Genomic DNA, 72089 nt, shown 5'->3' on the forward strand with positions numbered 1-72089 from the left:
GGTAAAACTTGGTGGAGTTTTTCCGTTTGTCCTAGTTCAATCTGGCTCTAATATTTTCCCCTTTTTCTTTTGGCCTTCATAAACTTGTAGAGCTACTATAGTTTTCTGACCAACTGCTTTTTTACAGTGTTAAAATCATTCTCAAATTCTTTTCTGGATTTACTTGGCATCTCTCTAAGATATTATGTTTTTCTTGCCATCCCCTTTTTTCCAATTAAAACATCGCGGGGAAACTCAAGGGTTGCCTTCCCACGTTTGTGGATGGCATTCCATGTAAGCCAATTGGTGCATACTAGTGCACTTCACACAGATAGATCTGCTGACATAGAACTATCTAAATGCCCAAAATCATTGAAAGCAACTGGTCTAAAAAACCCTATTTCTCGCCCTTAGGCTTTATCATCGTTGAAAATTTGTTGTTATTTGCAAAGATTTAAATCACTAATGCTAGCAATACGCTGGCATATTAAGGAATTCTTCCTTTTACAGACTATGTGAGTAAGGTGCAAGACTTAATGGTCCTCACGTACCCTTGGGAGGTTTTGACACCCTTTCTACTAAAAGAAACATAAAGTAGTGCCCACATCCCTTTTCATAATGAGATTGCATATTCAGACAAATGAAAATGAAGAACTGCAATTTGAGTTAACAGAGGTGAAATGCAGAACTTGAATTATGCACCATTACAAAAGGAAAATTGAAATATATAAATTTACCATTACAAAAGAAAAATTGAAAATTGAAATATATACATTTGAAGGATTACTGCAAAAGCGATGCAGATAGGTCCAGAGAATAATTGAAAGGAATATGAGACCCTCTGTTATAATGTCCTTTAATCGGTTTTATTATAAGTATAGTAACATGAAAATTACTAAATCAAGTTATTTTCAGATCTCATTAAGCAACTCTAAACACTGTTAAACCCCAATCTTATTTAATCCCAAGAAATGTCACTACCATACCTATCAAATAAAGCTGGACTTCAAAGGTTGTCAAATAAAACTGGACTTAAGCTGGACTTCAAAAGCTGTCACAGTTCATTGCTCTCAAACTGTAGTGTAATGTATAGAGGTAAAAACAAATTGTAATCAAAGTGTAAGACCCACAAAAAAAAGAGAAATTCGAAGACACTTGTAACAGATGCAAAAAAATGTCTCATAAAAAATATAATCTAGTACGTAAAAACCCTATGGGCCCACAATTTTACCACTTGCCTGCCTATGTGGACCTAGGGCATATGACCTAATTACTCGTCACTCTTGCATACCAAACACATCTACTTCTGTCTCTCTTGCATGCCCAATGTATGCCTAACTTGTCTACTTCCTAGCTGGGTGGAATGGGTTGCTTAGCCTGAAAAAGTGGGATGTTTTGTTCACATTGCAAATACATAAGTGAAAATAAATAAGTTCGGACCCTTATTGCGTCCAAGTTCAGAATCGCAAAGACTACACATATGAAACATGCTTCACTGAAGAGAAAAAATATTGATTGTTGTTAATCTTCCGTCTGGTTCCTCTTCTACGAACTCTGAATCTGCTAAAAAATCAAATTATGCTGAATTACCTTAAATGTTTTGGGCGTCGAAGCCGTCATAGAAAGACGGAGACATTGCAGAAAGCGGCTTAAGTGTTTTACCGCATAGGGCTTAACCTTGATGTAATTGCAAAGATGATTCTTTGTCAATCTTGACCCTTCAAAATGCAGATATACGCCTCTGGTAGAGTAAAATTGTGCAGAAAATAAAAGGATAAGCCAATGGAGATTACGAGAACAGAGAAAAAAATTGAATCAACATAGAGAAGCGAATGACTAGAAAAATTGGATCTTTCTCAAGAATAGCAAGGGTTTTTCCTCTGCCTTAGGTTGCTGAAGAAAATGTGTCTTACATGCCGAGATAGTAGTTGTAATATGATACCCTCCGCAAACCCCTTCCATTTTGCATGCTCGTTCCGAGGAATCCGAAAAAAGTAGGAGCCCTTCGGAGCGTAGGAGCCCTTAGGAAACATATCTATATCCAGAAGCAAATGTAAATTCAATTGTACTCGTTCCAAACACTGTTGTTGACTTTTAATCAGCAATAGATAGAGTGAAATGTTGAAATTATAATTTGCAACTCCCACGTATTAGTTCTGGAAAACCACCATGGATTTCCCCGCACCGCTTTTCTTGTACGCTAGTATTTCCCGAGATGGCTCCGATCACACTCACTTGTTGACGCGTGTCCACAGGAATTATTCCAAAATGTCCATTTCCCCGGAAGGTAAAGGTCGGTAAGAAGAGGCCTTCCGATATTGACCACAACCGTCCGAATTTTTGAGGGAAGATCAATGGTTGACGTACAGCAACAGACCTGCAGCATTTATTTATTGCGTGATGTAAAAGTTTTGCTTTTGACTGCCAGGTTTAATAGTAAAATAATTAATGAATTTACTCTGGTCAGTAAAGGTTAGTAAAACTTTAATTTTATTATTTGTTTAATTCACGGGAAGTATGGGCATAGTAAACGTATATGTAATGTTTTAGTTTTATTACTTTTTTATTGTCTACGGGAGTATGGTCCAAAGTAGTATGTAATGTTTTTTTTGTTCATTGTATTTTGTAAAGAAAACGCACAACAGTGCGAAGAAGGAAAAAAAGGGACAGGGCAGCGTAGAATTATATTTTTTTTGTGGAGAATGAAAACCCAATATGCACAGCAGCGTGAAGGTAATGTTGTTTTGAATGTGCAATGTAATGCAGTGTAATACGCAGCAGAATACGAATGTAAGAAGTTCTTTTTACACACAGCAGTGTGGAATTTACAGTTGAGACAGAGTAAAATTTCCAAAAGAGACAGAGTAATCTTTTTTTGTATGGAACTGGAAGTTCTTGGTGAATCGCTCTGTTAAGAGGAAGATCCTTTTGTAACAGTTGATTTTTATTAATAAATACATAGTGTTTTCATGTGTGTTGAAAACTCAGTTCTTCTCCAGCAAATTTTTTTGATCCTGTGGTAAAAACAAAGCATTGTTTCTTTGTTCAGTTTATTTGTTCGAAATTACCAGAAATTTCCAACATGGTATTAGAGCTTGTCCAGGCTCTTTGAAGGTGTCAAAGAAGCTGAAAGAAGGTTCCTTTTGTTGCAACAGCTTCTCGAATAGAGTGAAGACTTAGTCAAAAAAGATTCAATGGTATTTCTTAAGTTTTTTTTTGTGTTGCTGCTGAAGAAACAGTCAGTTATTATAAATACACAGTCAGGTATTTGAAGCATAGTTAAGACTGCAAGAATGGCTGGCTCCAACACCAGCACTAGCATGGGTATATTTAATACTCAGCTCCCACAGTTTAATGGGAAAAACTATGACTACTGGGCAATAACAATGAGAGCTTTGCTTGCCCCACAAGACTTATGGGAATTTATTGAGGATGGATTTGAAGAGCCAACAGATGAAGAAGAGTTTAATAACTTGACATAGGCAATGAAAGATCTGTTGAAGAGATATAAGAAGGAGGACTCAAAAGCCCTCGTATTTTTGTATCAAGAAGTGCATGAGAGTCTGTTTCCAAGGATAGCAGTAGCCAAGACATCCAAAGAAGCATGAAAAACTCTCAAGACAACCTATCAAGGCATGGAGAAAGTGAAGGCATCAAAACTATAGTTCCGGAGGAGAGATTTTGAGAATCTATGCATGAAGGAGTCAGACAATATTGACTCATTCTTCACACAGGTGATTGGTCTGGTCACACAGATAAGGACTCATGGAGAAGTTCTTGAAGAAAGGAGGATTGTGGAGAAACTGTTGAAGGTCCTACCCTCAAAGTTCAATGTGATTGTCACCACCATAGAAGAGACAGAGAATCTCACAAACTTTTCAGTTGATGAACTACATGCATAACTGATAACACATGAGCAGAGATTGAGTAGAAATGAAAACTCATCTCTAGAACATGCCTTCAAGACCCAGATGTCCTTTGGGAGAGGAAGAGGTCAAGGTAGAGGAAACAAGAGAGGAAGAGGCAGAAGCCAAAATAGAGGTAGAAGAAACAGTCTGGCAAATGCTCAAGGAAGAGGCAGCAATCCAAATCAGAACCAAGGCCAAGGCCGTAGCCAACAAAGTGGACAACATCATGCTCAAGGACAAAGGTATGAAAAATCCAATGTACAATGTTACTACTGTAAAAAATATGGGCATTATGCAAATGAATGTAGGAAGAAGCAACATGATATGAGTAATAGAACTAGTGCAAATTTCACTAGAGAAAATATCATCCAAAACAATTTGTTTTTAGTATGTAATATCGCTGAAGAAAAGAGTGAAGATGTATGGTTTCTAAACTCTGGTTGCAGCAACCATATGACAGGAAACATAGCCCTGTTTTCTATGTTATATCAGAATGTGAAGTCACAGGTCACACTAGGGACTGATAATAAAGTTTTTGTTATGAGAAAAGGAGAGGTAAATGTATTAACAAAGAGAGGTGAAAAGAAAACCATAGCAGATGTTTATTATGTTCCTAGAATGAAATGTAATCTCTTAAGTATTGGACAGCTTGTTCAAAAATGTTACAATGTTTTCTTTGTGAATAATGTATGCACCATCATGGATAGAGCACTCAGCAAGCAATGTATTGTTGAAGTGAAGATGACAAGGAACAGGATGTTCCCTCTCAGAATGAAGGCAGATTTAAAAAATAATGAAGTAATTGCAACAGTGACTCAAGAGGTTTACCAAAGCGAACCAAAGGATGAAAATTGGTTGTGGCACTTGAGATTTGGACATCTCAACTTTGGAGGTCTTAATTTTTTGAGTAGGAAAGAAATGGTAAGAGGATTACCATTGATAGAGAAACCAAACAGCCTTTGTGAAGGTTGCATCTTGGGGAAACAGCACAGAGAAAGTTTTCCATCAGGGAAAAGCATAAGGGCAAAAGCACTCTTAGAAATTGTCCACACAGATTTATGTGGACCGATGAAAACTCCATCACTTGTAGGCAACCACTACATATTAACATTCATTGATGATTTTACAAGAAAAACTTGGGTTTATTTTCTAAAGAACAAAAGTGAAGTGTTTGAAAGGTTTTTCAATTTCAAGGCACTTGTGGAAAACCAAAGCAGGCTACATATCAAAGTTCTGAGAACTGATAGAGGAGGTGAGTATATCTCCAAATAATTTCTACGCTTTTGTAGAGAAAATGGAATTCATAAGCAATTTACAGCTAGGTACACTCCACAACAAAATGGAGTTGCTGAAATGAAGAATAGGACAATCATGGACATAGCGAGGTGTATGTTAAAGGCAAAGCATTTGCCAAATGATTATTGGGCTGAAGTTGTACATTGTGCAGCGTACATTTTGAATAGATGCCTTACAAAAGCAGTGATGAATAGAGTGCCGGAAGAAGCATGGAGTGGGACAAAGCAAGGAGTCACCCACATGAAAGTTTTTGAATGTGTGGCTTATGCACACATTCCAGATCAGCTAAGGAAGAAGTTGGACAAAAAAGGGGAGAAATGTATATTCAGTTGATACAGTGAGGAATCCAAAGCTTACAGGTTGTATAACCCGTCCACCAAGAAGCTCATTGTAAGTACAAATGTTTAGTTCATTGAGGAGGAAGCTTGGGATGGAAGCATAGAGAAAATAGTGAATGTTAAAAGCTCTTTGTCACATGATGAAAATGATGAGGAGATAGTTGAAATACATCGCCAAACAGCAGCACCAACACAAGGACAGCAAGGGACACCCTTGAGGAGAAATGAAAGTGCTTCTCCAAGCACACCACAAGGAGGAAATTCAAGTGCTTCTTCAAGCACTTGAACACCAAATAAAAGAGGTAAGAAGTTCAGAAATTTAAGTGATATTTATGAGCAAGAGGTAGCAAATAAAGGTATGAAATCTTTGTTTGCTTTATATTGTCATGTTGATGACTCTGTTCATTTCAAAGAAGCAATTGAGGATAAGAAATGGATAGAAGCTATGGATGAGGAGATCAATGCCATAGAGAAAAACAAGACATGGGATTTAGTTGAGCTACCAAAAGGAAAGGAAGTCATTTGAGTTAAATGGGTCTACAAGACCAAGAGTAATGCTGAAGGTAAAACAGAAAGACACGAGGCAAGACTGGTAGTCAAAGGATATAAGCAGCAGTATGGGAGAGACTATGAGGAAACTTTTGCACCGGTTGCTAAAATGGAAACCATGAGAGCAGTGTTGTCCATAGCAACACAAAATAAGTGGAAAGTTTACCAAATGGACATGAAGTCAACATTCCTAAATGGAGTGTTAAAGGAAGAAGTCTGCATTAAACAACCTATAGGCTATGAAAAGAAAGGCCAAGAGCACAAAGTGTGCAGATTGAAGAAAACTCTTTATGGGCTGAAGCAAGCACCAAGAGCATGGTACAATAGGATAGATTCCTATCTACTGGAAAATGGATTTGAGAAGTGTGAGGAAAAACCCACCGTCTACATCGAAGAAAAGAATGGTAAATTACTAATTGTTGTGTTATATGTTGATGATGTTATTTTCACAGGTAATGATGATTATCTCATTGGAAATTTTAAAACAGTCATGAAAGAAGAATTTGAAATGACTAACATTGACTGACATGGGTTTGCTGAGATACTTCTTAGGAATAGAAGTAGAACAAAATGGAAATGGGATTTTTATCTCACAAGGGAAATATGTTAAAGAAGTGTTAGAAAGATTTAATATGCAAGAGAGCAAGATAGCAATCACTCCCACAGTGATGGGATTAAAACTCAGCAAAGAGGACAGCAGCAAGGATTTTGATCCTAGTTTGTACAAGAGCATAGTTGGCAGCCTCATGTATTTGACTGCAACTAGGCCAGATATAATGCATGCTGTTAGTTTAATTTTCAGATTCATGGAGAGGCCAAAAGAAGGACATTGACATGCAGCAAAAAGAAATCTGAGGTATGTTAAAGGTACTAAAAGATTTGGGATTTTATATACTACTTCAGAATGTTCAGGTTTAATTGGATACACTGATAGTGATTCGGCTCGAAGTGTAGATGATTGGAAAAACACATCCAGTTATGTTTTTCACATGGGTTCAGGAGCCATTTCATGGGCTTCTAAAAAGCAGCCTATTGTAGCGGCGTCTACAGCAAAGGCATAATATGTGGCAGCTACAGCAGCAGCATGTCAAGCAGTTTGGATGAGAAGGATGTTAAGGAGCTTATGCCAAGAGCAAGTAAAAGGAACTGTGATCTTTTGTGACAATAGTTCAGCTATTGCATTATCCAAGAATGTCGTGTTTCATAAGAGAACGAAACACATTGACACAAAGTTTCACTACATCAGGGAATTGGTGAACAATGGTGAAATTGCTTTAGAACATTGCAGGACTCAGGAGAAGGTTGCAGACATTCTGAGCAAGCCATTGGGCGAGAAAAGTTTTGAATTTTTGAGGAAATTTCTGGGTATGACTGATAACCCAGCAGTTGAAATTAAAGGGGAGTGTTGAAATTATAATTTTCAACTACCGCGTATTAATTCCGGAAAACCACCATGGATTTCCCCTGGTATTTCACGAGACATCTCCGATCACACTCACCTGTTGATGCGTGTCCATGGACACTGTTCCAAAACAACCATTTCCCCGGAAGGTAAAGGTCGGTAAGAAGAGGCCTTCCGATATTGACCACAACTGTCCTATTTTTTGAGGGCAGATCAACGGTTGACGCACAACAACAGACATGCAACATTTATTTATTGCGTGAAGTAAAAGATTTGTTTTTGACGGCCACGTTTAATAGTAAAATAATTAATGAATTTACTCCGGTTAGTAGGGGTTGGTAAAACTTTAATTTTATTATTTGTATAATTCACTGGAAGTATGGGCATAGATAAACGTATATGTAATGTTTTAATTTTATTACTTTTTTATTGTCTACCGGAGTATGGTCCAAAATAGTATGTAATGTTTTTTTGTTCATTGTATTTTGTAAAGAAAACGCACACCAGTGAAAAGAAGAAAAAAAAGAGTATGGTCCAAAGTAGTATGTAATGTTTTTTTTGTTCATTGTATTTTGTAAGGAAAACACACACCAGTGCAAAGAAGAAAAAAAAAGGACAACCCAGCCTAATTTTTTTTGGTTGGAGAATGAAAACCCAATATGCGTTGAGCAGCCTGAGGGTAATGTTGTTTTTGAATGTGCAATGTAATGCAGTGTAATACACAGCAGAATGCGAATGTAAGAAGTTTTTTTTACACGCAGCAGTGTGGAATTTACAGTGAAGTAAAATTTCTAGAAGAGACAGTAATAAAATCTCTTTTGGGTGGAGAATGAAAACCCAATATGCGCTGAGCAGCGTGAGGGTAATGTTGTTTTTGAATGTGCAATGTAATGCAGTGTAATACGCAGCAGAATGCGAATGTAAGAAGTTTTTTTTACACCCAGCAGTGTGGAATTTACAGTTAGTAAAATTTCGAGAAGAGACAGTAATAAAATCTCCAAAAAAGACAGTAATTTTTTTTGTAGGGAACTGGAAGTTCTTGGTGAATCCCTCTGTTAAGAGGAAGATCCTTTCGTAACAGTTGATTTTTATTAATGAATACATAGTGTTTTCATGTGTGTTGAAAAGTCGATTCTTTTCCAACAAATTTTTGTGATTCTGTGGTAAAAATAGAGCATTGTTTATTTGTTCGAAATTACCAGAAATTTCCAACATGAAAATGGTTTAGTGTGCAATTGAAGCTAACCATCACTAACAGCAAATCGATATCCAGTTCCGTGTCCCATAGTCGAATCCCTAGCTTTAGATCTATATCCATATCCAGTTGCAGAGTACCGAATTTGCAATCCAAGACCTCCTTCACACCTGAAACTCCGCCTTGCACCTTGCATCACACCTCCTTCCGCCTTGCCACCTGAAACTCTGCCTTGCATCACACCTCCTTGACTCCTGCCTTGCATCACACCTCCTCCTCTCCCTTGCATCACACCTCCTCCTCTCCTGAAACTCTGCCTTGGGACCGCCGAGCTTAAAGGCCGAACTATTAACCTGACACCAGAAACTACTTCTGAAACTCTGCCTTTGGACCGCCGAACTATTAATGCATTTGAATTTAGCCGAACTTTGCCTTTTCCTAAAACTATTTATAAAATGAACTTTTTTTAAAATGAATTGTCGCGACCATTTTTAAATGAACTTTGCGTAAAATTGCCTTGTCACTGTATTTTATTGCATCAGGAAAACAAATCGTGCAACAAGAGATCCATCTTTTCACCATCAAAACCTTCGCTAAAAAATCGACTGATAAATAACCATAAATAAAGAGGAAAAAAAAAATTGGTGAACAGAAAATTTAATTGGATTTCAACGATCTACCAATCGCTATAGTCGGAAGGAACTAAAATACGACTTCATACCTCGTTTTTTTGATAGGAAGTTTGGGATTTTTTTATACCTTTCTTGATATCAGTTTGTCTACCAAATGATAAAGAAGCGACTTTCAGTGCTCATGTCCAATCGAATTCGTTCTTTCCTTAGGCCTTTGACCTTTTGTGGCTTTGTGCTTTACGAATTAGCTATTTTTTTACTTCGTTCTGGGTGTCGCAAGGTGCCATACAGATGGGTGCGAAATCTTTCACGCCTGACCACTTGTGACACTTTGTTGAAATTTTTAGTTGTCGCACTTCTTTTTTTCAGAGATGCGAAAGTCCAGATTCTGTCTATTTTGTTTTTAATTAAATTTCAGCTGGCTCTTTTTGATCTCGAGCTCCTGACTATCTCTGCTTTCTCTGTGAGCAAAAGATATTTGGAATGCAATTTAAAGGAGTCCACTCGCTCTAATATTACGTTAAAGATTGAAAAAATGTCCAGGATTTTTTTTTAATATTTTCAAATAAGTAAATAGGTTACATGGGAGACATTAACAATATATTGCTTAACTAGAGAATTTGATGACTAGACTTAACTTAACTTATATAGGAATGCAAATTAAAAGAGTCTTTTGGCTATAACATTATGTTAAACATTGAAAAAATGTCCATGAATTTTTCTTTTTAATATTTTGAAATAAATAAATAAATTATATAAGAGATATCAACAATATATCGCTTAACTAAAAAATTTAACTACTAAACTTAAATTAACTAAGACACTTAGATTGACTATTATAACATCTAACAGATAGTTCGAATTAATTTCTCCAACACTGTCCAACAATTTGGACAACTAAATTTTAAACTTCTAAGGCAATACCTCATCGTAGCGATCATTTAGAAGCCATTGGCCATCGCTAATAGAGAGGAAACGCACATGCTTCCCTGCAATCGACCTAATACTCGAACCTACACTGCCATCGCTATTCTTTTACTAATTCTTTGTTGTATACTTTTTACTAAATTCGTTTTAGCTTGTTATTGTTTTTCAATTCTTACTAAGATAAAATTACAGATACTCAATAATATATTCTATTAATTTTAATGAGGAAATTACACACATATTTATACAATCAATAGTCTTAAGATAGGAATGCTATCTTAGACGTACAGTAGTGAGGTTGAGATCACACATTAAACTAGGCGAAACTAAATTCCTATTATGTAGGAACAAACTCCTCAAATGGAGAATTACAACCATAGTCAAGTAGGAATTAATTATTTCCAACTCCCCCCTTAATGACTACTTGTCATGATAGTCAAATCCACTACCATCATGCGAATTGCATGTACAGAACCTCCAAAAACAAAGAGAGATCAGTGCCTTTCTAACCGAAATATTCATGTCCAAATAACAATCGCAAACAGTTGCGCTGATTGCGCCTTTCAATGCCACTGTCAGATAGAAAAGTGCACCAACCCTCTTATGCTCAGACACAACAATATCTGAGACCGTGAGCCAAGTGTTACTGCAGTCCACCTGCTCTTACGAGCACAAATCTCTCGTGTACACGTTAGCCACTCAGGCAATATGCCACCACCGGACACGTCGGATCTACCACCACCTGGCAAATCTGCCAACTTCAATATGCCACCACCGGGCAAGTCCGATCTACCACCACCAGGCAAATCCGCCAACTTCAATATGCCACCACTAGGCAAGTCCGATCTACCACTACCGGGCAAATCTGCCAGCTTCAATATGCCACCACCGGGAAAGTTTGATCTACCACCACCGTGCAAATCCGCCAACTTCAATATGCCACCACTGGGCAAGTCCGATCTACCATCACCGGTCATATCCGGAACTTAAATGTGCCACCTCCGGGCAAATCCTGTAGCCACTAAGGCTCTATGGATGGTTTCTAGCTCACCACCAACCAGCCACAAAGGCAATCCATTACAAAGTGGTTTTAAGATCACCACGAACTTTCAAATACCTTTAAAAGGCCTACATTTCATTCAACATTTTGGAGTTTCTGGGTACATACAATGACCATTACAACAACTGGACTTGTTTATAACATGCTAGGGAGTCTATTCCACAAGCCACACTAACTTAAACAAACATCTATTTTGTTGTCCACCATAAACGTTGTTGTTGCTCCTTTATCCCATCATTTCATAGTTGACATCTTGGGCATCTTTGTCAAATAAATTCTTGGAACTCCATGAACCTGTCATTTGTTAGAATAGCCAATTCTAACAAAATAACTTCATATTGAGGTGGCTAATCTCAATATGTATATCAATTTAAATTCCAAAAAAATACTTCTCCCAAAAAAAAGTTTACCCAAGTATGCACAAAAAAAACCATGCTTCTCCCTTCAACTCGAACACAAAGTTTCTCTCCTCCTTGAACAAATAATGTAGTTGTTGGTTTCTTCCCTCAACAATAGAAGCCCTTGCCTCTGCATCTCGCTCACCAACATGATGAGCATGTTTACCAACACATTCGTTCACTCTCCTGCACCTTCAGCTACTCAGTCTCCCAACAGCCTCCACACCACATGTTCATCATCATTACTCTTTTGATCAGGGGATGTAAAAAGTGGTGATAATGTATTCATTTCATCTGAACTTCTTTTGCCATTTTTCTTTCCAGCTGGACTTGAACTGTCCCGCTCACCAGTGTCAATCCGCTCAACGGAAACCGGTGGAGCATTGAGCGAAGTCTCAATTGTAGCAGTCTTGGCCAATCTGCCAAGCCCGGGTCCCGGAGGCGATCCGCCCTCTGTAGCAGTCGCCGGTGCAGGTGCTGACGTGGACACCGACTCACCTGGCAATCTGATATGTTTAACAACCTTGTGCAAATGCCCTAGGCAAAAGGTTTGGCCATCAAAGAAGAGAACAACTTCAACGTCCTTGTAATCCTCGCTGTTGCGCTCGAACGAAACACTGGGCTTACCGAGCTGATTGTTATTGAACTCCACGGTGACCTTGTGGTGTGGCTGCATTGATTTCGCAGATATCAATGCCTTGTTCTCTTGCGAATTTATCCGCTCCATCAAAATGTGAGGAACCTTCTCCAGGATTTGAGCACGCATTGGCCAACTCATGCGCTCCAACTGCTCTTCAAACGCACCAACCGATCTTGATCTATCCACACACCAGCAGATCAGCAACCCTTACTGCACCCGCTTCAACACGAACTCAACAACACATTGAGTCTTCCACACGGGTCTTCAATCCACAATATGATAGTTGCTCCACTGTACCAGCACTCTCGGCCTCGTCTAACAGAGATCCAGGCTTTCTCTTGGCCCCCTTTAGCACCAGGCCTCGTCTGCGCCAGGTTCGTTTGGCTTATATAGACAAACCCAAAACAAAATAAACTGCAAACAAAACTCTCTATCTGCTATTTCCCTCAGCAATAAAACACCCACAAATCTGATTCGAACGATCTCGTCTTCAGTTTAAGTTTACTATTGCAGGGACACCACTATGCCCATGAACAGGACTACAACCACGCTGCCACTGCGGCCATGTTGCCACGCTTACTCAGCCTACTACGTGAAGGCACCCCCGATAGCCACAGAATCTCGGCCTTAAACAAATACAGGTCAGCCACATCACCACGATCAGATCTGTTGCTCAATCCATGCTGATTTGGTCTCATCCACCACACACAGGCCACTTAAAAAAACATATCATATACAACGATACAGTTGACTGATACTCAGGCAACAACTTTGTTACCACACTCCCTCCAATCTATAAACTCTCGATGGACAAACTAAAACAAACTATACTTTCTCTTTATTTTCCCTCAGCCCAAGAGGGGCCAGGCCCTCACAGGCTCTGATACCAAGGTAAAATTACAGACACTCAATAATATATTCTATTAATTTTAATGAGGAAATTACACACATATTTATACAATCAATAGTCTTAATATAGGAATGTTATCTTAGACGTACAATAGTGTGGTTGAGAGATTCTCTCAACCACACTAAACTAGGAGAAACTAAATTCCTATTATGTAGGAACAAACTCCTCAAATGGAGAATTACAACCATAGACAAGCAGGAATTAATTATTTCCAACTTACTATCATTAGCACAATGCAATTTTAGTTTTTAGTGGTTGATAAGATTCATGGCTCCTGTTAAATCTTCCATTATTTGTTTAACTCCCCTATAAACATAATTCTGAATTATTCACCCGATTTGTTTGACTAGATTATAAACATAATTGTGAATCATTCACTTGATTTTCAATATGTTAAATTGTACATTTGAATCAGGGTCATCTTTCAAGTAATGGACATCACGATTGCAAAAAATCTAGTAGTATTTTAGTAATACCGTCTATTTTGAAATACATTTTACTTCCTTTACTGTAACCTTTTATTGAATTCAAGGTATGAAAGCATTATATATACCATTTACGGTTCGGTCCCTGAAAGTTTCAGTGATAAAATTTTTTACTTACAAGTGCAACATATAAATCACAATTACATATAATTTTATGGGACAATGAAGAAAATATTTAAGTTTAAATTTTTAGGTGTAGTTGAGTATAAAAGATATGTTTTTTTACAGAGTGGAAAAATCTATCATAATTCAATTGTCAAACTAGTGATCACTGGTTGTTAGCCGCGAATGCATCACACCTCTTTGAATAACTCACGGTTAAGCCTCTTGGAATAGCCTGCTGATGGTCAGAGAGAGACATGATTTCACTCTAGCAGAAATAGTGTGAAGACATCGAAACCTAAGTATAAAAAATATATTATATATATATATATATATATATATATATATATATATATATATATATATACTTACTTTCTCTTAATTAAGTTAAAAGTCATCAATTTTTTTTAAAACTTTAATTTCTATTTTTGTAGAGATATTTAATTATTTAAATTATAAATAAAAGATTAGATTATTATCTTGAATCAATTTGTAATTAGTTATAAAAAAATACTAATAGTTATTTATTTACTTATTTGTATACTTTAACTTTATCATTTAAATTAAATTAATTTTTTATTCGATAATTTTATATATTATAATTTTATTATTCTAAAATATTTTATATTTTTTTGTCTAAGAATTTTTATTTAATTATTTTTTTCTTATAAGAATTATTATGAAATTAATTGTTTATTTGATAATTTTATATATTATAATTTTATTAATCTAAAATATTTTATATTTCTCTTTTGGATTAGGATGTTATATTCACCTATTTTTCTTATAAGAATAATGTTCACTGTATTTTAATAACTATTCCAAATCTCAATTTATGAGTTTGTTATAATCAATTTATTTATTTATTTATATTTATGTATTTTTTATTTTTACTTAAGTCAAACATTATTTTTAGGATTTTAATTTATATATTTATATATATATTTAAAAAAATTAGTTACAAGTTGGTTCGAAATCAAATTGTAAAAATGTGATTATTCCGAAAGACATATTTAGAAAAATTAAATTTAATTCGTTTGACATTAATTAAAAAAATATTAGTATTTATTTATATACATTTAATTCTTTATTTAAATCAAAATATATTTCCTCACCCACTCAAATATAGACGTTCCTTATAGCAGTTAGAATGATTTGTTTTCGTATTTAACCTGTTGTGGTTATCTGATTCATCATTTTGTCCAAATGATGAACCATATGAGTTGGTTTTAAAAGGGTTGACCAATCTTTTCCAATGTAATTTTTAGCAAAAATGTTCCAAATATTCAAAAATAAATCTATTCTAAAAAACATCAAAATGAAATAATAAAAGTGAAACTTCTAAATTATTCTAGCACTGATATTTACTATGCATTATCTGATTCTTCATTTTGTCGTGACAATAAATTATACAAATTGATTTAAAAAACATAAACCAAACTTTTCCCGTATAATTTTTAACAAAAATGTTTCAAATATTAAAAAATAAATCTATTTTAAAAAAACTTCGAAATGAAACAATAAAAGTAAAAGTTCTAAATTATTATAACACATATTTACTGTGCATGTTTTCGTATTTTGTTTTTTCGTTTATGTTAAAACCACAGATCGTGGTAAAGCGAAGTGAATAGGGTATGAATCTCTGATGTTAGAATCCAACCCTCCCCGATGGGGTGTTAGATACTATATAGTTAAATGTGGATGCAAGAGCAATGAACAAGTGTCCCTCCTAATACGATATGTGTAAGTTAAGTCTGATGGGAATGAAAACTTGTGGTTTGGTGGCATGCCCTACTCAAAATACGAAGGAGATGGGAGATGAAAACCATAACTTACAGTTTGTACTTTCTGTATGTGCTCGGGTTCATTCATTTCTCGGTAGGCTCTCACAACATCCACTATGGGAGCAAATGAAACTTTCGCGCAACTCATTAATGACTCCCCGCAGTTCGAAAAGAACACGTTTCTTAAGGAGTGTGCCACATTGAACACTTGTCCCACCTTGGTTCTTCTTTGGAAGAGTAATGCTGCTTGGACTATATGCGATTTTTCCTCCCCGAGTAATTATAAATGATATGGTGTATGTCATGGGTGGCGAGAGTATGTGGTACTTTACCATGGGGAATTCCTCAGAATTATATAGTTTTGGGTTTTACTCTATCGTTCCATGCTTGGAACGACATCATTTGTGCGTTGATAGTTACTTTGTCAAAGTGGGATGAGGGAAGCTATTGAAGTTAGAAATCTCTTTTATTAACGAAGATTTTACAGTCATTGCTTATAATTTTATCTAAATAGTCAGTTTTCAAACTGGTGGTTGTGCTTCTTTCATCGATATTTTAGGGACTCAATTTCCTAGGTATCTCTTTCAACTACGCTGTTCTGGTGTGTGGGGCTTCGTATCTAGGAAATTTCTCAATTTGGTTTTAATGGTTTATTTTTTCCTAGTTCTTCTAAGTTACAATGGGGGTTATTGAGTTATCTGACGCTTAATATTCAGTGGAGTCGTTTTCTGTTTATGTTTACACATGATTTTCCTCTACCTCAATGTTATGAAAGTTTTTCATCATCGTATTACTCTCTCACCTATTTCTTTTTTTTCATTATGCTCATAGGTTAAATATTTTAGATAAACACTGAGCCTTTGTCTCATTGTTGCATCTTGTCTCCATTTCTGAACACAAGCACTTGTCTATTGCATCATTGTTGCTCCTTGCCTCATTCTCCTATCCAAAGCACCCATCCACTGTGAAGAATCATTGAAACTGCATGTTGGTTTAGTTCTCCCTGTGGCATCAATTTTAATTCCTTTTAATTTTCGGGATCAATGGAGTTTCCATTTCTATGGGCTTTGTTTAGTTCTGCGTGTTGTGGGTTTTGTGGATGATATAGTCCTTTATCGAAGAACTTCACATCGACTTTCTATGAATTGGGTCTTAAATTTAGTCAAGAGTCATCAAAGTAGTCTTGATGTTAGTCTACACTATCTTCCTTGTCGACTTCTCCAAGAGACTATACCACCTCAATAGAGAATGGCAAGTCATAGGGGAGGCTATAGCAGTAGGTCAACCTCTAGTTCTAAAAATTTATTCGATTGGAATTTGGTGGAAAAATTATTTGACACAATCTCTCTCGAAGTTAGAAAGGAGATTCAGAAACTGAAATCTCGTGAATTTGGGGACAAAGAATACCTTTCAGACATTGATGTGGGTAATCATGAATTCAAATGGATTCCAAACCCTAGAAAAATTAGAAAGAGAAATTGCACTTCCACCATTTTATTGGAGGTTACGAGAAGTTGGACACCCTCTTCTGTTTGGTCATCTAGGAAAAATAGGTGGATCAATTCGGGATATTTGTATGTCACGAGGATATGAAAAGCCTCCTATAAAGAATACAATGTTGTTTGGATGATATTATCATTTGTTTACATACGGTGGAGAAGTATGTTGTATCAGATTCAGAGTATGACTCATAGAGCATCACTAACAACCGTGCAATGATTAATGGTCCACTCGTCAACGCTGTTTAACCTTCTATCACTGCTTCTCCAGTGAATGGAGCTCCTCTTCCTCTAGTGTTCATCTCTCATTGAAGGTATCAACTTTGCAACACTTTTTTCCGTCAACTCTTTTCAGTTTTACAGGTGCACTTATGGTCTGATTGATCACAAAGCAATATCATGGTGATCATGCTCAATTCTAAAAAATTTTCCATCACAAACCTCTTCCATCATTTTTCCCTCCATGGCTCTCCTTTTGCACCTTTGGTTCTAATAGGCTCAATATATACATTTGGAAACATCTCTTTTAATTTCTTGAGTAAGGTCTTATATGAATATGGTAAAAAATGATATATAAAAGGATGGTCAAGATAGCTTTTTTAAGCCAGAAATGCTTTCAAGTTATTTGCACGTAGCTATGGTGCCAACGATTTTGCACTTCGAGAGATGAAGGTTGTTGCTATCCATACACTCAGTGTAAGAATCTTTTAATTAATAGAAATTTTGTGCCGATTTGCCAAAAAAAAATAAAATAATAATAATAATAATAATAATGAGGAGGAGGAGGCCTTTACCTCCACCCTTTACGCATATGGAGAATGAAAATTTCTACAATTTTATCGGCCTCTAAAGCTACGTGTTAAATTTTTTAACGATTCTTTTGTCTTCCCAATGGTTAATCCCTACAATTCGCCCCTAATTTCATTTCTAGTTCAGAATTTATTATCAGAGATGATTAGAAATTAACGATTCAAATATGTAAGGCTTTGTTTAGTGTTAAATGGATCATTGCCATGTTTTCGTTTCTTAGCTCTCTGTGAAAATTTTTAATTAAATATTAATTACAAAGAATTATCTCGCTTGTCATCGTTGCAAACATAATTTTGTTTATAATTTTTCCTTTGTTTAAAGTTAAGGATATTTATTATGCCGTAACGCATTCTCTTTTGAGAAAAAATCGCCTAGTTAATATTGTGTATTAGTTTGTACTATTTGTTACGGTTGTGTATTAGTTTGTACTATTTGATGGAATGTTAGATGATTAGATATTTTTAGACTATTAATAATTAAGAGAAAACTAATAATTGGGGCATGTAACGATTTCTGGATGGCTTAAAACAAATGATTATTCCCCTTTAGGTTGTCTCGAAGAGGGTTCTCAGAGGGAGTGTGCATTTTTTGAAGAGAAAGTGTGGTGAAGGTTAACACAGATGTGTATTCCCCTGTTGGTTCTCCATAAGATGGTTCTCATAGGGATCGTGCATTTTTCAGAAGAAAAAGTTTGGCGAAGGTTGTGTTTTTTCATTGTATCTATTCTAAGGATATGGGTGCGCGGAAATTTTTTAAATACATAAAATATTTGGAGTGAGAAACTTTTGAAAGTTGCGGCAAAAACTGTCTTTGGATAAATGACGTGATGTCATGACCACGATATCGTTTGAGGGAGAGGCTCGAATCAGCAACCCTATTCAAGGTTGTTTAGCAAATTCTTTTTCTCTTCGGAATGTTTGTGGTTGGATTTTTGGAATAGTCTCAAAATCTAAATCACATGAGTTCAACAGAATGTACCTAATACTTCCACTTTCCACAATTTGAATTCATAGCTAAGTTTATGAACAGACTTCGGCTTTTGTTGGTTTTTTTGTCCACTTCTGACCATGAAATTTCCAGTATCATGTTATTTTCTCTACGTGAGATTATCTACCATCATCATCCATGTAGTTTCTGTAATTGTTGTTGAAGAGGTGAAGGAAGAATCGATCTTAAACCTTCATACCACTAACCCAAATGAGTTCAGAATAATGCACCTTTTTATCATATTAACACTCGTATTTTCCTCAATTTGAATTCATGGCTACGTCTACGAATCTGTCTTTGATTTTTTTATTTAAACAGACTTAAGCTTTTTGTAGTTTTATTGTTCTCTTCTAACCATGAAATTCCCAGTTCCATATTATTTTGTCTATGTGACAATATATTCCATCACCATCCATGTAGTTTATGCAGTTCTTTCCGAAGAAGTGAAGGAAGGATCGATACTCAGACCTTCTGACCACCAACCCTTCTCGTTGTCTCCCAACAATAACTTCATCTTTGGATTTTACAACAACAGAAACGAGGGACTCTACGTTTTGGGCATCACCTTTAACAATATAAATGACTCCACTCTCATATGGACTGCAAGCCCCCGTTTCGAAGTTGGCAAAGGAGCGCAGCTTCGATTCCAGAGTGATGGAGACCTCGTGTTATTTCATGGGATAGGTCGCCTCCTTCTTTTATGCATTTATTTTCTTGTGTGATATTTAAATATATTTGTCGTCAACGTTGCACATCACGTCTGAAATCATTTCTTGCATATTAATAAATTGAAGGAAGAAATATTTGCTGGCTATTCAGCAACAATACTTTCCTGCTCAGGGAGACTTTCCATTTTTTTTATTAGGAAATAATGGAGTTCATAATTACCGTACAGAGACATCTACTGCTGAGGTAGAGTTCAAGGAAGACAAGGCAATACATAAATGGAAGGAACTCATGGACATCCTGCATCAAAACTATTTTCCTTCATATTTAGTTCAGGGAGACGTTAATCATCCTTTGTTTTATTATTAGTTGTCATGGCTTTTATTATTAATTTTCATGCCTTTTCCTAGGTTATTAGTGTGAATTAGAATACGATGGCACCCACCTGGAATCCTATAGAGGTTTGGACTATCATTCGTCCTTGGAGAGTGTAAAGCACTTGGTAGACAATCCACCACTAAACTCCCTACGGTTTGATCGAACGATGGAGAGTCATCAGCTAGCAGTTGAGGTAACGGCTGGGTTCCTGCCCTTGCTCCACACTCATTTATGCGTTCCCTTCCACCAAAAGCTCTGCAATTCGATGCTTCCCGCCCTGCAAGTTATAGGAAAATCGTGGCAACGAGGGTTTCGACAGTGGACAACGTGTCGAATTAATCTTAAAATGTTATAGCATGGGTTTTGTATACATGGCTCAGACTCGATTTGGTTACATTTTGGCAACCGTAACTTCAGTCTATAGTAAAGGGCGTTAAAATTAACAAGTAACAATTACAGGGCCCTGTGGCTGTACAAGTGTCTAGGCAAACCTTTCTCCTGTTCACTTACCTTGCTAATACAATAAAAATATAATTTGATTTCATTTTCACACTCAAACATTTTGTTAATATTATTCTTTCGAGGAATTAACTTTACCATTTTATATTATGTTTGGTAAAGGGTCCATATTATAAAAAATATGAGAGAGGGGATAAACCTCAAGATAAATTAATAATGATATATAGTACATAAATCTAATGGAATATATCTCAACCTATATAGCATTTATTACTTTATGGTTCGATGCTCATTTATAACTGTGGTGAACAATATACACCCTCCCTCGAACTCAATATTGTTTTCTAATTGTGTCCCCTTGTCAAGCTTACTTTTGGATGGGATGAACCCATTTTTAATAAACATATGCTTACATATATATCCTATAGATATTTCTTGAGAGATAATATTAAGATTACAAAGATTGTATAATTTTGTATCAATGTTACTTTATTCATGTATATCTTTTTCTTTACTTTTTATTGAACAAGTGGAATGAGGTGTTATTTTATATTATGGAACTTTTCATTTTCTTGATTATTTAATAATAACTTCATTCTGGCTAAATTGTCCCTACAATTATGAATGATAGAGATCGAAATGACACACTTCCCTAGAGATTAGAGATTTTGAGATACACTATCTATCACATGAGCAATGAGACACTTAGGTCCTCCCCTAGCCACACAATTTCTCAATGGTCCCATAGATTCATGTCCAATAACAAATTATGGTTATTTGTGAATTTAAGGGGAGGGAAAAAAGTAGGTAAAACTAACCATCTCATCATATACAAAGAGAGGATAAGTTTCTAAATTTTGTTTCTACTATTTTGGACAGTGTTAGACCAATTGAGTCTAATAATGATGATTGAGACCTAATTGTCATTGAGATGTAGCCTCTTAACATTGGATATGGACCAATCTCTAATAATGAGATGATCCATTCCTTGATGGTGTTCTCCTACCTACTAAGCCATCATGTTTATGTGTCATTTTAAGGATAAGCGATGTATTTATGCTTATTCATGTCATGGATTATATGTTAAGGTAATTAATATCTTTGAATTTTCCTTCAGTGGACAAGAATATTTATTTTGAACTTTTCCCTTAATTAAGATGTCATAGTTTTCCATCTTTTATGTAGAAATCTTCGTCCATATATATACCTTGATAACATAATAAAAATGTAGTTCGATTTCATTTTAACACTCAATCAAGTGAAGATATACTAACAAAACTTTTCATATTTTTTATGATTTAGTAATAGATACACTTGGTTCCTGTGGTAGCCAAATAATTTATCAATGGCCCCATAGATTCTATTCAAATAAGGAATTGTTGAGAGGAGGGGTGAATCAATAATTAAGAAACTCTTTTCCCTTTTCTTATTATGATTTTAATCCCTTCTTATATTCTTTAACTTGTGAGAGAATTCATTCATAAAAACAGTGAGCCAACAATATTTCAGACACACATGTTCAAACAACAATCACATGAGCAACACACATTAGACACAATGTTTTTCACGTGGAATCCCAGAGGGAAAAAACCACCAATTTTGTTTTTGGTTTATTATGTAAATTAAGCACCCACTTAATTACATCTATGTGCTTGTGAACATCCACTCACAGGAGGCACCGACCCCCTTTGGTTACCAAGCACTAAATTTTGAAGAGGCGCCAACCTCTTCAGTATGTAGGCACCAACCTACTCTTGTCACTTCTCTACTATTCAAACTAAAAATAGAGGCATACAATTATACAAGTAAAATACCAACAATGGTTGTTCACAGATTTGACTTGTACATGTTGCCTTATGTGCTCACTTGTAGCAAGTATCCTCTCACTACTCATAGTAACACTTCTTCTATGCTCTACCTTCTTTGTCAAGGGCTCTGCATCAACTGCCCTTCATTACTACCCTTACAATACTGCACGCAGTCCTCACATTTTTCTTGTTGTTGTATTACACAGTGTCCTCCCAGGTGCTTCAACCTATCTAATTTGATGTTGTTTCTAAGAGCACTACACACACACACATATGCTCACCTTCCCATCTTTTTCATTGTCGGTGATGGTTTTGCTCCACTGAGGCACTCTAGACAAGGAATTATCTCCTCTCTATCCTTTAGTTTCCAATATGTACTTAGGCATGGATTCACTTACCACTCTTGCATCTTCTGATAGTTTCTTGTCATGGCACCCAAAAATAGAGATGGACCCTGCAGTTCTTCATAGTATTTTTGCACAAAGCTCCTGTGCTGAGAAATTAATTCTCAGGTGACCTGCACACTCCTCCGAGAGCCCTAACTTCATTTATTGTTCCACAGATCTTGACAGTTCACAAAGGTGACAATTCTATTCTTATTTATCACAACCATTCATGCATGCAAAACAATCGATTACTTCCTTCATGCTCTCGAATTCATATCTTCTACAGATGTTGTCCTCGATTTCTTGTTACAAAGCTTTTCACAGGTTTAGCCCCTTTTAACTACAAATTCCTCTGTAGCTACTTCAATTTCGTAGCTGCCAACTCATGCATCCTTTAATTCTTTGTACTTCCTTATCAGAGAAACTCTATATCGCAACTTCACAGTGGTGTAGTGTTCCGATACTTCTCAATCCTGGCATCTTTAGCTCCTCTGGCATTGAGCTCCTTGAGTATTTCTCCTCCATGGGACCAAGATATGTGTGTGTAGATTAACATTAAGGTGTTAAGGCATTTTGTTCCTGTCAGGGCCAATCTTCCTTTGCTACTACTCTATGCCCTTTGTTCTATGTATTTACATGACCAAGATCCAACACAATATCGATATCCCCGTTCATCAAAACTTTCCAATAACCATATGTTCTAGAGTTTCGATATCTTAATATTCAAATATGCCAAGCTCTGATATGAAATCATCAATCCACATGGTGTCTATATAGCGATGACACATTTCACCTCGATATGGCACACTAGGGCACCCAATATTGTTGGATCAACCTACCACATGTCCTATCGTACTGCAACATCAGGCTAACATCAGATAACACAATAGTTTATTGGAACCAATCTCATGCTACCATGTGTCCTACTGCGACGAGAGAGAAGAGGGCCTGTCAACCCTAGGATTTGTAACAAAATCCTTTGTTAATATTCTTTGGCATTACTCGAAACTTTTAATACTATTAGAACATTTATAAGAAGAGCTTCGGCATAAATCACATATAGAAAGACCTTTGTCGACGCGTTTCGAACCAACAAGTGTGGTTCATCGTCAGGACAAGTTGAAGAAACAGATCCAGCTTAGCATGTTAAATAGTCTGAGCAGAGACTCCAACGGCTAAATCGAACAACGACTACTTTTGACCGTCAAAAGTAGCCGTTTTTCTTAAAGTAGCCATTGTTCGATTTAGCCGTTGGAGTCTCTGCTCAGACTATTTAACATGCTAAGCTGGATCTGTTTCTTCAACTTGTCCTGACGATGAACCACACTTGTTGGTTCAAAACGCGTCGACAAAGGTCTTTCTATATGTGATTTCCGAAGCTCTTCTTATAACTGTTATGGATCACAGAAGTCTCAATTCAAGTATTAGAACATCTTAGTGTACCATAGTTGAGAAGGTTTGAACCTCGATTCATGGTTCTTTAATATTCCGATACACTGATATGCTGACCTCCAACATTCCGATCCTCGATGTTTTGGTATGCATATCTCTGATATGTTGATGCGCCAATATGATGACCTTTGACATTTTGATCCCCATTATTCTAGTATCTAGATCTTTGATATTCCTATGCGCCAATATGCTAACCTCCAATATTCTAATGATTCGATTGGTTGACCTCCGATATGTCAATACTCTAACGTCCCAGGCCTCTAATATGTCGATATTCCTTCCTTTCTAAGGCCTCATAACCCTGAACTTCAATAAACCATATCTCTTGATCAAAGAACCCCTTTCTGATCTTCCCCACACCATTGGAAAATTTTTCTAGAGAATTTTGCATTGGATGGGGTCCAATGTAGGCTTTGAGTACATTTTCTACCTATGAGATGGTTGCAATCCTTTCTTCTCCTTGAATTTTCTTTGCTTTGTGCTTGGGGAAATTAACTCTCAATCACAATGTTGATCATTTTATGTCTTCTTTAGTAAGCATGCTACTATGATGATTATTTGTAAGAAGCCTCTAGCTACCACGGAGTTCCATATGGCCCATCACTATAATCATCATTTTCTTGCTTCTTCAGTAAGCCTGCTAATGTGATGATTCTCTACAAAGAACTTCAACAACCATGTGATTCCTCCCAAACACCCAATCATCATTCCGACCCTCGTTTTACATTAATGCCAACACTTACACAACAACCCATACACCATCAAATGTCCAACAGATTCATGTCCAATAATGCATTAGGGTTATTTGTGCATTTAAGGAGAGAAGAGAAAGTAATCACAATAAGAAACCTAATCACATACAACTAGAGGAAATTTTTCTAAACTTTGTTTCTACCCATTCAGTCTAATAGTGACGATTGCGACCTAATTCTCATTGAGGTGTAGCCTCTTAATATTGGATATAGACCAATCTCTAACTATGAGCTGGTCCATTACTTGATGGTGTTCTCCTATTCAAATCCATGATGTTCATGTGTAATTTTTAAGGATATTTGATGTATTTATTCCTATTTAAATCATGGATTATATATTAAGGTATTTAATATCTTTGACTTTTCGTACAATGAACAAGAACCTTTATTTTGAACTTTTCCCTTACTTTTGATGTCATAATTTTCCATCTTTTATGTCGAAAACATTGTCCATATTTATACCTTGTTAATATGATAAAAATATATTTGGATTTAATTTTCACACTCAATCAAGCAAAGATAGACTAATAGATTTTTTTCATTATTAGTCTTTTGAGAAATGAACTTTACCATTTTATTTTTGGTTAGGTAAAGGGTCCACATTATAAAAGTTTTGAGAATGGATAAACATCATGCACAATAATTATACATAGTACATAAATCTAATGGAATATATCTCCACCTATATAGAATTTATTAATTTATGGTTGGATTCACATTGATAATTGTGGTGAACAATATACACCCTCCTTGTAAACACTAGATTGAGTTAGTAATTTAGAAATGTTAGTGTCATAAATGGGAGAAATTGTGAGTACTCAATATTGTTTTGTAATTTTGTTCCCTTGTAAAGTTTAATTCTTTTTAATAAACATATCCTTACATCCATATCCTATAGAGATCTCTTGAGAGATAATAGTTATTTTTGTATGGAACAAGTGGAAATAGGTGTTATTTGATATTCTGGAATTTTTGTATTTTTGATGATTTAATAAGAGATTGATTCTTGCTAAATTGTCCCTATAGGTATGAATCATAGAGATGCAAATGACACACTTCCCTTAGATATTAGAGATTTTGAGATGCACTATCTATCACCTGAGCAAGGAGATACATAATGCATTAGGTTTATTTGTGCATTTAAGGAGAGGAGAGAAAGTAGGCACAATTAGCCACCCCATCAGATATAAATAGATGATAAGATTCTAATTTTTTTCCTACTATTTTAGAGAATGTTAGACCCATTGAATCTAATAATGATCATTGAGGCATAATTTTCATTTACATGTAGCCTTTTAAGATTGGATATGGACCAATCTCTAATAATGATATGATCCATTCCTTGATGGTGTTATCCTACTCACTAATCCATGATGTTTATGTGTCATTTTTAAGGATAAGTTATGTATTTATGCCTATTCATGTCATGGATTATATGTTAAGGTATTTAATATCTTTGACTTTTCCTACAATGAACAAGAATCTTTATTTTGAACTTTTCCCTTACTTTTGATGTGATAGTTTTCCATCTTTTATGTATAAAACATTGTCCATATTTATATCTTTTTAATATAGGAAAAATATAATTGGATTTAATTTTCACACTCAATCAACCAAAGGTATACTAATGAAACTTTTCATATTTTTTATCAGTTAATAATATCTTGATTCCCTATATATTGTCCCTACATGTATGAATGATAATGATGCAAATGACACATTTCCCCTAGAGATTAGATATTATTAGATGCACTATCTATCACCTGAGAAAGGAGACAATTAGTTCCTCCCTTAGTTATAAAATTTATCAATGGTCCCATAGATTCATGTCCAACAATGAATTAGAGTTATTTGCGCATTTAAGGAGAGAAGAGAAAGTAGGTACAGTTAGTCACCCCATCATATACAATTGGACGATAAGCTTCTAAATTTTTTTCCTACCCATTGAGTCTAATAGTGATGATCAAGAACTAATCTTCATTGATATGTAGCCTCTTAACATTGGATAGAGACCAATCTCTAATAATGAGATGATCAATTCCTTGATGATGTTCTTCTACCCAAATCCTTGATGTTTATGTGTCATTTTTAGGGATAAGTGATGTATTTATACCAATTTGTGTCATGGATTATATGTTGAGGTATTTAATATCTTTGACTTTTCCTACAGTGAACAAGAATCTTTATTTTGAACTTTTCCATTACTTTTGATATCATAGTATTCCATCTTTTATGTAGAAAACACTGTCCATATTTATACCTTTCTAGTATAATTAAAATATACTTGGATTTCATTTTCACACTTAATAAAGAAGACATAGAGTAATATAATTTTGTCATTATTACTCTTTTGAGAAATGACCTTTACCATTTTATTTTATGTTTGATAAAGGGTCCACATTATAAAACATTTTGAGAAGGGATAAACATCATGCACAATAATGATATATAGTACATTGATATAATGGAATATATATCAACCTATATAGAATTTATTACTTTATGGTTCGGTGCACATTGAGAGTTGTGGTGAACAATATACACAATCCTTGTAAACACTATACCGACTTAGTAATTTAGGAACCTTAGTGTCATAAATGGGAGAAACTATGAGTACAAAATATTGTTTTCTAATTTTTTCCCCTTATCAAGTTTACTTATGGATGGGATGAATCCATTTTTACTAAACATATCCTTACATCCATATCCTAGAGAGCTCTCTAGAGAGATAAAAGTAAGATTCTAAAGATTGTATAATTTTGGATCAATGATAATTTATTCATGTATATATTTTTCTTTATTTTTTTATGGAACAGGTGGAAAGAGGTGTTATTTGATATTATGGATTCTTTCATATTTTTTATCATTTAATTATAACTTTATTCTTTCTAACTTGTCCCTACAAGTATGAATGGTAGAGACACATATGACACACTTCCCCTAGAGATTAGAGAGTTTGAGGTGCACTATCTATCACTTGAGAAGAGAGATACATAATGCGTTAGGGTTATTTATGAATTTAAGGAGAAAAAAAGAAAGTAGGAAAAATTGCACATCCCATCATATACAACTAGAGGATAAATTTCTAAATTTTTCTCCTACTACTTTGGATAATGTTAAACCTATTAAGTCTAATAACGATGATTCAGACCTAACTTTCATTGAGATCTAGGCTCTTAACATTGGGTATTGAACAATATATCATAATGAGATGCCCCAATCCTTGATGGTGTTCTCCTACTCACCAAGCCAGGGTGTTTATGTGTCATTTTTAAGAATAAGCTATGTATTTATTCCTATTCAAGTCATGGATTATATTTTAAGATATTTAATATATTTGATGTTTCCTACAATTAAAAAGAATCTTTATTTTGAACTTTTCCATTACTTTTGACGTCATAGTTTTCCATCGTTTATGTTAAAAAAATTGTACATATTTATACCTTGCTAATATAATAAAAATATAATTCGATTTTATTTTCACACTAAATCAAGCAAAGATAGACTAATTGAACTTTCCATATTTTTTATGATTTAATAATAGCCCCATTCTTTGTAAATTGTCCCTACGTGTATGAATGATAAATGTGAAAATGACACACTCTCCATATATATTAGATATTTTGAGATGCACCATCTATCACCTGAGCAAGGAGACACTTGGTTCCTCCCCTAGCCACACAATTTCTCAATGGTCCCATAGATTGATGTCCAATAATGCATTAGGGTTATTTTTGAATTTAAGGAGAGAAGAAAAAGTAGGAAGAATTTGCCACCACATCATATACAAGTAGAGGATACGTTTCTAATTTTTTTCCTACCCATTGAGTCCAACAGTGATGATTGAGACCTAATTTTCATTGATATATAGCCTCTTAACATTGCATATGGACCAATATCAAATAATGAGATGATACATTCCTTGACAGTGTTCTCCTAGTCAAAGCCATGATGTTTATGTGTCATTTTTAAGGATAGGTTATGTATTTATGTTTATTTATGTCATGGATTATATGTTAAGGTATTTAATATCTATGATTTTTCCTACAATGAATAAAAATATTTATTTTGAACTTTTCCCTTACTTTTGATGTCATAGTTTTCCATATTTTATGTAGAAAACATTGTCCATATTTATACCTTGCTAATATAATAAAAATATAATTGGATTTCATTTTCACACTCAATCAAGAAGAGATAGACTAATAGAATTTTGTCATTATTACTTTTTTTATAAATGAACTTTACCATTTTATTTTAGGTTTGATAAAAGGTCCACATTATAAAAAGTTTTGATAAGGGATAAACATCATGCACCCAGAAATAAATTAATAAGGATATGTAGTACATAAATATAATGTAATATATCTCAACCTATATAAAATTTATTACTTTATGGTTGGATTCACATTGATAATTGTGGTGAACAATATACACCCTCCCTATAAACACTAGATTGACTTAGTAATTTAGAAACCTTAGTGTCATAAATGGGAGCAACTGTGAGTACTCAATAGTTTTCTAATTTTACCCCCTTGTCAAATTTTCTTATGGATGGGATGAATCTCTTTTTACTGAACATATCCTTACATCCATATTCTAGAGAGCTCCCTTGAGAGATAACATTAAGATTCCAAAGATTGTATAATATTGGATCAATGTTAATTTATTCATGTATATCTTTTTCTTTCTGTTTTTTATGGAACAAGTGTAACGGCGTGTTATTTGATATTATGGAACTTTTCATATTTTTTATGATTTAATAAAAGCTTTATTATTTCTAACTTTTCCATAGATTTATTAATGATAGAGATCCAAATGACACACTTCCCCTAGAGATTAGAGATTTTGAGATGTACTATCTATCACCTAGGTAGGGATAAACTTGGTTCCTCCCCTAGCCACAAAATTTCTTAATCATCCCATATATTCATGTCCAATAATGCATTTGGGTTATTTGTGAAATTAAGGAGAGGAGATAAAGTAGGGAGAATTAGCCACCCCACCATATACAATTAGAGGATAAGTTTCTAAATTTTGTTCCTACTATTTTGGAGAATGTTAAACCCATTGAGTCTAATAATGATGATTGAGACCTAATTTTCATTGAGATGTAGCCTCTTAACATTGGATATGGACCAATCTCTAATAATGAGATGATCCATTCCTTGATGGTGTTCTCCTACTCACTAAGCCATGATGTTTATGTGTCATTTTTAAGGATAAGTGATGTATTTATGCCTATTCATGTCATGGATTATATGTTAAGGTATTTAATATCTTTGACTTTTCCTACAATGAACAAGAATATTTATTTTTGAACTTTTACCTTACTTTTGATGTCATAGTTTTCCATATTTTATGTAAATAACATTATCCATATTTATATCTTGCTAATATAATAAAAATATAATTGGATTTCATTTTCACACTCAATCAAGAAAATATAGACTAATAGAATTTTTTCATTATTACTCTTTTGAGAAATGAACTTTACCATTTTATTTTAGGTTTGAATAAAGGGGTTATTTGTGCATTTAAGGAGAGGAGAGAAAGTAGACACAATTAGCCACCCCATCATATACAACTAGAGGATAAGTTTCTAAATTTTGTTCCTACTATTTTGGAGAATGTTAAACCCATTAGTTTCTAAGGTCTTTGTGCTAAACATATGAAGAGAAACAATGTTCTTAATATTTTGTATGCTTTCACAATGTTTCAAATTGTTGAATTGGTTTTGAGTATTAACCGCATGCATGATTTTTTCTTTGGGTGTTGCAGGTCACACATTTACTGTTAATGCTAATCTTTTCTACTCTATTGCCTTACTATGTTTCCTTTGCAACATTTGTTGCAATTTCTAGTTAGGATTTTTTATGTAAATATTAAATACGACATAACTCTCTAGCCTGCCTGCATTAAAAATAGAATTTTATTTATAAATAGTTTATGATAGTTCTTGTGGAATTAGTGAACATGGAAGCATTGGAAGTCAAGTGGTGGTGCTAAATAAAAGTAAAACTTCACATCATTTTGTGAAATGATTTGAATATCATATTGTAATGTGAGTCACTCTTTATATTTGTAATGAAGTTTATAGTGGCATGTGTGAGTTGATGTATTGGTTTTAGAGAATGTTTAAGTATATAAATAGAATCTCTATGAGTGGAATTAATTATTTTCTATACCTTAGTCAACTAATGGTAAAGCAATGTGTACCCCTAAAAAGTTTGCAGTAAGCTAAAACGACTTTGTAGTGCAAGTTTTTTATAGTCTAGGAACAACTTGACATAGGAAAGTCATGACCGTATAGTAGCCACCTCTTGTGATTGTTCGTGGTGAAATAGAAACTTAATGTATGGTTTGTCATAAGAGGAAACCACTTCATGCAATGTTTGATGTGAGAAAGAAACTACTTGATGCAATAAGAAGAATGCACTTCATATTGTGATGGTTATAGGCATTATTTTCTCAAGTGAAATAGATATAATCATACTATTGGTTAAAAATTTAATATACTTCTAATGATGTTGATCTTCGTTTTATTTTTCCAAGATATCATTAAGAAATTACACTTCAGAAATTCAACCATATAAAAACAGTAGGATAGTATGGATCACAATAAAAAAAGAGAACACAATATTTACCCTAGGAAAACCCACTTGGGGGAAAAAACCAACAACCTTTTGAATAGATAATTTTTTCGTGTCAACAAAAGACACACCTAGATTTCTAGTCAACGAGTAGGTTGAACTTTACCTTCAACAAATCTATGGCCAAACCATGTCAATAACCTCCAAGTCAAGCCTCAAATATTCCCATCAATTTCACCTTCCTATTCTACCCTAGTCCAAAATTCAGCCTCCCAGTAACTCCCCATAAACCCAAAATTTTTGTCATGCAACTGTTGATAAAATTTTGCCCTACAACTGCAACTTTCCCATAAACTTAGGAAAACTAGAGAGAGATAGATCATGCACTCTTGCAGGCTATATATAGAGAGAGAGAGAGATGAATTTTTCCTTATTTTTTATCCTCCTTGTCCTTCTCATCCTTCACTTGGATGCCCATAAGGTTATTTATTGAGAGAGATGAAATTGTTTCCTTAGAGGAGGAGGTTGAATGCATTTATATGGTGAGTTTCTAGGTTGGATGGGTGTGTGCATTTTCTAGGCCAACTTGACCTAGGGGAAGGATAGCTTGTCTATTTTTTAGAGCCAAAAAATCAATTTTGAAAATTCAAAATTCTCTTTTAAAAGTCCATAAGGACATCACTCAAAAATATTTTTTTATTTCAATCTAGCATGAATATAATTCTTTACATTGATCAATATAAAATACATCAAGGGCTAAAATATATATTATGAATACTGACCATCAACAAATTCCATACTTCCTCTTAACTAGGGAGGTATTCATAATGATTGTCTTAGATGCTCTCAAGTTGACAAATTTCAATAAGAAAATGTTATAGCAAATCATCAACAATATCATCATCATCAACAACATCAACTAGTTATCACAACTAGGTTATCACAACTAGTTGGTGCCACTAACCCATAATCTTGGTCAGTACTCCTCACACATGGCATAACATTTAACATCAACTATTCATGACAACTCTAGTCGATACCACCGACCTATAATCTTAGTCAGTACTCTTAATCTAGAATAGTCTTGGTTCACCATTCTATAGGTTGGTACCTTTGACCCCTTGGTGAAACTCCAAAGACCACACTCTACATGAGTAGTTGGGCCTTATGCTAAATAGGATCCTCATCCTCTCTAGAGAGACTGAGTTTGACTCTAAAATCCATGAATTCAACTAAGTGATCACGAGGTTCTATGACCATTCTCCCCAACTGGCCAACATATTTAACAAAAAGAGAGTGACTGGCCATGATGGTATCATATCAACACTCCCTCTCAATGAGAGGTGAAATCTCCACAAACCCAAGGTTTTCCCCAAAAGTTTATGAACTTCAGTCTCGACATAAGCTTTGTCAAAATATCATATTTATGCTTATTAGTGGAGATGTACTCATGCTTCACTACTCCCTTCTGCACCATTTCACAAATGTAGTGATACTTGATTTCGATGTGGTTCAACCTATCATGGAATGAAAGGTTCAATGGAATATTCATGTATCTTTAATTGTAAAAATATATCACGGTTGGTTCCAACTCCCAATCAAACAATCTCGCAGACAACTTATGAAGCCACATTGCTTCATTGCAACCTTCATTAGCTATGATATACTCTATTTTTGCAGTGTTGACTATGATATATTTATGCTTCCTGCTCAACCAAGAAATCATAACAGAGCCCAACTGAAGCATCCTCCTAAAGTACTCTTCTTGTCATCCTTACTCCTTGCCTAGTCAAAATATGTATGTCCCTATAGTTGTACATCACTATTTGAGACATACATAGAACCATATCTTACAATATGACATATATATCTCAAAATGTGCTTTGATACAATTTAATTTTCATGTCTCGATTCCACCTAGAACTCGTTCAACATATTTATTACAAATAAAATGTCCTTCTTGGTATTAACCAAATACATATATGAGCCAATAAACTATCGGTAAATAGATGGGTTTAGCAAATTAGACTCAAAGTCTCTCAACTTATTCAAATTAGTCACCATGGAAGTTTCCATGAATTTATAGTCCACCATGCCAAACTTCTGAAGGATATTAATAACCTAATGCCTTGAGATAATATCCTTCATGTCAAATTTATAGGCCAACTCTCTCCTACACTGAATAATGAGAGGCTCAACACTTGTCAAAAATAAATCATCAACATATAGCAATAAAATCATAGGTACATTCTTCACAACCTTGAAATATAGTTTTGGATCAACATCAATTTTAGGGAATCCAAGTCTCTTCAAGTAGCTATCAATTTGATGTAGAAATTCCCACTGTAGATCAATAGATTATGTAATATACTAAAACACAATACAAGATCTACTTCTACAACGGTTTGCGGAAGCTTAATCGAATTGAGCAAGATCAAGAGAACACATATAACTGAGAATGAGAAATCAATCACACACAACATAGAAGAAATAAACCGGGGAAAGCCTCAGCCTAAAATGCCAATCTTTGTATTATCATACAAGTGGAAATCTTGTTCAAGTTACAAAAAGATCATCTCTCAAGCTATCTTGCTCTCTCTGCAATCAAACAATACAACTCACAGATTGAATACACATAGTATCTGTCCTCCTCAAGCCCTCAAAGCCTCCTATTTCCTTGCGCAGTTTTTCTTGGGGTCCAGTGAATCCATAAGTGTGAATTGGCCTCGTCACACTCACAAAGCCTGAAGAAGTAACTACACAATCCTCAAGGAAAGAATTCCTTCTACATGTAAGGAATATTCACAATGGAATATTCTAGCAATTGATAGTACACTCTCCCTCCATCTGATCTCAATTGGGTCTCTAACTGAACTGACATGCACGAGTTATTTATGAGATAATATTCAGTTATCTGAAGTGCAACAATTACATGCATGCATGCATTAACTAACTGAATTTACATTAATTCAACAAACTATTTGAATTAATCTAACTGGACTTGACTCAGTTAACCGAGCCAAGTAATTTCAACTCAATATTATAACTCATCCTTATCTCTTTAACTGATGGATAAATTCATCAAGTAATGGAGAAACTGTTGCATGTCCCCACCTAGAATTCATATTTGATTTTCTTTAACTAATTAACTCAATATGAATTAATTAATTATTTTACAAATAGCTGTTAAGATCAAATTCAAATTTTACTTCACTATTTTAGTTTAGGGACTGACTAAAATAGGAAGGTATCCCGAAATTCTATTTATAGTAATGCTATTTTTATCACTTCCATTTTTCATTCGTTGTTGCTATGTTCAACAATGGTTGAACTGCTATTTATAGCACTGTTATTTTTAGCATTTCTTGTTGCTATTTTCAACAGTCCCTCTCAAGAAGGAAGGGATTATCAGTAACCCCAATCTTATCTCTGTGGAACTCTAACTTGCATTTTGATAATGCCTTAGTCAAAATATCTGCATCTTATTCCTCGGTCGAAACATATGGCAGCAACATGATCCTCTTGACCACAAAGTCTCGAAGATGGTGATACTGGATATGAATGTTTTCGGACCTGTCATGAAAAACTGGATTCTGAGAGAGTTTGATACAACTCTGGTTATCACAGTAGATCACTGTAGGATCCATCCTTTGACCAAAAAATCCCACTAGAATCTTTTGCATCAAAATGGCCTCACATGCAGCCTGACTAGCAGCCATGTATTTAGCCTCTGCTGAGCTAAGTGCAACTGATATCTATTTCCTGCTGTACCAGGAAACTATAGTTGAACCAAGGTTGAAGATTCCTCCAGAAGTGCTCTTCGAGTCTAATGGACTCCCTGCCCAATCCACATCTATGAAGCCCTAAAGCTTCACTCTCTGTCTATCTATACCACAATCCGAAATGAGATGTGCCTCTGAGGTATCTCAGCACATGCTTCGCTGCCTTCCAAAACAGCTTGGTAGGCTAAACCATAGCTTGAGTCAGTTGGTTCACCACAAAGCATAAGTCGGGTCATGTGTTCACCAGATACATAAATGAACCCACCAGTTGCCGATAAACAGCAGCATCTACTACCTCACCTAAAGTAGCATCCTCCTTCCTCCAGTTCCTAGCTAGAGAAGTTTGCATGGGCTTGCACTTCTCCATGTGAAAGCGCCTGAGTATCTCTTTGGCATACTTGCCTTGAGGCACAAATACTTCACCATCTTTTTGCCAGAACTCCATGCCTAGAAAGTAGTGCATAAGGCCCATGTCCTTCATCTTGAACTCTCTTGCAAGGTCCTCCTTACAAGGCTGTATCAACTGATCATCACCTGTCAAAATCAGATCATCGACATAAAGAACAATGATCGATGGTTTACCTTCTACCATGATGTGGTAAAGGTTCACATCTACTTCATTCTTAGTGAAGCCCAAACTCGTGAAATAGATGCCGATCCTGGTGTACCAAGCATGGGGTGCTTGCTTAAGCCCATACAAAGCCCTCTTGAGTCTGCACACATGTGACTCATGATCGAAGGTCTCAAAACCTTCTGGTTGTTCAATGTACACGTCCTCCTCAATCTTCCCATTGAGGAATGATGTCTTCACGTCCATCTGGTCGATCTTCCACCCCATCTGAGCTAATAGAGCTAACATCAATCTAATCGATGAGTACCTTGCTATGGGAGAAAAAGTCTCATCGAAGTCGATCCCGTCGATCTATGAGAAACCACGGGCAGCAAAACCTTGCCTTATGTTTCTCAACACTGCCATCACTTGCCTGCTTTACCTTGTAAAGCCATCTGGAACTCACCATTGACTTACCGTGAGGTCTTGGGACAACATCCCACACACTATTCTGAATGACATAGTCATACTCTTCTACCATTACATCAACCCAGACTGGTTTTTGCACTGCCTCCTCGAATGAAGAAGGTTCGGTATTGACACACTCCCCAACCAGGGCCATGTACCCAGTGTGTTGCTCTGGCGACCTCCTCTATCTGCGCTGAGAATATGGCTATCCCACATTCTACTGTACATCCAACATCAACATATCAGCTTCCATTGAGCGTTTCCACCCATCTCTGGAAGTATCAACACGAGTGTATGTCTCCACTCCCAGATTCTCTGCATGCGGCTGCTCCGCATCAATTTGAGGCTCATCCTCAGGAATTGAAAGTTCCTCCTCTGCATGCAACTTGAGCTCCCTCTCAAGTGACACTTGCATGGCTTTCTGCTCATCGAACTTCAGATCCCTGGTTACCACAGTCCTTTGAGTGGAACGTAGGTACACCCGATAATTGTGGGGTGTATCCATCTACCCCACAAGTATTCCCAACTCAATTTGACTTAGTTGAACTAGTTGTATTTAGTCTAACTGCCAAATACACTAGTGATGAGTGATGTGAATTAATTATTAATTAATTCACTAATTATTAACTCATAAATCAACTAAAGAATACATCAGTTAACTCAGTGAATGGACAGTTCAGTGGAGACAAGTGTTAGAGGTGGGTGAAAGGGTGAGACTACTATCAGTTGTGACTATAGCTGTGCATGAGATTTGCAAAATCATTGATTGAGATTGCCAATGAGGATTGCGCAGTACAAGCCAAGGGGAATTCGAACTTGGATCAGATCTATTCTCAACTTGGATTGCGCAGTAGAGGCAGGCAAACAGCGGAGGAGATTTGAACCCGTGACTTGTTCAGATCTAAGCTAGTTTGTGTGTAGTAGGTGGAGATAGTACTGAGTACTTGTGAGGAGTATTGTACTATGTACTGTTACATGTTCTCTATCATTATAATATACATATAGTTGGGGGTTTTCAGCTGTATGTTTTCCCCATTACACATTGTGTTCATATGTGTGATTGACGTTTCAATGTGCGCATGCAATTGTTTTTTTAATTCCGCAAATTGATGATCAATGGTAGAGGAGGTTATGTATTATGCATGCATTCCACAAATAGTGTATAATCACGATAATCTCTGTGAATAAGTGTAATATTATTCAAATTTCTACAAAACCAATTCAATTTGTGACTCTAGGATTCCTTGATGAAGTTTAGAGTGCTGATAAAATGTATTAGCATTGTGAGAGAAATGGTCACATGTAGTGTTAGTGTTTCAATCTTAATCGGTGTCTTCATTGTGGGAAGAAAAGATATTTATTAGAGAAAATTTGAAAGAAAAGGAAGCATACAAATATAGTCAATTATGGATGGAGAAATTCCTAAAGATGGAATAAAGAAGTGAAGAAACTACATCAGTATTACCACCCAGTCAAAACAAAGGTAAAGACATGAGAGTCAAATATGGTACTCTCCACACCTAAAAAGGGGGAACCACACTAACAAATGAAACTCTCCTGCACCTTTAAGAAGGGGAGTGAATTGATGAAGTGAAGTTGGTTAGATCTCATCTGAAGAATAAAGCATTATTGAAAGAAAATTGGTTAGTGATCGTCCAAAATCCATTAGATAATTCAAAAAAGATTGGTTAGTGGTAATCTCAAAACCACCACATCATTTGAATATTTCTAGCTAGTGGTAAATCGTAAACCACTAGGTTCAATGGAGGATGGTTAGTGGTCAACTAGAAAAAGCACCACTTAAATAATCCATAGCCCTAGCTTATATCCCTTCCAAAAATGAACCATTTAAAAAAATTCTCACAATCTAGGTGATGGGGGGAACATCTAATATCTAGCTCCAAGTTATGAAGTCGTATCAATCATTTCAATGAGCATTTGGCACGGAATTTGTTTCGTATGTGTTATATTATTTTCAAAATTAGTCCCATGTACTATTCCATTGTGTTGAGTACAACACAGGATCACAGGTAGGCTTCTACTCCCACTATTGGGGGACTGCCCCCCAGCATAGTGTTTTGTGGAAAAAATAATTTTATGCGGACCCAATAATGGTTCCGCAGACCCAAGAATTGTGGGAATACCTACCAAAAGTTTTGTGCATGGTTTTGACAATGATGGTTTTTCCCATGGTATTTTGTAGATCCGGTCAAGGGAACTATGGTTATGTTCTAAAATAACATTAATGGATTGAGATTTATGAATGCTTCGACATGTATAAAATGTATTGTAACATTGAAAAGAATATAATGAAAAATCAATCAGATTTTCCCGATTTTGGGTTCCAGGAGAAAATATTTGTGTATGTTTTTATGTTCTTGCCATTGCATATATATATATATATATATATATATATAATAAATTGTTTGCAGGTAATTTCTATATATGGTTAAAACATAAAAAATTGTTGATTGTAGCATAGAAACTAGGAATCTCTTAAACAATCATTTTAACATAAATGTTCAGAGATAAAAATTGATCACTTCCATATATTCAAATATTGTCGATTTTCAGGAATATGTTCATTGAAACATAGTTCAATAGTTTCGTATTAAAGATAATAAAGGTTATTGGTACAATTATCCAGGATAGTGACTAAGGGGGAATGTTAGACTATGATTCCCTAGACAACCACAAATTATGAAAATACAATGGCCATGACTTGTAATTCCTAACTTGATGAATTGTCATGATAATTTACTGATGAGTTGTGAGTGTGATCTAGTTCTAGATCTAAAAGATAAAGAATGGTCATTCATGCATTATAAATTCATATTTTGAGATCAATACAATACAACCAATTGGCTTTAGGCCTTTTTTCCATCTTCTTTGTCTTGCCTAAATCTTGCTAATTCTTAACATCTATCTTTATCTTTGTATTAATTTCATCAGGAGCACAACCTTAGTCATTTTCCTTAATCAATCATACTCGAAACAAAACTAGATATTCAAATATAGACATGAAATTAGCTCATAATTGTCATAGATTTCAACATCTAATAAGGATTATTTTAGGATTGGGGTATAGTTAAACTCATATTTCTTTATTGTTACTCATTCGAAATAAAAAAAAATTGCAGATGGTCGACACTCAATGATACTCTTGTTTATCATGGAGAAGCTCTTTGACATCCCATCCATTAATTTAATCTTGTTCTCTTTGAGTTATGATCTCTACTACTAATATCCTAAGTTCTCCTTCCATCTTCCTTCTTCTTCTTTCCTCTATAGCCTTCATTCATGTTTCACATGATACCTTTGGAATGCTAACCATCACAATGGTTGATTTTTCAGTGTGTCTTTGACAATAACAAAAAGTAAATTAAAAGGAAATTACTTTCTTATACCAAATTTACAAAAGGCTAGAAAAGAATCAGGTTCATGTCATGAAGATACCAGATTTTTTTTTCTTAACGGAAACAATTAGATTTATGTTTAATAAAAGTATGTAACTAGGTTGTATGACAAAGGACTGCATGATTGATCTACCAAATCCATTGTAAAATTGTGATCGATATTGTCCACCTAACATTTATTTCGAAATACCAAGTGGAACTACATTGCAATTTTTTTCACATAAGTAAATTTATACAAATATGCTACATAGAAAGAGACAAAAACAATACTTAACCGAACTAGTTTATGGGCCTACTTCTTGTTACCATTGTTGAGATGTTGTTAGGGATTTCTTTTTCTTTTCTACTTTTTTCCAAACTTATTTTTCCTTCTTTTGATTTTTTGTTATTTCTAGTGTCCAAATTTATTTTCCATTCATTAGTGTCCTTGCTATTTGTGTAGGGCCTATATTATCTTTATGTGAGGGGCCTCTTTTCTCTAATCATTAGGTTGCTTATCTCACATGATCTAACCAACTGAACATAGACTAGGGACTTCGTTTTGTTTCTTGCCCTAAATCATGATGAGTATCTTAATTTTTTTATTTTTTTCATATTTTATCGATAGAATATGAACTTCTTTTGGTTTCATTCCCTAATTCATCATGAATAACTTCGTCAATTTTATTTTTCATGTTTTACAGAGTTTGGTGAGGTATCATCTTCATTGGAATGAAAGGATTAGTAGGTGGAGGTGAACTACTAACAAGTGAGACTATTTGATTATCTTCTAAAGAGCCAACACACTTTGTTTGTTACATTGTTTCTCCATAGAGTTCATAATTTCTATTAAGAGGTATAATAGAGATTACATGCTGTAGATGCCGAAGGCATATGCTAATAAAGTGGTATTACCACCATTCAGTAGTTCCATAAGATCTGTCCCATATGTGTCACTGTGGATACGATGGGGCTGTATCCATTTACAAAAAGTTTTCAGATATACATGTTGTTCTGAAATATGCAAAAAGTAAAAGAGGTATGTCCTCTGTTCGAAAAAATACATAATATGTCTGTAAAGAGTCAGTCCAATATATACAGAGCATGGGCTAGAAAAATCAAAATTTCAAAATTTCAGTTGGGGAGGATTCCCCCTTGTAACAGTCCATCTATGTACGGTCGATGGTAGAAGACGTGCATCCCTTCTGGACTGTGTTCCTCGATCATCCAATCGCCTAGAGGCCGAGCCGCCGCTTCTTTCGAGAGCCGGTCAGCAGTTGTATTTCTTTCCCTGTAGATATGTGAAACAGTGATCTGGTCAAAAAATGTTTTGAAAAAAACAATTTCTTCCAAGATATGTCTCAAAGAGTATGTGTGACAATAGGAAATATTGTTTGCCCAATCAATTACAATCTTAGAATCACCAAATATTTGTATTTGTCTGCAATTTTTAGAAAGAGCGAAATAGAGAAGATGTCTCAATGTGATGAGTTCGGCATGATTGTTGGTCCCCAGACCAAGACCCAGTTTCAGATGAAAATAATGAGATTCTGTAATGTGGAAAAGGATACCCCCACCGCACCCTTGTACAGATGCGGCACCATCAAAGTATGCCCACGGCATGTTTCTGTTGATAATTTCGGAGGTGATCTGCCTGGGGATATTAGCTTTGATGTCAAAAGGGATTTCAGTGAAGGCCGAACAAATGGATGGCGGAAGGTGCTGCCAGTTCTCCCTGCCTGCCGCAAAGATTATATCATTACGCTTATACCAGATATATATGGCCACAACCAAAGGCAGATTCCTTGCTTTCTCCGAGGACACAGCTGACCACCAGAGATCCCAGGCCGAAGAGATGTCATCTGCGTGCCAGTCGGTTGTGATGTTAAGAATAAGTTTGACCTGCTGCCAGATTTCCCTGGTGATTTCGCAAGAGAGAAATAAATGGTAAGTAGATTCCTCCGCCTTGTTGCAGAGGACACACCAGGTAGGGCCAGCGAATGAACGCCTTTTTAGATTTTCCCCCGTTGGTAATTTATTCGCCAGTATGTTCCACATTAAGAGCCTGGCTCTGGGCTGAGCTTGAAGCTGCCAAATATTCGACCACCAACTTTTTATCAAGTCAGGCTTCTTGTCCTCGATGAGTTTTAAGTATCCCGACTTAGGAGAATATAAACCTGATTTTGCAGGTGCCCATATAAGTTCATCATCATGCTCATGTAACTTAATATGAGATTCAGAGAGAGCCTGTAAGTATCGCTGCCATAATTCCGCCCATTCATCTGTTAATTGCCACTGATGGTCCGATCTCCAAGCTTGAGAGAAGATAGTTGATCGGATGGGGTCTCCGACCTGATCTAAGTATTTGATACCCATATAATTAAGATGTTGGATCATGTCTGCCGGAAGGAGGTGAGCGTTTCCAGACCCAGGCCATGGGTCCAGCCCAATTCGAACCTGGGTACCATTTCCAATCTTCCAGAGCAGGTTTTCCTTGATGAGGGGCAGAGCTTTTAGGGTGGCTTTCCAGATGGCCGACACACCTTGAAGTTGCCAAGAAGGTCTACGAATCCAGTCAAGGATGTTTGTGGGCCAAATGTATTTTTTGTGTATGACTTCTGCCCATAAGCTATCCATCTTGAGAAGAGACCATCCCTGCTTTGCTGTTAGGGCGAGTGCAAAATCGGGAAGGGATTTAAGTCCCCATCCTCCCCAGTGCTTGGGCATGGATACCAGGGACCATTTAGTCCAAGCAAAGATCTTACCCTTTTTATTCCCATTCCACAGGAACCTGCTACAAATCTGTTGAATTTTCTGTAAAATGCCTTTCGGAACCCAGGTAAGGGACATCCAATATACCGGTGTGGCCTCGAGAACAGATTTGATCAGCTGTAATCTGCCCGCTTTTGAAAGTAGGCGGTGGTGCCAACAAGTTATCCTCTTTTCTATTTTGTTGATGAGCCACCCCCAGTGTCCAGAATTGTATCCATCCGGCCTTAATCTGAATCCCAAGTATTTGATACCATCCAGAAGATTGTTTTCCTGGAAGGGAAAGAACTGAACAGCCAATAGAGATTCTTGTTGAGTGCATCTCGTCACTGATCTGGTAGATTTGTCCCTATTTATTTCCATACCCGTGGTTTGCAGAAGAGTTGAAGGATCCGGTTAAGGGCCGTGCTATCTCTAACGCTGCCATTAAGGAATATGAGAATATCATCCACGAACAATAGGTGTGTGATGGAGAGCTGTTCGGTAATTTTGAGGCCGCTTATCTCCCCATTCCTTTTGGCATCCGCAATAAGCCTGCTCAACCCTTCCATTACAATGAGAAAGAGTAGTGGAGAGAGAGGGCATCCTTGCCTGATGCCCCTGTTAATGTAAAATCGATCTGATGCTGCTCCATTGATGAGAATGGCAAACGAGACAGATGTAACACATCCCATGATCCAGTTAATGAAAGGCAGGGGGAAGCCCAGGTGTATAAGTGTCATCTTAAGATAAAGCCAATTCACCTTGTCGAAAGCCTTAGTAAGATCAATTTTTAAAGATACACTTTTCAGATTCTTCAGCTTGATGGAATGTAGGGTTTCCTGGGCAGTACCAATAGCCTCATAAATATGGCGATTTCGAAGGAAAGCAAATTGTTCAGCAGATATGTGGGAGGAAAGAATCGGCTTAATACGATTGGCAATTATCTTGGCAATGATTTTGTATAGGCAATTGCAGAGGGAGATGGGCCGGAAGTCATTGAAAGAAGAGGGTTCATCAGCTTTGGGGATCAAGGCAATATAGGTCTGATTCATAGGTGGGTGGATGTGCCCCGAGAGCCGGCTTTCCTCAACAACAGCTAAAATATCCTCACCCATCTGTTCATAAAACGCCAGATAGAATTCCACCGACCATCCATCTGGTCCCGGACTCTTCTCTTTCTTGAACCATTTTAGAGTATTCTCAAGCTCCAGAGATGTGACAGGAGCTGTAAGGTCTTCCAGATCCTCCTGGCCAACAAACCGAGGGAGTTTTTCAGCAGTTCTAATAATATCTGGAAGATTGATTTCTGGTGGAGCTGTAAAGAGACCCTTGAAATGGGACACCCCAAGACTAGCCAATTGCTGGTGAGTGGTAGCCCAACCATCTGGCTCTCTAGGAAGTCTCCAAATGGTGTTCGAAGCCTTCCTGCCGTTGGCTAAGTTGTGAAAGTATTTTGTGTTGCAGTCCCCCGCTTTGAGCCAAATGGCTCTACTTTTAAGCCTCCATTGCTCCTCCTTTTCAAGTAGGATTTTTGCTTTTTGTCCATACAGACGGTTGAGCAAGGCTTTGGATTCATCAGTGAGGTAACCAGATCCTTTATCATCAGTTAATGAGGCTATCTGAGTTTCAGTATCCGTCAAAATCTGTTCATCTCTTTTCCTCTTGGCTGTCGCCCAGTCTTCAGTAAGAACTTTGAGTTTATTAAGCCTAACACAGAAATCATAGGCCTTGCGATGAGTCCGCAGAGGGGGCTGAGCAACCCAGAAGTTCGTGACCATATTATTATAATCCGGATCCTTGAGAAAGCCAGCGAAGAATTTGAAAGGGGATCTCGGCTTGGGTTTATTATCACTAATCTGTAAAAAAATTGGAAGATGGTCAGATAGACCCCCTATGCCAACCCATTGTCTGTATAGTGGACAAATCTGAATTAGATCCTGGTGCATCATGAATCTATCTAATCGCCTCCCCAGTGCAGCCTCCCCTGTGCGTTGATTGTGCCAAGTAGGAAGTTTCTTATTCATGGGGATGTCCACCAGGTGATGAGAGTCCAGCAGTAAATTCATTTGATCCGCAATGGAATCCCACTGGGCATTATGACCCCAAGATTCGCCAACTCCCAGAGAGAAGTTGAAATCCCCTCCAATCAATGTATGCTAAGTTATATGGTTACCAGATAGAAAGTCTTGCCAGAAGGGGAGACGATGCTGGTTGGGACCATATATGTTAATAAATCTTATCGGGAAGCCCAGATCCCCAGCCATGATATCCATTCCCAGGAACCCTCTGCCCCCCCAGGTGGAGATTGACTTACACTTCCTTGGGTTGATACCGATGAGTAAGCCACCGGATCACCCACATGCGTCCAGTCCATGCAGAGTCCACCCCGGAAGAAAACCTTGCAGGCAGTTCACCGCCATCTCAGCTGTGCATAGAGTTTCTTGCAGAAAGATAATATCACATCTTGATACATGAAGAAGTCTTTTCAGAGCCAGTCGTTTTTTGGGGTTGGCAAGTCCCCTGCAATTGAAGGAGAGCCAGATCATGATTCACCACAGTGCATGGGCTCGATAGCTCTAAGCGCCCTTTCAATAGTAGATTGTCTCCCCAAAGCAACGTCCGCCACAGCGTTTAACTTAGCCGATGAGATATGAGAAGGTCTGCCCCGTTTCTGTTTTTGGAGTCGACCCGGGGAAGAGCCCAGACCTAGTATTCGAGGCTGAGCCCTAGATCGCAGGTGATAGTGGTGTGATCCGGATAGCTCCGGTGAAGAAGAGTGGTCCACGACCCCCAGGATCTGGTTGGACATGGGAGGGGTAGTAGAAATGGATGGCGGAGGAGGGGCAATAGTGCAAATAATGGAGGGAATGGGAGCAGATTCAGAGCGAGATGTTTGTATAAAAGAGTGAATATTAGATATCATATCATTAGAGCAAGATTGTGAGAGAGAGGGGACAGAATCATTACCCGGACGAGTAGGTACAGTCGCAGCCGGTTTTGTATTCTTCCCGGCAGTCCATGAACGGGTCCGCGGCGGTCCAGGTGCAACCAGGTCCTTGCTGCGAGCAGTTTTTGTTGTGCTATCCCCCTTCTTCGTGGAGGGGATCTCCTGCTGAGGCTGCACATCTTCCGATGGCTGGTGCTCTCCTTCATTTTGATTCACCGTGTTCTGTTGGCGAGGTCCCTTGGAGTCCTCCGAAATCCCCTTCGCAAGCAATGGGCAGTCCTTGAAGAGGTGCCCTACTTTGTGGCATCTCCTGCACCGATAAGGCACTCCTTCATAATCAAGGGGTTGTTTGCGCGAGACATGATTGTGGTGCAGGGTGATCTTTTCCACCAGCCCAGGTCTGATATCCATATTAACCAGAATTCTTGCCATAGTCCTGATGCCCGTCTTTTCAAATGATCTACCATGCTCCAGATAGGTACCTAGAGTGTCCCCAATCTTTTTGAAGGTGAATTGATTCCAGTATTGCCAAGGTAATCCTGGAAGCCGAACCCATATGGGGCCTTCGCCAAGATGTTTGCGCTCTGGATCAAACAGGGGATCCCACCTTTTAAGTAGCACCGGCGCGAGCTCAATATGCCAATATTGGGTAAGTACCCACTGAGTGTATTCGGGTCTCTGAAAGTGTAGGGCAAACCAGCCCCTTGTAAGCACCATAACCTCCGGGAGTTCTTTGAAAAGCGATCCCCAAATCTCGTTTACCCAAAGTTTGAGCCTCTCCGCAGAATAAGTTCGTCCTCTGACTCTGCCCACTAACACTTTTCGAGCTGCATCCATCACGTCCGGAATAGGATCTTCAGGTCCCAAGTTGATATTGTAGTCAGGATCAATGGAGCGGAGGCAGCGTCCCTTGGTCACCTTCTCGGAGCGCCTCCCAAAAGGAATTCCCTTCAGCAGGTTTTGGCACGGATCAGATGTGCTGTACTGTGCTGATGCAGCTGAACGAACCGGGAGTGGAGTGGTGAAACAACCTGAGGGAATTGGAGATCGAGGGGAGGGAAAACCAGAACCCGGGAAGCCGGATACAGGGGGGATGAAGGGTTGCTGGAGGGATTGAGGCATAAATGATACGGAGGGGGAGTGGGAGCTTGAAGGGGGGGGAGGCGGAGGGGGAGGATGGAGCGCAGGCCGATTGAGTTCCTGTAAGGAGACGTCGAGCAAAGGGGATCCCAGGAAACAAGAGCCTAGTAACTGAGCAGTGGCCGGGGAGAGAGGAGGGCATGCAATGGGCGGGGATTCCGCTGTTGAGATAGCCGGTCCTTTGTTTTTATCAGCAGAAGACAAGTGTGGATGCAGATTCGGGGCACCTGTCGTAAAACCCAAAGCAACGCTACGCGGAATCATATGAGGCCTGCTGGTGTGTGCCCATATTTCTTGATGCGGCCTAGGGTCCGCCTCGTAATCTACCAATTCCTCGTCACCCATGTTAAACTGTCGGATATGCGTCGCGAGCGGGGTTCGAGCTGAGGTCCGGTAGCACCGAGATCAGGGAAGTCAGAGCGGCAGTGGGCTCAGAGGTGGGTGCCCAGGGGGGACCGCGGAATAAAATAATCCACGCAATAAAACAAAAACAACAGTGCCGCAGTCAGCCCGGCATTACAAGAGACCCGGGGGCTGTCTGTAAACCGCCATGGGGTTTGGTTCAGCAGCGCAGAAACTTGCTAGGGTTCCGCCATCGCCCTTCGGCTTCAGCTCATGATTCCTAAGGTGGCGGGCCACTATGTACTGTTACATGTTCTCTATCATTATAATATACATATAGTTGGGGGTTTTCAGCTGTATGTTTTCCCCATTACACACTGTGTTCATATGTGTGATTGACGTTTCAATGTGCGCATGCAATTGTTTTTTTAATTCCGCAAATTGATGATCAATGGTAGAGGAGGTTATGTATTATGCATGCATTCCACAAATAGTGTATAATCACGATAATCTCTGTGAATAAGTGTAATATTATTCAAATTTCTACAAAACCAATTCAATTTGTGACTCTAGGATTCCTTGATGAAGTTTAGAGTGCTGATAAAATGTATTAGCATTGTGAGAGAAATGGTCACATGTAGTGTTAGTGTTTCAATCTTAATCGGTGTCTTCATTGTGGGAAGAAAAGATATTTATTAGAGAAAATTTGAAAGAAAAGGAAGCATACAAATATAGTCAATTATGGATGGAGAAATTCCTAAAGATGGAATAAAGAAGTGAAGAAACTACATCAGTATTACCACCCAGTCAAAACAAAGGTAAAGACATGAGAGTCAAATATGGTACTCTCCACACCTAAAAAGGGGGAACCACACTAACAAATGAAACTCTCCTGCACCTTTAAGAAGGGGAGTGAATTGATGAAGTGAAGTTGGTTAGATCTCATCTGAAGAATAAAGCATTATTGAAAGAAAATTGGTTAGTGATCGTCCAAAATCCATTAGATAATTCAAAAAAGATTGGTTAGTGGTAATCTCAAAACCACCACATCATTTGAATATTTCTAGCTAGTGGTAAATCGTAAACCACTAGGTTCAATGGAGGATGGTTAGTGGTCAACTAGAAAAAGCACCACTTAAATAATCCATAGCCCTAGCTTATATCCCTTCCAAAAATGAACCATTTAAAAAATTCTCACAATCTAGGTGATGGGGGGAACATCTAATATCTAGCTCCAAGTTATGAAGTCGTATCAATCATTTCAATGAGCATTTGGCACGGAATTTGTTTCGTATGTGTTATATTATTTTCAAAATTAGTCCCATGTACTATTCCATTGTGTTGAGTACAACACAGGATCACAGGTAGGCTTCTACTCCCACTATTGGGGGACTGCCCCCCAGCACGGTGTTTTGTGGAAAAAATATTTTTATGCGGACCCAATAATGGTTGGGCAGATCGAAGAATGATGGGCATACCTACCAAAAGCTTTGCGCATGGTTTTGACAACGATTTTTTTTCCCATGGTATTTTGTAGATCCGGTCAAGGGAACTATGGTTATGTTCTAAAACACATTAATGGATTGAGATTTATGAATGGTTCGACATGTATAAAATGTATTGTAACATTTAAAGGAATATAATGAAAAATCAATCAAATTTTCCTGTTTTTGGGTTCCAGGAGAAAATATTTGTGTATATTTTTATGTTCTTTCCATTGCATATTTTTTTTTCAATAATTTGTTTGCAAGTAATTTCTATATAGGGTTAAAACATAAAAAATTGATGATTGTAGCATAGAAACTAGGAATCTCTTAAACAATCCTTTTAACATAAATGTTCAGAGATAAAAATTGATCACTTCCATATATTCAAATATTGTCGATTTTTAGGAATATGTTCATTGAAACATAGTTCAATAGTTTCGTATTGAAGATAATAAAGGTTATTGGTACAATTATCCAGGATAGTGGCTAAGGGGGAATGTTAGACTGTGAGTCCCTAGACAACCACAAATTATGACAATACAATTGTCATGATTTGTAATTCCTATCTTGACGAGTTGTCATGATAATTTACTGATGAGTTGTGAGTTTGATGTAGTTCTAGATCTAAAAGATAAAGAATGGTCATTCATGCATTATAAATTCATATTTTGAGATCAATACAATACAACCAATGGGCTTTAGGCCTTTTTTCCATCTTGTTTGTCTTGCCTAAATCTTGCTAATTCTTAACATCTATCTTTATCTTTGTATTAATTTCATCAGGAGCACAACCTTAGTCATTTTCCTTAATCAATCATACTCGAAACAAAACTAGATATTCAAATATAGACATGAAATTAGCTCATAATTGTCATAGATTTCAACATCTAATAAGGATTATTTTAGGATTGGGGTATAGTTAAACTCATATTTCTTTATTGTTACTCATTCGAAATAAAAAAAAATTGCAGATGGTCGACACTCAATGATACTCTTGTTTATCATGGAGAAGCTCTTTGACATCCCATCCATTAATTTAATCTTGTTCTCTTTGAGTTATGATCTCTACTACTAATATCCTAAGTTCTCCTTCCATCTTCCTTCTTCTTCTTTCCTCTATAGCCTTCATTCATGTTTCACATGATACCTTTGGAATGCTAACCATCACAATGGTTGATTTTTCAGTGTGTCTTTGACAATAACAAAAAGTAAATTAAAAGGAAATTACTTTCTTATACCAAATTTACAAAAGGCTAGAAAAGAATCAGGTTCATGTCATGAAGATACCAGATTTTTTTTTCTTAACGGAAACAATTAGATTTATGTTTAATAAAAGTATGTAACTAGGTTGTATGACAAAGGACTGCATGATTGATCTACCAAATCCATTGTAAAATTGTGATCGATATTGTCCACCTAACATTTATTTCGAAATACCAAGTGGAACTACATTGCAATTTTTTTCACATAAGTAAATTTATACAAATATGCTACATAGAAAGAGACAAAAACAATACTTAACCGAACTAGTTTATGGGCCTACTTCTTGTTACCATTGTTGAGATGTTGTTAGGGATTTCTTTTTCTTTTCTACTTTTTTCCAAACTTATTTTTCCTTCTTTTGATTTTTTGTTATTTCTAGTGTCCAAATTTATTTTCCATTCATTAGTGTCCTTGCTATTTGTGTAGGGCCTATATTATCTTTATGTGAGGGGCCTCTTTTCTCTAATCATTAGGTTGCTTATCTCACATGATCTAACCAACTGAACATAGACTAGGGACTTCGTTTTGTTTCTTGCCCTAAATCATGATGAGTATCTTAATTTTTTTATTTTTTTCATATTTTATCGATAGAATATGAACTTCTTTTGGTTTCATTCCCTAATTCATCATGAATAACTTCGTCAATTTTATTTTTCATGTTTTACAGAGTTTGGTGAGGTATCATCTTCATTGGAATGAAAGGATTAGTAGGTGGAGGTGAACTACTAACAAGTGAGACTATTTGATTATCTTCTAAAGAGCCAACACACTTTGTTTGTTACATTGTTTCTCCATAGAGTTCATAATTTCTATTAAGAGGTATAATAGAGATTACATGCTGTAGATGCCGAAGGCATATGCTAATAAAGTGGTATTACCACCATTCAGTAGTTCCATAAGATCTGTCCCATATGTGTCACTGTGGATACGATGGGGCTGTATCCATTTACAAAAAGTTTTCAGATATACATGTTGTTTTGAAATATGCAAAAAGTAAAAGAGGTATGTCCTCTGTTCGAAAAAATACATAATATGTCTGTAAAGAGTCAGTCCAATATATACAGAGCATGGGCTAGAAAAATCAAAATTTCAAAATTTCAGTTGGGGAGGATTCCCCCTTGTAACAGTCCATCTATGTACGGTCGATGGTAGAAGACGTGCATCCCTTCTAGACTGTGTTCCTCGATCATCCAATCGCCTAGAGGCCGAGCCGCCGCTTCTTTCGAGAGCCGGTCAGCAGTTGTATTTCTTTCCCTGTAGATATGTGAAACAGTGATCTGGTCAAAAAATGTTTTGAAAAAAACAATTTCTTCCAAGATATGTCTCAAAGAGTATGTGTGACAATAGGAAATATTGTTTGCCCAATCAATTACAATCTTAGAATCACCAAATATTTGTATTTGTCTGCAATTTTTAGAAAGAGCGAAATAGAGAAGATGTCTCAATGTGATGAGTTCGGCATGATTGTTGGTCCCCAGACCAAGACCCAGTTTCAGATGAAAATAATGAGATTCTGTAATGTGGAAAAGGATACCCCCACCGCACCCTTGTACAGATGCGGCACCATCAAAGTATGCCCACGGCATGTTTCTGTTGATAATTTCGGAGGTGATCTGCCTGGGGATATTAGCTTTGATGTCAAAAGGGATTTCAGTGAAGGCCGAACAAATGGATGGCGGAAGGTGCTGCCAGTTCTCCCTGCCTGCCGCAAAGATTATATCATTACGCTTATACCAGATATACATGGCCACAACCAAAGGCAGATTCCTTGCTTTCTCCGAGGACACAGCTGACCACCAGAGATCCCAGGCCGAAGAGATGTCATCTGCGTGCCAGTCGGTTGTGATGTTAAGAATAAGTTTGACCTGCTGCCAGATTTCCCTGGTGATTTCGCAAGAGAGAAATAAATGGTAAGTAGATTCCTCCGCCTTGTTGCAGAGGACACACCAGGTAGGGCCAGCGAATGAACGCCTTTTTAGATTTTCCCCCGTTGGTAATTTATTCGCCAGTATGTTCCACATTAAGAGCCTGGCTCTGGGCTGAGCTTGAAGCTGCCAAATATTCGACCACCAACTTTTTATCAAGTCAGGCTTCTTGTCCTCGATGAGTTTTAAGTATCCCGACTTAGGAGAATATAAACCTGATTTTGCAGGTGCCCATATAAGTTCATCATCATGCTCATGTAACTTAATATGAGATTCAGAGAGAGCCTGTAAGTATCGCTGCCATAATTCCACCCATTCATCTGTTAATTGCCACTGATGGTCCGATCTCCAAGCTTGAGAGAAGATAGTTGATCGGATGGGGTCTCCGACCTGATATAAGTATTTGATACCCATATAATTAAGATGTTGGATCATGTCTGCCGGAAGGAGGTGAGCGTTTCCAGACCCAGGCCATGGGTCCAGCCCAATTCGAACCTGGGTACCATTTCCAATCTTCCAGAGCAGGTTTTCCTTGATGAGGGGCAGAGCTTTTAGGGTGGCTTTCCAGATGGCCGACACACCTTGAAGTTGCCAAGAAGGTCTACGAATCCAGTCAAGGATGTTTGTGGGCCAAATGTATTTTTTGTGTATGACTTCTGCCCATAAGCTATCCATCTTGAGAAGAGACCATCCCTGCTTTGCTGTTAGGGCGAGTGCAAAATCGGGAAGGGATTTAAGTCCCCATCCTCCCCAGTGCTTGGGCATGGATACCAGGGACCATTTAGTCCAAGCAAAGATCTTACCCTTTTTATTCCCATTCCACAGGAACCTGCTACAAATCTGTTGAATTTTCTGTAAAATGCCTTTCGGAACCCAGGTAAGGGACATCCAATATACCGGTGTGGCCTCGAGAACAGATTTGATCAGCTGTAATCTGCCCGCTTTTGAAAGTAGGCGGTGGTGCCAACAAGTTATCCTCTTTTCTATTTTGTTGATGAGCCACCCCCAGTGTCCAGAATTGTATCCATCCGGCCTTAATCTGAATCCCAAGTATTTGATACCATCCAGAAGATTGTTTTCCTGGAAGGGAAAGAACTGAACAGCCAATAGAGATTCTTGTTGAGTGCATCTCGTCACTGATCTGGTAGATTTGTCCCTATTTATTTCCATACCCGTGGTTTGCAGAAGAGTTGAAGGATCCGGTTAAGGGCCGTGCTATCTCTAACGCTGCCATTAAGGAATATGAGAATATCATCCACGAACAATAGGTGTGTGATGGAGAGCTGTTCGGTAATTTTGAGGCCGCTTATCTCCCCATTCCTTTTGGCATCCGCAATAAGCCTGCTCAACCCTTCCATTACAATGAGAAAGAGTAGTGGAGAGAGAGGGCATCCTTGCTTGATGCCCCTGTTAATGTAAAATCGATCTGATGCTGCTCCATTGATGAGAATGGCAAACGAGACAGATGTAACACATCCCATGATCCAGTTAATGAAAGGCAGGGGGAAGCCCAGGTGTATAAGTGTCATCTTAAGATAAAGCCAATTCACCTTGTCGAAAGCCTTAGTAAGATCAATTTTTAAAGATACACTTTTCAGATTCTTCAGCTTGATGGAATGTAGGGTTTCCTGGGCAGTACCAATAGCCTCATAAATATGGCGATTTCGAAGGAAAGCAAATTGTTCAGCAGATATGTGGGAGGAAAGAATCGGCTTAATACGATTGGCAATTATCTTGGCAATGATTTTGTATAGGCAATTGCAGAGGGAGATGGGCCGGAAGTCATTGAAAGAAGAGGGTTCATCAGCTTTGGGGATCAAGGCAATATAGGTCTGATTCATAGGTGGGTGGATGTGCCCCGAGAGCCGGCTTTCCTCAACAACAGCTAAAATATCCTCACCCATCTGTTCATAAAACGCCAGATAGAATTCCACCGGCCATCCATCTGGTCCCGGACTCTTCTCTTTCTTGAACCATTTTAGAGTATTCTCAAGCTCCAGAGATGTGACAGGAGCTGTAAGGTCTTCCAGATCCTCCTGGCCAACAAACCGAGGGAGTTTTTCAGCAGTTCTAATAATATCTGGAAGATTGATTTCTGGTGGAGCTGTAAAGAGACCCTTGAAATGGGACACCCCAAGACTAGCCAATTGCTGGTGAGTGGTAGCCCAACCATCTGGCTCTCTAGGAAGTCTCCAAATGGTGTTCGAAGCCTTCCTGCCGTTGGCTAAGTTGTGAAAGTATTTTGTGTTGCAGTCCCCCGCTTTGAGCCAAATGGCTCTACTTTTAAGCCTCCATTGCTCCTCCTTTTCAAGTAGGATTTTTGCTTTTTGTCCATACAGACGGTTGAGCAAGGCTTTGGATTCATCAGTGAGGTAACCAGATCCTTTATCATCAGTTAATGAGGCTATCTGAGTTTCAGTATCCGTCAAAATCTGTTCATCTCTTTTCCTCTTGGCTGTCGCCCAGTCTTCAGTAAGAACTTTGAGTTTATTAAGCCTAACACAGAAATCATAGGCCTTGCGATGAGTCCGCAGAGGGGGCTGAGCAACCCAGAAGTTCGTGACCATATTATTATAATCCGGATCCTTGAGAAAGCCAGCGAAGAATTTGAAAGGGGATCTCGGCTTGGGTTTATTATCACTAATCTGTAAAAAAATTGGAAGATGGTCAGATAGACCCCCTATGCCAACCCATTGTCTGTATAGTGGACAAATCTGAATTAGATCCTGGTGCATCATGAATCTATCTAATCGCCTCCCCAGTGCAGCCTCCCCTGTGCGTTGATTGTGCCAAGTAGGAAGTTTCTTATTCATGGGGATGTCCACCAGGTGATGAGAGTCCAGCAGTAAATTCATTTGATCCGCAATGGAATCCCACTGGGCATTATGACCCCAAGATTCGCCAACTCCCAGAGAGAAGTTGAAATCCCCTCCAATCACTGTATGCTGAGTTATATGGTTACCAGATAGAAAGTCTTGCCAGAAGGGGAGACGATGCTGGTTGGGACCATATATGTTAATAAATCTTATCGGGAAGCCCAGATCCCCAGCCATGATATCCATTCCCAGGAACCCTCTGCCCCCCCAGGTGGAGATTGACTTACACTTCCTTGGGTTGATACCGATGAGTAAGCCACCGGATCGCCCACATGCGTCCAGTCCATGCAGAGTCCACCCCGGAAGAAAACCTTGCAGGCAGTTCACCGCCATCTCAGCTGTGCATAGAGTTTCTTGCAGAAAGATAATATCACATCTTGATACATGAAGAAGTCTTTTCAGAGCCAGTCGTTTTTTGGGGTTGGCAAGTCCCCTGCAATTGAAGGAGAGCCAGATCATGATTCACCACAGTGCATGGGCTCGATAGCTCTAAGCGCCCTTTCAATAGTAGATTGTCTCCCCAAAGCAACGTCCGCCACAGCGTTTAACTTAGCCGATGAGATATGAGAAGGTCTGCCCCGTTTCTGTTTTTGGAGTCGACCCGGGGAAGAGCCCAGACCTAGTATTCGAGGCCGAGCCCTAGATCGCAGGTGATAGTGGTGTGATCCGGATAGCTCCGGTGAAGAAGAGTGGTCCACGACCCCCAGGATCTGGTTGGACATGGGAGGGGTAGTAGAAATGGATGGCGGAGGAGGGGCAATAGTGCAAATAATGGAGGGAATGGGAGCAGATTCAGAGCGAGATGTTTGTATAAAAGAGTGAATATTAGATATCATATCATTAGAGCAAGATTGTGAGAGAGAGGGGACGGAATCATTACCCGGACGAGTAGGTACAGTCGCAGCCGGTTTTGTATTCTTCCCGGCAGTCCGTGAACGGGTCCGCGGCGGTCCAGGTGCAACCAGGTCCTTGCTGCGAGCAGTTTTTGTTGTGCTATCCCCCTTCTTCGTGGAGGGGATCTCCTGCTGAGGCTGCACATCTTCCGATGGCTGGTGCTCTCCTTCATTTTGATTCACCGTGTTCTGTTGGCGAGGTCCCTTGGAGTCCTCCGAAATCCCCTTCGCAAGCAATGGGCAGTCCTTGAAGAGGTGCCCTACTTTGTGGCATCTCCTGCACCGATAAGGCACTCCTTCATAATCAAGGGGTTGTTTGCGCGAGACATGATTGTGGTGCAGGGTGATCTTTTCCACCAGCCCAGGTCTGATATCCATATTAACCAGAATTCTTGCCATAGTCCTGATGCCCGTCTTTTCAAATGATCTATCATGCTCCAGATAGGTACCTAGAGTGTCCCCAATCTTTTTGAAGGTGAATTGATTCCAGTATTGCCAAGGTAATCCTGGAAGCCGAACCCATATGGGGCCTTCGCCAAGATGTTTGCGCTCTGGATCAAACAGGGGATCCCACCTTTTAAGTAGCACCGGCGCGAGCTCAATATGCCAATATTGGGTAAGTACCCACTGAGTGTATTCGGGTCTCTGAAAGTGTAGGGCAAACCAGCCCCTTGTAAGCACCATAACCTCCGGGAGTTCTTTGAAAAGCGATCCCCAAATCTCGTTTACCCAAAGTTTGAGCCTCTCCGCAGAATAAGTTCGTCCTCTGACTCTGCCCACTAACACTTTTCGAGCTGCATCCATCACGTCCGGAATAGGATCTTCAGGTCCCAAGTTGATATTGTAGTCAGGATCAATGGAGCGGAGGCAGCGTCCCTTGGTCACCTTCTCGGAGCGCCTCCCAAAAGGAATTCCCTTCAGCAGGTTTTGGCACGGATCAGATGTGCTGTACTGTGCTGATGCAGCTGAACGAACCGGGAGTGGAGTGGTGAAACAACCTGAGGGAATTGGAGATCGAGGGGAGGGAAAACCAGAACCCGGGAAGCCGGATACAGGGGGGATGAAGGGTTGCTGGAGGGATTGAGGCATAAATGATACGGAGGGGGAGTGGGAGCTTGAAGGGGGGGGAGGCGGAGGGGGAGGATGGAGCGCAGGCCGATTGAGTTCCTGTAAGGAGACGTCGAGCAAAGGGGATCCCAGGAAACAAGAGCCTAGTAACTGAGCAGTGGCCGGGGAGAGAGGAGGGCATGCAATGGGCGGGGATTCCGCTGTTGAGATAGCCGGTCCTTTGTTTTTATCAGCAGAAGACAAGTGTGGATGCAGATTCGGGGCACCTGTCGTAAAACCCAAAGCAACGCTACGCGGAATCATATGAGGCCTGCTGGTGTGTGCCCATATTTCTTGATGCGGCCTAGGGTCCGCCTCGTAATCTACCAATTCCTCGTCACCCATGTTAAACTGTCGGATATGCGTCGCGAGCGGGGTTCGCGCTGAGGTCCGGTAGCACCGAGATCAGGGAAGTCAGAGCGGCAGTGGGCTCAGAGGTGGGTGCCCAGGGGGGACCGCGGAATAAAATAATCCACGCAATAAAACAAAAACAACAGTGCCGCAGTCATCCCGGCATTCCAAGAGACCCGGGGGCTGTCTGTAAACCGCCATGGGGTTGGTTCAGCAGCGCAGAAACTTGCTAGGGTTCCGCCATCGCCCTTCGGCTTCAGCTCATGATTCCTAAGGTGGCGGGCCACTATGTACTGTTACATGTTCTCTATCATTATAATATACATATAGTTGGGGGTTTTCAGCTGTATGTTTTCCCCATTACACACTGTGTTCATATGTGTGATTGACGTTTCAATGTGCGCATGCAATTGTTTTTTTAATTCCGCAAATTGATGATCAATGGTAGAGGAGGTTATGTATTATGCATGCATTCCACAAATAGTGTATAATCACGATAATCTCTGTGAATAAGTGTAATATTATTCAAATTTCTACAAAACCAATTCAATTTGTGACTCTAGGATTCCTTGATGAAGTTTAGAGTGCTGATAAAATGTATTAGCATTGTGAGAGAAATGGTCACATGTAGTGTTAGTGTTTCAATCTTAATCGGTGTCTTCATTGTGGGAAGAAAAGATATTTATTAGAGAAAATTTGAAAGAAAAGGAAGCATACAAATATAGTCAATTATGGATGGAGAAATTCCTAAAGATGGAATAAAGAAGTGAAGAAACTACATCAGTATTACCACCCAGTCAAAACAAAGGTAAAGACATGAGAGTCAAATATGGTACTCTCCACACCTAAAAAGGGGGAACCACACTAACAAATGAAACTCTCCTGCACCTTTAAGAAGGGGAGTGAATTGATGAAGTGAAGTTGGTTAGATCTCATCTGAAGAATAAAGCATTATTGAAAGAAAATTGGTTAGTGATCGTCCAAAATCCATTAGATAATTCAAAAAAGATTGGTTAGTGGTAATCTCAAAACCACCACATCATTTGAATATTTCTAGCTAGTGGTAAATCGTAAACCACTAGGTTCAATGGAGGATGGTTAGTGGTCAACTAGAAAAAGCACCACTTAAATAATCCATAGCCCTAGCTTATATCCCTTCCAAAAATGAACCATTTAAAAAATTCTCACAATCTAGGTGATGGGGGGAACATCTAATATCTAGCTCCAAGTTATGAAGTCGTATCAATCATTTCAATGAGCATTTGGCACGGAATTTGTTTCGTATGTGTTATATTATTTTCAAAATTAGTCCCATGTACTATTCCATTGTGTTGAGTACAACACAGGATCACAGGTAGGCTTCTACTCCCACTATTGGGGGACTGCCCCCCAGCATAGTGTTTTGTGGAAAAAATAATTTTATGCGGACCCAATAATGGTTCCGCAGACCCAAGAATTGTGGGAATACCTACCAAAAGTTTTGTGCATGGTTTTGACAATGATGGTTTTTCCCATGGTATTTTGTAGATCCGGTCAAGGGAACTATGGTTATGTTCTAAAATAACATTAATGGATTGAGATTTATGAATGCTTCGACATGTATAAAATGTATTGTAACATTGAAAAGAATATAATGAAAAATCAATCAGATTTTCCCGATTTTGGGTTCCAGGAGAAAATATTTGTGTATGTTTTTATGTTCTTGCCATTGCATATATATATATATATATATATATATATATATATATATATATATATATATATATATAATAAATTGTTTGCAGGTAATTTCTATATATGGTTAAAACATAAAAAATTGTTGATTGTAGCATAGAAACTAGGAATCTCTTAAACAATCATTTTAACATAAATGTTCAGAGATAAAAATTGATCACTTCCATATATTCAAATATTGTCGATTTTCAGGAATATGTTCATTGAAACATAGTTCAATAGTTTCGTATTAAAGATAATAAAGGTTATTGGTACAATTATCCAGGATAGTGACTAAGGGGGAATGTTAGACTATGATTCCCTAGACAACCACAAATTATGAAAATACAATGGCCATGACTTGTAATTCCTAACTTGATGAATTGTCATGATAATTTACTGATGAGTTGTGAGTGTGATCTAGTTCTAGATCTAAAAGATAAAGAATGGTCATTCATGCATTATAAATTCATATTTTGAGATCAATACAATACAACCAATTGGCTTTAGGCCTTTTTTCCATCTTCTTTGTCTTGCCTAAATCTTGCTAATTCTTAACATCTATCTTTATCTTTGTATTAATTTCATCAGGAGCACAACCTTAGTCATTTTCCTTAATCAATCATACTCGAAACAAAACTAGATATTCAAATATAGACATGAAATTAGCTCATAATTGTCATAGATTTCAACATCTAATAAGGATTATTTTAGGATTGGGGTATAGTTAAACTCATATTTCTTTATTGTTACTCATTCGAAATAAAAAAAAATTGCAGATGGTCGACACTCAATGATACTCTTGTTTATCATGGAGAAGCTCTTTGACATCCCATCCATTAATTTAATCTTGTTCTCTTTGAGTTATGATCTCTACTACTAATATCCTAAGTTCTCCTTCCATCTTCCTTCTTCTTCTTTCCTCTATAGCCTTCATTCATGTTTCACATGATACCTTTGGAATGCTAACCATCACAATGGTTGATTTTTCAGTGTGTCTTTGACAATAACAAAAAGTAAATTAAAAGGAAATTACTTTCTTATACCAAATTTACAAAAGGCTAGAAAAGAATCAGGTTCATGTCATGAAGATACCAGATTTTTTTTTCTTAACGGAAACAATTAGATTTATGTTTAATAAAAGTATGTAACTAGGTTGTATGACAAAGGACTGCATGATTGATCTACCAAATCCATTGTAAAATTGTGATCGATATTGTCCACCTAACATTTATTTCGAAATACCAAGTGGAACTACATTGCAATTTTTTTCACATAAGTAAATTTATACAAATATGCTACATAGAAAGAGACAAAAACAATACTTAACCGAACTAGTTTATGGGCCTACTTCTTGTTACCATTGTTGAGATGTTGTTAGGGATTTCGTTTTCTTTTCTACTTTTTTCCAAACTTATTTTTCCTTCTTTTGATTTTTTGTTATTTCTAGTGTCCAAATTTATTTTCCATTCATTAGTGTCCTTGCTATTTGTGTAGGGCCTATATTATCTTTATGTGAGGGGCCTCTTTTCTCTAATCATTAGGTTGCTTATCTCACATGATCTAACCAACTGAACATAGACTAGGGACTTCGTTTTGTTTCTTGCCCTAAATCATGATGAGTATCTTAATTTTTTTATTTTTTTCATATTTTATCGATAGAATATGAACTTCTTTTGGTTTCATTCCCTAATTCATCATGAATAACTTCGTCAATTTTATTTTTCATGTTTTACAGAGTTTGGTGAGGTATCATCTTCATTGGAATGAAAGGATTAGTAGGTGGAGGTGAACTACTAACAAGTGAGACTATTTGATTATCTTCTAAAGAGCCAACACACTTTGTTTGTTACATTGTTTCTCCATATTCTTCCTAAACACATTAGGGAATTGAGATATAATGTTTCTTATTTCATGGCCCTCGAGAACTTTTACATACAAAAAATATTTTTGGGTTTAACTCTATACTAAAATCCATTTCCTTGTATACAGAATCATAAAATTGAAATGTTATGTCCTCCAATTTCATAGGAAGAAAAAAGATAAAAATATGTAACTAAGTTTTGTGACAAAGGATTACATGATTGATTTAGCAACTTCATTTTAAATTTGTGATTGATATTGTCTACCTAACATTTATTTTGAAATACCAAGTGGAACTACATTGCAAGTTTTTTTGACATAAGTTTACGGGCCTACTTCTTGTTACCATTGGTTGAGATATATTTGGGGTTTCTTTTTCTTTTCTACTTTTTTCAAAACTCTTTATTTTTTTTTTTGTTTGAGTTTTGGTCACTTTTGGTGTACAAATTTATTTTCCATGTGTTAGTGTTCTTTCCATTTATGTAGGTCTTATATTATCTTGACATGAGGGGTCTCATTACTCTTAATCCTTAGGTTACTTATCTCACATGGCTGACCAATTGAACATAGACTATGGATTTATTTTGTTTCTTGACCGAAATAATGAGGAATACCTTCCTCAATTATTTTATATTTTTTTCATATTTTACCGAATTCGATAAGGCATGAGCTTCGTTGGAATGAAAGGATCAGTAAGTGTAGGTGAACTAATAACAAATCTTACTATATGTAACTAGGCTATATGACAAAGGATTACATGATTTATTTAGCAATTTCATTTTAAAATTGTGATTGATATTATCTGCCTAACATTTATTTTGAAATACCAAGTAGAATTACATTGCAATTTTTTTGACGGAAGTAAATTTATACAAATATGCTACATAAACAGAAACAAAATAGATGCTTAATCGAACTAGTTTATGTGCCTATTCCTTGTTACCATTAGTTAAGATGTTATTGGGTTTCTTTTTCTTTTCTACTTTTTTCTCCACTCATTTTTTTCCTTTCGTTTGAGTTTTGGTTACTTTTGGTGTATACATTTATTTTCCATTTATTAGTGTCCTTTCCTTTCCATTTATGTATGTTCTATATTATCTTGATGTGAGCGATCCCATTACTCTTAATCCTTACCTAACTTTTCTTACATGACTAACCAATTGAACATTACTCTTAATCCTTACCTAACTTTTCTTATATAATTGAACATTACTCTTAATCCTTACCTAACTTTTCTTACATGACTAACCAATTGAACATAAACTATGGATTTATTTTTTCCCGGCCCCAAATCAAATCATGAGAAATAAATTCCTCAATTATTTTATATTTTTTTCATATTTTAATTCTTTAAGGCATGAGCTTTATTGTGGAGGTGAACTAATAACAAGTGTGACTATCTGATTATCTTCCGAAGAGCCAACTCACTATGTTGGTTACGTGGGTGCTCCGTATGTAGGGAATTGAGCTACAACGTGTTCTATTTTAAAGCATGAACGCATTAAGGAATTGAGCTACAATGTATCCTATTTTAAAGTATGACTTTAATTACAAGGAAACTATGTCATGTTCCAGATTATGGGACCAGCAGAATTTTTACTTATAAAAAATGACTTTTGTGGGAAAGTATTTACTAAAATCCAATTCCGTGTATACGCAAGCATAAGTTGAAATGTTGCGTCCTTCGGTTTCATAGGAAAAAAAATTGAAATTAAATGGAGAAATGTTTACATTTTACTTAAATATTTTTTGCATATTTCAACAAAATTATATGATTAACACAATCATGTGAAGTTTAAAAAGGTTGAATAAAATACAAAAATAACCGAGATGAAATTTATGTGAACATATTTCTCCGTTTATTTATGTATAAGAAATTTGTCACGTCATTTTAATTAATATTTTAAATAAAATTTAAGAGATTACGTAAATGTTCGTTTGGAAATTACCATTATGGAATTTTCAAATCCTTCGACATTAAAAATAATGAGAAAAGCTATATTAATTATATGGAAGTCCCATGATCACCTTGGAACAATGAATGACGTCTACATTGCAGGAATGTCCATTAAATTTGTTCACCAATGGTACCATGGCAATTTAAGCATGATAATAAAAGCTTTGGGAATGTTCATACAATAAATGCTTTCTACTAATCAATAAAGCTAGTAACCAATTCTATCCTTTAATGTTAACTCAATCATTCAGGTCGAGTGGTTAAAGTGCGTTGGTTAGTTCAGTAGAGATAAGTTTTGGTTGAGCATATATAAAATAAGGCTGCATAGTCAGTGTTCCTGCCGTTTAGTTTAATTTAGTTATTTCTTTACTTTGTATTGTTTTAATGAGTTTTGGTTTAATAATTTAGTTATTTTTTTATCTTTTATGGTTTAGTTTTGGTTTAATATTATTAGATAAAAAAAAAAAAATTATAGTATGAAGAAAATTGTTCATTTTCTATGTCGACCAGAAAGGCTGCATGAATTTTACATGGATTGTATTGTAAAGAAGTTTTATATCAAAATTTGGTTGGTTGTTTCTTTGTTTTTCTTTTTTTATATGGTGGGAAAATTTAATATAATTTAGTTGTCAAATTAGTGGTGAAGACAACTATCATTGGTTGTTAGCTGTGAATGCACGTTGACATATCACCACTATTCAAGGAAAACCACTCCACCTCCAATAACCTTGAATGCAGGATGAATTATCATCCTTATTCAAGGAAAACCACCCATATAGAATAACTCAGTAGTAATGGGGCAAATTCTCATTCTTGCCAGATGTCTCTCAATCTTGACTTGAGTATTGTTTCTTTACCATCCTTATTCAAGGAAAACCACCCATCTAGGGTGACTCAGTAGTAATGGGGCAAATTTTCATTCTTGCCAGATGTCTTTTGTAAAAAATTCCAATTAACAGCCCAAAGATCATCAATACCGAATATTTCACAAACAGAACTTAATATGATCTATTGTTTAAGATGACATACCTTGATTAACAGCGGAAGATGTAATGGCTGCCATCTTCTTTCTTCTGACTCCTGACGGTTACTCTTCTTCTCAGAATTCGGTTTCTCTTTCTAGCCCTGTTTCTTTATGCGCTTCTTGATGGAGAAGAATGCGACTCTTGGGAGGGAGAGAGAGGACCCAATCCTTTATATATCATTTAACTCTAATCTCGTACGTCCATCATATACCAATTCAACGCTTAAGATTAATCACAGATCTAATGCTTTAATTATAGAATGATCTATCGGGTCACATTAAGATTAGAAACTGCATGACGTTAAAAGTAGAAACAGCATTTGCAGTTTAAGATTAGAAACAGCCATTTGCTGTTTCTAATAGCAGATTTCTAACATCTTTGTCTCTCAATCTTGAGTTGTGTTGTTAAATTGTTCTTTACGTCTAAAGAAAATGAGCTCTTAACAAAAAAAAACAGTTTTAAAGCATTGGAAAATTTTATACAACCTTCACCATTTCTTTTTCACATACATATTTAAAAAAAAAAAAATAATGTTTTGCACATTTCGAAATTTTTAATGTTTTGAAGTAGATATTGCACATGGTTTCTAAAACACATTTTCACGTCATGCAAAATTTGTGTTCATTGTTTTGTATTATAATGTGTAATCTTAAATTCAATCCAGCGTAAAAGTGTCAAATTGTGCCAAAATATTCTACCAATCCAAAGGTACCATATAATAAGGTATCATAATGAATGAGACATGTGAGATGGTAGATTTAAAAGGTACCATGAGTAGGCCATATAATAATGTATCATAATAAATGGGATATGTAAATTTAGAAAAATAAGAATACAATGATGTCAAGATCAAATGCACAAAAAAACATCAAATAAACATAATTACATAATAAAAAAATTATATCAATCAATCAAAATTTTAATAAATAAAATTAATATATTTTAAAATTATTTTAGTTAATTTTAAAAAAGGAAAGCAATACGGATATTGCGTTACTGGTTATTGCGTTGGTTTAATTTATTATATAAATTATATTCTTTCATCTATCATATAAATTAATCTGTAATAATATGACAGATCTCTGAATTATAGTGGCAATGTTAAGTACACTGAAAACTTTAATTTCGTTGGTCGCCTGAATCCTGAAAAGGCAACTCTGGCTCCCGAAAACTAAACAAATTTGTAACGTATGAAACACTCTAATCTGAAAGAGGATTCATTTATCCTCGTCCCATTTTGTTAATACTGATACATCTAAGCGCCTAAAAACAAAAATGTTAGCTATGCCATAAAGTAAAATGTTCTCCTTGAGGGCCACTCGGCGTCACCTCCTTTAAAATGATGGATGGTATTCAACTTTAACCATGTGTGGATATCCGTTGAAGTGACCAATTAAATATAACTAGGTTTCTATATTTTAATGGGCAATCTATGTTTTCTTACGTCAATCAGGATTTTGAATATGGCTAACTATATTGCAATATCATATAGAATTTTAATTTCAATTTCAAACGTTAGTAACAAGGTTTTTATAAAGTGTCCAATGTCTCGATATCCTCAATCAAGAATTTACTCGTCTCCAAAAATCTCGGACTCCGAAGAGGTGTCATCGAATTTTGTGGCGGGGCCGCGAGGGAGTTTCACTGGAACAAACACTGCAGACGTTATCAGCATGCAATGAAAGAATGTGATGCCAAGATCAAATGTAACAACGGCGGCATAAAAATTATTACATAATAAGAAGCAAACTATACTAACCAATCAAATTTGTAATAAATAAAATTAATATATTTAAAATAATAAATTATTTCAGTTTTATAAATGATTTTCAAAACTTGCAAGTGTTGTGGAGTGTGGGCAACAATCCCGGAATGAATGTTTTCTCATATCTATTTATTAAAATTAATTAAATTCTTTAACCTTTGTGATGTGTTGCGGAATGGTCGGCTCTGAACTTCTTTTCTCACTTTGTCATTCTCCCTACGAACAAAATCGCAATCGTGCAATGGTTGACTAGGAAAACATGATGGTTGTCAATGTGTTTAAGGTGATGGTTGGGATTAATATTTCCAACACTCCCCCTTAATAACCACTGCTGTCATTGACAATTTCCAAACAATCTCTGACATAAACAAAACTTTCACATGCCAATGGCTTTGTGAAAATATCAGCTAATTGTTCGTGTGACCTGTAGTGTTGCAGCACAATTTCATCATTGTTAATCAATTCTCTAATAAAATGATATTCAGCATCAATAGGTTTGGTTCTCTTGTGGAACACTAAATTCTTTGATAATGCAATTTTTGATGTGTTGTCGCAGAAAATAGTTGTCGCTCCCTCTTGGTCGCGACGAAGATCCCTCAACATCCTTCTCATTCAAACTACTTGACATGTTGTAGCTGTTGCGGCGACATACTCAGCTTCTGCTGTTGACAATGACACTATTAGCTGCTTCTTAGAGGCCCATGAAACGACTCCGGAACAGAAATGAAAAACATATCCTAACGTGCTCTTTCTATCATCAACACTTCTTGCCCAATCACTATCAGTGTAACCAACCAACCTAAAATCATCTGTTGCAGTGTATAAAACGCCATACTACTTTGTTCCATTGACATACCTTAGAATTTTTTTCGCTACTTGCCAATGTGTCTCCTTGGGTGTCTCCATGAACCTTGACACCAAACTCACTGCATACATTATGTCTGGCCTAGTGGCGGTCAAATACATCAAGCTGCATATCATGCTCTTGTATAATGTCGGATTAACATTGTTGCTGCAATCTTCTTTTCTTAACTTCAACCCCATGACAGTTGGAGTTGGTGCAGGTTTGTTGTTCTGCATTTTAAACCTCTCCAAAATGTCTGTGACATAATTTGCTTAAGAAATAAAAATGCTATTTTATGTTTTCTTCACTTCTATGCCCAAAAAAAAACTTAACAACCCCAAGTCAGTCATTTAAAATTCATACTTCATGACTTGTTTGAAATCAGTGATGAGAAAATCATCACTGCCTATAAAAATTAAATCAACTACATATAAGACAACAATGAGAATCTTACCATCATTCTCTTTGATGTAGAGAGTAGGACCACTGTCACACTTGTCGAAACCATTGTCCAACAAGTAGGCATCTATCCTGTTGTACCATGCTCACAGTGCTTGCTTCAGCCCATAAAGAGCTTTCCTCAACCGATACACTTTGTCTTCTTGGCCTCCTACCTCATAACCAGGCAGTTGCAACATACACTTCCTCTTTCAACACTCGATTCAAGAACGCTCACTTTACATCCATTTGATACACTTTTCATTTATGTTGCGCGGAAATCGCCACAACTGTATGCACCATCTCCATCCTCGCGACTGTTGTGAATGCCTCATAATCTCTTCCATGCTGTTGCTTGTATCCTTTGACAACTAGACTTGCTTCGTTCCTTTCAATATTTCCATCGACATTTCTCTTGGTCCTATAGACCCACTTCACTCCAATGACTTGTCTTCGTTGCAGAAGGTTCACTAACTCCCATGTGTCATTCCTTTCTATTGCTTCCATTTCTTCCTCCATTGCTACAACCCATTTTTCATCTTTGACTGCATCTTCAAAATGGATTGGATCATCTACATGGCAAAACAAAGAAAATAATGAATTTACGCCAGCGTTGCTATGAACTTCATCTTGGTCATATATTTCATTCAAATTTCTGAATTTTGGTCTTCTTATGCTTGCTAAAGATGGGCTTGATATGTCACTTGGTGTTGCGCTTTGCGGTGTGCTTGGAGAAGCACTTGCTTGACTGCGTGATGTTGTCCTATTATTTGTCAATGGTGTTGTTTTTTGCCTGTTTTGTTGAGCTTGAATAGGAGTAGAGGGAGTCACTGTTGAGGAATGATGAAAGACCATCTGGCTGATAGGGCAAAGAAAACAGTGAAGGTGATATGGTCTCTGAAGGGGATGAAGGAGTTAATTCACTGAATGGATAGCGTACTTGTTTTTTTTATTATTTCCTTCTTTTATTTAGTTGCCTAAGTTAATGTAGTAAATTGTAATTAGGAACAGTAGGAATTAGTTAGAGTCATTGTTTCCAGATAGTTAATTTACTGTTATAAAAACATAAAAAGAAAATATGCTAGACGACCATGAAAAGTTCCGTATGAGGAATAACTGATGTAACCAATTGAACATAACTAACAGCAGTTAGTGACAGTTTGAGAACACTAATATTAAAAAGAGGGACAAAGCACAATGTAAGGGTTCGACTGACAAAGAAATAAAAAGGAGAAAAATATGAATTTTCTGTGCACATTCATCCCTACAGCGTCCCAAACACTGTCTATAATAATTTGTGTAAAATTACTTTGTGGAGATTGTTGTTATACCACTACAGGTTATAAAGCGAAAGAGGAGATAATCGAAACCAGAGGAGAAGTGACATCACCCAGATTACAGGCGGACTCAACCAAACAATCAGACATAAAATCATTTATGTGAACAAATGATACGAAGTCGGAAATTGCAAGTCCAGATAACCAAACAAATTCTGTAAACACCAGGTATGCGAATTTATAAATATAGTCCAAATCAGTTCTAGAGTTGAATTCATAGAAAACATAAATATAGTCATCCCATTCTTTGCTCATTTACATTTTGTTTGAAACAAAGGAACGAATCCAGTTCATAAATATATGACTCATACTTATAACAAGCGGAAGCCAAACCCCATAGTCCTCAACTCAGTACCATAACCCAACGACAGTGACAAACTACAGAAGAATCAAATACAGACAGCGGCTCGAAGGCCAAAGATATACCGACCCTACAGTTGTAACACTAAACCCAAGCGAAAACAACTAACAAACAGAACGACACTACATGTGGTCAATTGGAACGGCCAAGTTTCCATACGCCGAAACCCTCGGGTGGCTCTACCTGCAAAGAGAAACGACAAATGAAATGAGTTCTTGTGAAATGGAACAAAGGGGAATCCAAAGTTGAAAAAAACAATCAATATATATCTGGTTACCTAACGGAGGCAAGCCATAATTGCAACCACTCCTCCAGGTTTTTCCCTGCTCACGACGAGCCGAAGACGTTAGACAACTGAGAAAAAAGGAGAACATATATCCAGCATAGAACAGGGTACTTACCCAGATAAATTGGCGGAGGAACCGAAGGAATTCGCCACCTCAGTTCTGCTGGGCTCGTAGAGGAATTGAACTCGGAGCTAGAGAAACATTACCAAGAACAACACAACCAACAACCGACTGTAAGACTCATGCAAAGCACAGATAACGAACCAAGACAAGGACGCACAAAGACGGAGACATACAAATTTGGATACCAAGCATACCATAACAGTCGACATTCGAGAAGGAGACCACGAAGGGAGCAAACCTTACCAGGGTTTCAAACCTTGCTAGACGAATGGAAAAACTTCCAGGTCGAGTCCCGAACCAGTAAAGCAAGACAGCAAAAACGAAACCCATATTGAAGCCGCGAAGACCGCCGAGAGCACACAGCACAAACAACCGAGAGAATAACGAATGAACCAAATGAGCACGAAGGTGGGGAAACCCTATACCAAGGCGGGCTCGTGGAATCCCAAGGAGTGAAAGATGTCCAACACACAAAAACCATCGTACTAATCGCCATAACCCTCATTTAATTCAACGCGGTTAAACAATTTGCATATATCAAAAAAATCTCTGTTAAACATTATTATCTGTTTGTACACCCATCAAGTGGAACGCGTTGACGGCGGGATCATGTGGGCTGGCCCCATCAAGTGGTATCAGAGCAGGAAGTTGAAAAAAAAGGGAGATGGAGGTTCAAAGATGAGGACGTGGAAGAGGTGTGCGCAGAGTAGCAGACGAGGGCTTGAGGGAAGAATTGAGGGCCCTTACTGCTCGCTTGGAAGCAGTGGAGGCAGGAAGGAGAAGAGACCCAGAACTTGGGGATGACAGTGAAGAGGAGGCAGTAACTGCTACGGACGGATCAGAAGAAGAAGCCCCGGAGTTAAGACTGTTGAGATCGGTACTGTTAGCCAGCAGCAAACCCAAACCTGAGATCCCTAACTATGATGGCAGTCTATCCGCAGATGTTCTGCTGGATTGGGTAAGTGAGTTAGATAAGTATTTTGAAAACGAAGAGATCAGTGAGGACAAAAGAGTCAGATTTGCTGCAACCAAGTTAAAAGGACACACTGCTTTATGGTGGGATAGTGTCCAAGCAAACAGGAAGAGGATGAACAAGCTACCGATAAGGAAGTGGCCAAGGATGGTGGCAAAACTGAAAGGCAGATTTTTGCCTAAAGACTATCAGGTTGAGCTTTATCAACGGGTGTAGAATTTAAGACAGAAAGGTATGACCATAATGGAAGACACAAAGGAGTTTTATCATGTAAACTTGTGGGCTGGTTATACTGATGATACTCCAGAGAAGACAACAAGATACGTGAATGGCTTGAGGCTGGAAATACTAGATGAGATCAGTATTCTCTCTCCACGGAATATAGAAGAAGCCTTTCAGAGTGCTGTAAAGGCTGAAGAGAAGATTAACAGGAAACAGAATAATAGGAGAGGATGAGGAAATAGCAGAGGGAGAACTACCACTAACAGCGAAGAAGGCAGCAGCTCCAGAGCTTCAGGGACAGCAGAGAAGGGAGATAACACCAGAGGAGGTCGGCCATATCAGCGGGGAAGAGGAAATGGTCGTGGAAGGGGGACTAATTTCCAGTGCTACAGGTGCCATAAGTGGGGGCACAGATCCTTCGAATGCTCGGAAGCCGAGCACGCTAGCCATAGGGGAGCATTTGTTGCGCAACCTGAGGAAGCTGAAGCACAGGCCCGAGAGGTAGAAAATGTGGCAGAAACAACAGAGGCTTTAGTTTTAAACAAAGTATTGTTGAAGCAAGCCAAGGAGATGGCTGAGCAGACCCAACGGAAGGCACTGTTCCGAACAGTTTGCAAATCACATGGAAAGTGTTGTAAATTGATCATAGATAGCGGAAGTACAGATAATTTAGTTGCCACCGAGATGGTGGAAAAGCTGGGATTGAAGTGACTTAAGCATCCCACACCTTACAAGGTGTCGTGGCTACAGAAAGGCCACCAACTATTAGTTGATGAAAAATGCGAGGTTGAATTTCACATTGGCAAATACCAGGACAATGTTATCTGCGATATCATGCCAATGAATGTGTGCCATATACTACTAGGGAAACCGTGGCAGTATGATCGGAAGGTGACACACGATGGGAAGATGAATTATTACAAATTTGTGAAAGATGGAGTCAACCATACGCTTGTACCCATCAAAGAGGAGGATACAACAAAAGAAAGTGGAACAAAATCATTGTTAATGGGAGGAAAACAATTTGTTAAGCAGATCAAGGAAAACGAGATGAATTATGTGATTGTAAGGAGGACTAAGACAGTGTTGCTGAACACAGAAAAGTCAAAATTGCCTACAGAGATTCAGGAGCTGTTAGAAGAATTTAAGGACATTATAGTCGATGACTTACCAGATAAGTTGCCTCCCAAGAGGAGCATTAGCCATCATATCGATTTCATACCTGGAGCAAGCCTACCGAACAAGGCAACATATAGAATGAGCCTGAAAGATAATGAAGAGATTTGTAAACAGGTGCAAGAGTTGTTGGATAAGGGACTGATCAGAGAAAGCTTGAGCCCTTGTGCGGTACCAACAGTACTTGCACCCAAGAAGGGTGGAGAATGGCGGATGTGTACGGATTCACGAGCTATCAATAAAATCACTATTCGATACAGATTTCCCCTACCCAGAATGGATGACATGATGGATTGTCTTAGCGGGGCAGCTTATTTCACGAAAATTGATCTGAAGAGTGGATATCATCAAATCAGGATTAGAGAAGGAGATGACTGGAAGACAGCCTTCAAGACGAACGAAGGGCTGTACGAGTGGCTAGTCATGCCATTCGGATTGAGCAACGCTCCTAGTACTTTTATGAGATTTATGAATGAGATGTTAAGAGAATTTATTGGCAAGTTTGTGATAGTTTATCTTGATGATATTTTGATTTTCAGCAGAACAAAGGGAGAACATCTTCAACATGTTCAAAGGGTGCTAGAGAAGTTACAGCAGAAAAAACTGCTGATAAACTTAAAAAAATGTACTTTCCTGCAGAAGGAACTGGTCTATTTGGGGTTTGTAATTGCGGAAAATGAATTGAAGATGGACCCAGAAAAGATTACGGCAATCATGAATTGGCTGTCACCAAAGAGCTTATTTGAGGTACGTAGTTTTCACGGACTGGCAAGTTTTTATCGGAAGTTTATTAGGAACATTAGTGAAATCTGCGCGCCTATGCTAGACACCATCAAAAAGGCCAGTCAACGTTTTTGTTGGACCAGAGCAGCAGAGGACAACTTTCAGCTTTTGAAGCGGAAGATTACAGAGAGGCCAATCTTAAGGCTACCCGACTTTAACAAACTTTTTCAGGTTCGATGTGATGCAAGTGGGACAGCTATTGGCGCTGTGCTTAGTCAGGAAGATAGACCGGTGGCATTCTTTAGTGAGAAACTGAACGAAAGCAGGCAGAAATACTCCTCGTATGACAAGGAATTTTATGCCGTGGTCCAAGCTTTAAAGCATTGGAGACACTACCTGTTGGGCAACAAGTTTGTATTATTTTCTGATAATTCAGTGCTGCAGTATGTGATGCAGTAGCACAAATTAAACCATAAGCACACCAAATGGGTAGAATACTTGCAGAGTTTCACTTTCATGTTAAAACACATTAGCGGGCAAGCCAATAAAGTGGCAGATGCCTTGAGCAGGAGAGCTTTGCTCTTACAGGAAAGTAGAATACAGGTGATGG

At 37.3% G+C, this 72089-nt stretch overlaps 1 protein-coding gene across 1 annotated transcript; it reads right to left on the bottom strand.

Annotated features, from left to right (window-relative positions):
• Positions 1 to 11886: 11886 nt before the first annotated feature.
• On the bottom strand, positions 11887 to 44715 carry LOC149199849 (uncharacterized). Its single transcript, XM_089400738.1, has 6 exons — positions 44656 to 44715; positions 42725 to 44497; positions 41162 to 42632; positions 12874 to 13039; positions 12598 to 12708; positions 11887 to 12502 (listed from the first exon to the last, which is right to left on the bottom strand). The coding sequence occupies exons 1-6, from the start codon at positions 44713 to 44715 to the stop codon at positions 11887 to 11889; spliced, it is 4197 nt and encodes a 1398-aa protein (XP_089256864.1).
• Positions 44716 to 72089: the final 27374 nt, after the last annotated feature.

This window comes from Pinus tabuliformis, chromosome 2_1, assembly GCF_031772625.1.
Source record: "Pinus tabuliformis cultivar Carrire ecotype Pingquan chromosome 2_1, CPIR1, whole genome shotgun sequence".
NCBI lineage: Eukaryota > Viridiplantae > Streptophyta > Pinopsida > Pinales > Pinaceae > Pinus > Pinus tabuliformis.

What these genes read in the sequence shown, in the direction of transcription:
- LOC149199849 (XM_089400738.1), bottom strand. Translation starts at nt 44,715, where the DNA reads ATGGACTGGACGCATGTGGGTGATCCGGTGGCTTACTCATCGGTATCA. An exon ending in TGTACAAGGGTGCGGTGGGG is followed by an intron (nt 13,040 to 41,161) that starts GTATCCTTTTCC and finishes TGTTTTTTTAAG; the next exon opens with TGGCCTGTGTGTGGTGGATG. An exon ending in AGTGGAGCAACTATCATATT is followed by an intron (nt 12,503 to 12,597) that starts GTGGATTGAAGA and finishes GTGTGTGGATAG; the next exon opens with ATCAAGATCGGTTGGTGCGT.